The 72089-nt window shown below is 35.5% G+C and overlaps 5 protein-coding genes and 1 pseudogene across 10 annotated transcripts; 5 read left to right on the forward strand and 1 right to left on the reverse strand.

Moving 5' to 3' along the window:
* The first annotated feature begins 4427 nt into the window (after positions 1–4427).
* Positions 4428–5002, forward strand: LOC115977661. The gene has a single exon (XM_031099677.1). It carries the CDS (start codon positions 4456–4458, stop codon positions 4963–4965), a length of 510 nt encoding a protein of 169 aa, XP_030955537.1. The 5' UTR covers positions 4428–4455; the 3' UTR covers positions 4966–5002.
* Positions 5003–13126: 8124 nt separating this feature from the next.
* Positions 13127–21954, forward strand: LOC115967838 (protease 2-like). Its single transcript, XM_031087021.1, has 10 exons — positions 13127–14168; positions 14249–14443; positions 14548–14894; positions 16795–17086; positions 18509–18667; positions 19351–19716; positions 20274–20339; positions 20515–20563; positions 21108–21231; positions 21624–21954. The coding sequence occupies exons 1-10, from the start codon at positions 13695–13697 to the stop codon at positions 21712–21714; spliced, it is 2163 nt and encodes a 720-aa protein (XP_030942881.1). The 5' UTR covers positions 13127–13694; the 3' UTR covers positions 21715–21954.
* A 224-nt stretch (positions 21955–22178) lies between these two features.
* Positions 22179–36324, reverse strand: LOC115967928. Of its 6 annotated transcripts, none has more exons than XM_031087117.1 (12): positions 36095–36324; positions 35268–35540; positions 35107–35181; positions 34569–34627; positions 34356–34491; positions 33419–33515; positions 33221–33287; positions 32210–32308; positions 30881–30970; positions 25553–25707; positions 22966–23070; positions 22179–22611 (listed from the first exon to the last, which is right to left on the reverse strand). In XM_031087117.1, the coding sequence occupies exons 2-12, from the start codon at positions 35509–35511 to the stop codon at positions 22470–22472; spliced, it is 1269 nt and encodes a 422-aa protein (XP_030942977.1). In that variant the 5' UTR covers positions 35512–35540; positions 36095–36324; the 3' UTR covers positions 22179–22469. The 6 variants fall into 6 exon arrangements, 5 of the variants coding, with proteins under 5 accessions (XP_030942977.1, XP_030943071.1, XP_030943145.1 ...); XM_031087211.1 differs by having other exon boundaries at positions 22521–22611; positions 22962–23070; positions 36095–36309; XR_004086625.1 differs by lacking the exons at positions 22179–22611; positions 22966–23070 and adding exons at positions 24162–24448; positions 24541–24786 and having other exon boundaries at positions 36095–36313.
* On the forward strand, positions 23088–24296 carry LOC115968196. The gene has a single exon (XM_031087543.1). It carries the CDS (start codon positions 23259–23261, stop codon positions 23952–23954), a length of 696 nt encoding a protein of 231 aa, XP_030943403.1. The 5' UTR covers positions 23088–23258; the 3' UTR covers positions 23955–24296.
* Positions 36325–43976: 7652 nt separating the features above from the next.
* Positions 43977–45516, forward strand: LOC115968269. The gene has a single exon (XM_031087646.1). The coding sequence runs from the start codon at positions 44131–44133 to the stop codon at positions 45400–45402; it is 1272 nt and encodes a 423-aa protein (XP_030943506.1). The 5' UTR covers positions 43977–44130; the 3' UTR covers positions 45403–45516.
* A 16431-nt stretch (positions 45517–61947) lies between these two features.
* LOC115968345 lies at positions 61948–63863 on the forward strand (annotated as a pseudogene).
* Positions 63864–72089: the final 8226 nt, after the last annotated feature.

Genomic DNA, 72089 nt, shown 5'->3' on the forward strand with positions numbered 1-72089 from the left:
AAAAAGTTGTGAAAATTTGACAACGTTCATGCTTCATCAATATTGTCATAATAACTTCATAATTCCCTAATAAAAAGTGGTATGATTAGGATTAGTTCGAGTGGTAACATGGTTTAATCAATACATTAATTGAATTGGATATCTAATATTTAGAATGAGAATATCATGGAAGAACATTTTATTCTTACTAACCAATATCCCGCGCGATGCGCAGTGCATTTTGATAAATTTTATAATAAAATTATTTATGACCTATTGATTTCATGAATACTATCATGGTTAGTCACAAAGTCACAGTTAACAATGTCACCTACAAATCTGTTGGTTCCTAAGTGTTTTTCTTGTATGATTTATGCTTTATATATAGATTTTATGGTGTTAATTTCTACATTTCTTATGCCACTAAAGTTTCTATCTCCACTATTTCAACACCTATAATTTTTATGTCATTCAAAATAGCTTTTCTTTAGTTTCAAAATTGACATGATAGATAAAATTAAGGCACATTAACATTTTAATTGAAGAAATTTTTGATTTTTAAGATCGTAATTATAATAAGATGAAAATTGAAAGAATGATAGTTTTGTGACAATAGATTTGTTATTCCTAAATTTTAAATATTTAACTTTACCCTTTTACATAGAATGTTTCTAATTACTTTCAAAGATATTTGTTTAGTCTACCTGATAGGTATGAGGATCCTCTTTTAATTATGATTTATCAAAAAGAATAACAACCCAAAGCCTCTATTCCATCCGTCTTTATCCACCACTAATCAATTAGCTATAAAAACTGCTATAATTTCATGATACGACAACACAAACAATAATGCCATAGTGACATAATAATATCACGATTTAACGTCCCTAAAAGCAGCCAAAATACCAAAAATACTACAAATCCCTACCAACTATATATATGCATCATATCAAAAATCTAAATTGACACACAATATGAAAAAACCAATCTAAACACATTACAATGCTACATCAGTAAAAACGTATACATAAATCTAAACAAAAATCTAATTTTGCATTTAGCCTTTTTTTTTTTTAACCTCTTTTCATTAAGTTTATTTTACTGTTACCTAAAAGTTTATGTTAACTTATTTTGACTGTTATCTCATTAATCTATCATTAATTACCTAAGCTTACACCACACATTCTCTCTTCTTCATGTCTTTTAACAAAGCCAATATTTTATATTAAAAACAAAAGCAATATATATGTGTATACACACACACACACACACACTAAGAACTAATAGTAATAGCTAATCAGATAAGACTCATGGGAGAAATAGAGAAACACAAAAATGTTGCGGATTGTTAAATGAAACACGTTGTTTCACTATTATCAAAATAAAAGACCTTAGATTGACAAAACATTTGTAAATCTAAGGGGCCGCCACTTCCTTCATACTGACCTTCCACCACCATCAAGCCACCGAAACCCCTACAATTAGTTTTTTTTTTTTTTTTTTTTTTTTTAAATTAGGGGCTTAAACATTGGTTGGATTATTTTTATTTTAGGTATATAAGTAGAGAGAATAATTGGTGCACAATGTAAAGCTATATTCTATAATGGTTTTAAATCATCCATAAGAAACATGCATACGTATTAATATTTCAAAATGTATATATTTCTTTACTCTAATTTAGTTTAATTTTTTTTTTTTTATAATATATGTACAACATTCTCCAAAACTGTCATATATAAAATATTACAAAATTATCCGTGCAACGCACGGGGAACTTACTAGTTGATCTTAATAACAAGAGTTCCATTGAGATATTCTCTTTGATTACAAGGTCATAATAACATCATTACATGATAGTTAACAATAAATAATTTTCCACCATCATAATTCATAATTCTCACATAATAAGGAAAGAAAGTCTTGCATTCTTCAAGTCTCCAACCTCGGTTGCAATTTCTAATACAAATCATGCAATTTTTGCTATGAATTTTGACTTTGTCATTTATAACACTATCTTTTGCTCTTCATTGCTAAGATCCAATGCTTTTGCTTCCAACCAAGAGCACTTAAAATCTTCAATGTATGATCCTATCTAAAAGCATAAAGAACAAAAGTAAAGACACACTTACTAGATATTTGCTAAAACAATAGCAAAGAGCAACCAGCATATCACAAGTAAATGTTCTTTCATTTTTGTGCTATTCTAGATACTAAATCATAGCTTTTGACAATAATAAAGGTGTTACAAAAACTATCCAAAAAGCAGTTTCAAGCTGTGCAAACAGTTGTCCAAGTTGTCAAACAAACTACTCAAAACTGTTTGTAGGCTTAAGTCAAAGCTCTCTTCAACAAAGAGAGCAATTAGAATCCAACAATACCCGTAGCAAGAAACAACATATCTCAGTTTGAGTTGAATCAACCACAAAATAGTAGACAAAAAGGCATCATTTTTTGGCGATTTACATTGTAAAGATTGCAGGCAAACATCAGTATCAACAAAATTGTTTCAAACCACATGGGGAGCAAAATCCAAATGTGGCACAAAAATCAGTCCAAGAAAATCCCATATTCTTTAATAAACAAAGCAAAAAGATGTCATCGTGTAAATAATTATTCAGCTTGAATACACAACCAAAAGCATCTTCCCACATCATTTTATTTTCACAACAAATGAAAGAAATTATCAAATTAAACATAAACTAACTACTAAAAATGGTATTTCATCAACAAAATTATCTTTATTTGACAATAAGCAACTATAAAGAACAAAACATAATAACTAGACAAAGAAGAAATGAAAGAGCAGAATCCCACCACAATTAAAGCAAACCAAACCCAAATAGCAAAATTCAGAATCTTAATCCCACAAGAATCTAGAGACTTAGTAATATAAACAATAAAAAGAAAAATCAGCAAACACACAATAAGATAGAGGCAAGAAATTAGAGTTAGAACCGAGTCTTTAGGAAGGGCCTGCCAGTGTAGTCAAAGGCGTTCCGGGCGCTTGCCTAGGCGCCCAGGCAAGGTGAGGCGCCAGAAAAGCGCCTCAGAGGCACTGAGGCGAGGCGCCTTTAGTGAGGCGCTCGCCTCTGGAGCCTAGGCGCTCACCCAGATGTATTTTGATAGGCGAGAGGCGAGCGCCTGAGGTATATTTGTGTTTTAAAGGGCTCTAATGGCATGTTTTGTAAATTTAAAGAGGTGTATGGTTGGTTTTAAAATTGTTACCTCAGTGGGGATGAGCTGTCACCCACTATATCAAATAAATTAATATAAAAAAAAGCATAAAACAAAAGATAAAACAAAGAAGTTTCGGGAACCACTCAACTTTCAGAGCAAATGTATTTCGTCTTCTTCTAGGATTTGGAAGAGAGTGGGCCAGTGGCTGCCGGCAGTCAACCAACATCAGGTAATATTTTCCTATTCTTTTAGTTTTTTTTTTACACTTTTTCTTTTCCTGAGTTCTCTCTCACTGCGACACTGCTTTGGTAAGTTTGTCGTTGTCCACACTTTCAAAGCATATAAAACTCTCTCCTCTCTATTTCTTCTCTACTTTTCCCCCCTTTTCTCTCCTCTGTTGGACTCTCTGTTTTTTTCCCCCTTTTCAGAGCATATAAAACTCTCTCCTCTCTGTTTTTTCTTTGTTTTTTCCCCCCTTTTCTCTTCTCTGTTGGACTCTCTGTCTCCAGCAACTTTCCCTTTTCTCGAACTCATTACTTCACTCAATTTTTAGAGCTTAAACCATTGTAAATGATACATAGCTAGCTTAATATAGAATCCTATTAAATGTATTGTATTGGGTTTTATTTTTTTATATGTAGAATGGCTTCAGATAATGGGAGGAGAAAAGACCCGGGATGGAAATATAATTATTTAGCTAATGTTGAAGACAAAAATGCAGTGACTTGCCTCTTTTGTAACAAAGTCACAAAGGGAGGGATACATAGAGCAAAGCAGCATCAAGTAGGGAATTTTAAAAACAGGACAAAGTGTTTAAAATGTCCTGATCATGTTAGAGAAGAGCTTGCGCAGTATATGGCAGAGAAGAAGAGTGACAAGGAGAACTATGACAAGATGCCTGATTTTGATGATATAGATGATATGATTGAAATTTAGGACGTTGATGATGATGAGGTAGAGGAAGTTGGAGTTATCCAAAAAGGGAAAAAATCATGCTCTAGTAAAAGAGGGGTTGGCAGTAGCACCCAAGTGAAAACTGTGAAATTAATGCCAAAGTCTAAGAAGTTGAAAGGTCCCATGGATTCTTTTGTAAGATTAAAGCCAGAAAAAGTGGTTGCACTTAGGAAACAGGGTAAGATGAAGCAAACTAACATCAATGAAAAACTTGACAAAGAGAAAAGAGCACAAGCTTGTCAGTATATTGGCCGGCTATTTTATCTAGCCGGTATACCATTCAATGTTGCTCGCTTAGATGAATTTAAATGGGCAGTTGAAGCTATTGGGCAGTATGGTCCAAATATGAAGCCTCCTAGTTACCATGAGTTAAGAGTTCCAATTCTCAAAAAGGAGGTGGCTTACACAAATGAGTTATTGAGTGATCACAAGCAAGATTGGAAGAAATATGGCTGTTCTATTATGTCTGATGGGTGGACTAGTAGAACCAATAGGACCTTGATTAACTTTTTGGTGAATTTCCCATCTGGAACCATGTTTGTGAAGTCAATTGATGCATCATCTTTTATGAAAACTGGGGAAAAAACTTTTGAATTACTTGATGCATTTGTAGAACAGATTGGGGAGGCTAATGTAGTCCAAGTAGTATCGGATAATGGATCTAATTATGTGTTGGCTGGGAAGTTGTTGGAAGCAAAAAGGCCAAATTTGTATTGGACTCCATGTGCTACACACTGCATTGACCTTATATTGGAGGACATTGGGAAAATTCCTAGAATTACAAAATCTTTGGAAAGGGTCATTCAATTGACTGGATATATCTACAACCATGGGGGTGTCTTAAATATGATGTGAGAATACACAAAACAAAGAGAGCTGGTTAGGGCTGGAAAAACTAGGTTTTGCACTTTATATCTTACAATAAAATCCATTTATAAGCAAAAACATAACCTAAGGGCCATGTTTACTTTTGAGGAGTGGGCTCGTAGTAGATGGGCAAAGGAAGCAAATGCTAAACAAGTAGTAGAAACGATTTTGATGCCTTCTTTTTGGAATACTATAGTTTACATTCTTAAAGTTATGGGCCCTCTTGTTCGGGTTCTTCGCCTTATTGATAATGAGAGAAAACCAGCTATGAGTTACATATATGAGGCAATGGATAGGGCCAGAGAAGCTATTATAAAAGCTTTTTAATGAGAATGAAAAAAGGTATTCAAATATTTTTAAAATCATTGATGAGAGATGGGAATGTCAATTACATCGGCCTTTGCATGCAACAGGTCATTTCTTGAATACTGAGTACTTTTATTTTGATGATAACATAGCAACATATCATGAAATTACAGTAGGATTGTATGCTTGTATACAAAGACTAGTTCCTAGTGCTGAAATTCAGGACTAGATCACGACTGAGCTACCCATCTATAAGAAAGCTGAAGGACTCTTTGGCATTGAATTGGCTAAAAGATCAAGAAAGACAAGGACTCTAGGTAAGAAAGCATTTATATCTAACTTATAATGACTAGAACAGTGGCACTTAAAAAAAAAAAAAAAAATCTGACTTCTATGATATATCATATATCATTACTCATACTTATTTTTCTTTAACATAGTTGAATGGTGGAGTTTGTATGGGAGCTCAACTCCGAATTTGCAACAGTTAGCTATAAGAATCTTGAGCTTGACTTGTAGTGCATGTGGCTGTGAGTGCAATTGGAGTGTGTTTGAGTAGGTGAGTTTTGAAGTATAATAAGTAGATTTTATCCTTTGATGAGCTACTTTATTTCATAGAAAATTCAATTCCAATGGTTTCATTATTCACTATAGTCTAATACTTAGTTTTCATAAATGGTTGTAGATTCACACAAAAAGAAGGAATAGACTTGCACAAAAACGACTAAATAGTCTTTGTGAAGTATAATCAAAAGATGAAGGCACGATATTATAAGCGTGATGTTATTGATCCCATCTCCTTAGATGATATAGATGAAATTAATGAATGGTTGTTGGGGGAAATGGGTGCTAAACCATCTATGAATGTTGAAGATGAATTGGTTTTTGATGATGATGATGATGGTTTGACATGAGGTGTAGTGGCAAGAGCTCCTGGTGTTGGAGAACCAAGGAAGAATACTAGATTCCAAACAAAATCAAGGGCAAGCTTAAAGGCCTCAACATCACAACCAAATATTGAAGAGGAAGATGCTGATTCTGATGAGACTGAGGAAGAGAATGTTGATAGTTATAAATTTGGTTCAAGTGGCTTTGAAAGTAATGGAAACTTGAGTGAAGACTCTGATGATGACCTTTAGATTAAAAATAACAACCACATTCAGGCTATTAAATAGGCTAATAGGCAGAATGTTCAATCTTCAAATGCTTTTGTTTTGTCATGGATAGTCATGAAGTTCAATCTTCAATATTTTGTTAGGAGTTTTCTTCTTTCTAATATGAAGTTATGTACAATATTTTGGTTTAATATTCAGATTTAGTTGATATTTGGGTGGAGACTAATTTTTAAATGGTGATTTATGTTTATATTCAGACTTAGTTGATATTTGATAATTATCTAGACTTAGTTGACTGTTGATATTTGGATAGAGACTAATTTTTTAGAATTTGGCGCCTCGCTTCACTCGGGCTAGCGCCTTTTTGGCGCCTTGTCGCCTCGGGCGATACAAGGCCTTGGCGCCTTAATGGCGCCTTTCGCCTTTGACTACCTTGGGGTCTGCCAAAAACCCCCAATTTTCAAACCCAAGCAAAATTACCAAGCTTTAGACTCAACAAGAAAACTTAGCCATCAAACTAACAAAACTCAAACAAAATGAGACCCAAATTCGGTCATCTCTAAAAAGCAAATAAAAATAGAAACAAAAAAATAAATATAAGAGAAAAGACAACAGTGAGAAAGAAAGGGGGCCAGTGATGATAGCACCACCAACAGTGATGGTGTGGGTGCAATGAGAAGCTCCATCACGACTGGGCTTTAGAGGTCAAGAAAACAGAGAGAGAAAGAGCTAGAGAGTGAGATGAGAGAATCTTAAGAGAGGAGAGGGTCGCATCAGAAAGCACCGCCAGTGGGGGTGATGTGGAACTCGGTGACTAGCAGCAGTGATGGAGATTCGGCCATGGTGTGCCAAAGAACGATTAAGAGTACGTTTGGTACACTGAATGGAGATTACGATAGGAATTGTAATCTTTATTACTAGGAATAAAATGTGTTGTAATGTAATAACTAAACATATTCATTAGTTTGATTGTGAGTTATAACATTAGAATGAAACTTAACATTTATTTTAGGAAATATCTTATTCATACAATTATATCTCGTTAAAAATTGTTATTTTTAAATTTAAGAGAGATGTGTTATTTTTTATGATTTTTTATTTTTATAATTGTTAGATGTATATAGAAAGTTTGTTTATTTGGAAATATATTAAGTTTTGAAATTATTGCATAACTAAGAAATAGTTAATATAACATTTTAAAGAGGAATAGTTATTCCTCATTTTGAATAATAGTTATTCATAAGGAATGATTATTCCTTGTAATAAAAACATAACCAAACTAAAGAATAAACAAACTATAGGAATAACTATTACATTACAACACTTATTACAATCTACCAAACATGCCATAAGGGTAGGACAGTAAGAGAGAGAGTTTGTTTCTTTCGAAAACTTGGACCAACTGAAGACAAAAGAATAGAGAAGGGAAAGGCAAAAGTGAATCATGCAGATCGCTAGGGTGTCTTATATGAGGTGTCAAATTTATAAGCGTTAGATTAAATAGACGGTCTAGATTAATAGAATTGCACATTGTGCAATACCCAAGGTATTGCACGGGATCTTAATCCAACTAAAACACATCCATCTCTTCAACCCATTAGTGATCAGACACCGTTTTAGCTTACTGTAAATGGAAAAAGTAAGAGAAAAGGTTTTCATACTACAATTGGAAAAAGAAAAGAAAAAAGAAAAAAGAAAAAGAAAGAGAAGAGAAAGAGAGAGGAAGGACTTTTTTTTTTTTTTTTGCGCCTTACGTGGGTTTCTTCATTCCTTCGCAATTTTCGAGTATACCATTTCTCATTTACATACTTATATTCTGCTTTCTTTAGATTTGGATTATGAAGAATTCTCACAATTCCACCATGGCTTCAAGTCATCCTCCTCACCCATATATGTGGGGCCCAACACAGGTATAAACCAATATCAAGGCAGTATAAGTTTCTATATGATTCGCAATAATTACTCTACTAGCTTTGTGCGTTGAGGAACAAAGTTATAAAACATCATTCTAGAATGGTTTTTGTTACTGAAACCCTTGGATGAAAGATTTTGTTATATGCTGATTGTTTCAATAACCATGTTTCCCAGCATAGTGCTTCCCAAAATGAAAATGACTTGAGTTTCGCAAGTCATTTTGAAATAATAGCTTATTGCAATGAAGATATCCTTGCAATAACTTGACATGAATTATTTTTAAATCTATTGCAATGACAAAAATATTAACATACCATAGCATATAAATTATTTTACAATCTATTGCAATGAAAAATATTGAGATAGCATTGCAATAACCTGATATCAATTATTTTACAATCTATTACAACAACAAATATTGAGATAGCATTGCAATAACCTGATATTAATTATTTTACAATTTATTGCAACAACAAATATTAAGATATCATTGCAATAACATAATATCAATTATTTTACAATCTATTGTAATGAAAAATATAAAATAATTATCTATTACAAAAAATATTCGCATACCAATGATTAGACACCGTTTTAGGTTACTACAAATGGAAAAAGTAAGAGAAAAGGCTTTCATACTACAATTGGAAAAAGGAAAAAGAAAAAGAATAAGGGGAAGGGAAGCCGAAGGACTTTTTTTTTTTTTTTTGGGTGAGTGAGTGTTCTTCTAGGCTAGTAGTTAGAATCAGCTTAGGCTTTTTTTTTTTTTTTTTTTTTGCACCTTGCGTGGGTTTCTTCATTCCGTCACAATTTTCAAGCATATCATTTCTCACTTACATACTTATATTATGCTTTCTTTAGATTTGGATTATGAAGAATTCTCACAATTCCACCATGGCTTCAGGTCATCCTCCTCACCCTTATATGTGGGGCCCAACACAGGTATAGACCAATATCAAGGCAGTATAAGTTTCTATATGATTTGCAATAATTACTCTACTAGCTTTGTGCATTGAGGAACAAAGTTATAAAACATCATTCTAGAATGATTTTGTTACTGAAAGCCTTGGATGAAAGATTTTGTTATTTGCTGATTGTTTCAATAACCATGTTTCCCAGCATAGTGCTTCCCAAAATGAAAATGACTTGAGTTTCGCAAGTCATTTTGAAATAATAGCTTATTGCAATGAAGATATCCTTGCAATAACTTGATATAAATTATTTTTAAATCTATTGCAATGGCAAAAATATTAACATACCATAGCATATAAATTATTTTACAATCTATTTCAATGAAAAATATTGAGATAACATTGCAATAACCTGATATCAATTATTTTACAATATATTGTAATGAAAAATATAAAATAATTATCTATTACAAAAAATATTCACATACTAGTGACCAAACACCGTTTTAGGTTACTACAAATGGTAAAGTAAGAGAAAAGGCTTTCATACTACGATTGGAAAAAGGAAAAGGAAAAGGAAAAAGAAAAATGAAAAAGAATAAGGGGAAGTGGAAGAAGCAGATTTACAGAGCGTTTATAAGAAACATTGAGAGAAAAGAAAAGAAAAGAAAGAAATTTGAGCAGAGAAGAGAGAGAGAGAGAGAGAGAGAGAGAGAGAGAGAGAGAGAGAGAGACGTAGCCACTCAAAGAAGACTGAGAGAGAGAAGACTAACAAAACCTCTAGTTCTTGGTACTAAGCTCCCTCTTTCTCGTCCTTTTATAAGTTTGGAAATCTTCATAATTTCTAGTCTTATATATTCTTTCAATTGGGTTGATTTTGATTCATGATAATTTTGAATCAAATAATGTTTACGATTAGATAAAGGATCATTCTATAGGTGCTGGAGATTATTGTTATCTCAAATTTTATGAGGATCAAGCTAATAAATTTGTGTGTTTGTCTGATTTCGGCCATGGTGGCTGAGACCAGTTGGACCGGGTTAAGCCTTTATTAGATGATTTCATACCATTTTATTTTTATTTATTTATTTAGGATGAGTAAACATAAAACGTGTGACATTTAAGGTTCCTCTTTCATTTCCCATTTCTTTTTTCGAATTTTACAACGATTGTTTTACAATTACAAAAATATTAAGGCGAAAATGGGTAATTACCCATCAAAATCGAACTATTTAGTTAATAGGGTCCGTTTGGAAACATATTGGCAAACTAGCAACTCGAGCCTCAGAGGCTCGATTTTGGGCCCCTAAATCGAGTTTCTAAGGCTCGATTTTCATGCGTCGTTCCTCTCCGTTGTGGTGCTTTGTCCAGGTGGCATCTACATGGAAATCGAGTCTCTAAGACTCGATTTACATTTAAAACGAAAACAAAAAAAAAACTAAAGGGCAGCAGGAAAAGAAAGCCCAGAAACAGAGAAGAAAACCAGAGGAAAAGAAAACCCAGAAACAGAGAAGAAAGCCAGAAAACCACAACGCGTTCATCAGAGAAGAAAGAAAAAAAAAAAAAAAAAACCCAGAAACAGTCGCGCGGCGTGGCGACCTGGGTCGCGCGCGGCGACCTGGGTCGCGCGCGCCGACCTGGGTCGCGCGCGCCGACATGGGTCGCGCCGCGCGGCGACCTGGGTCGCGCGAGGCGACCTGGGTCGCGCGCGGCGACCTGGGTCGCGCACGGCGACCTGGGTCGCGCGCGGCGACTGGGTCGCGCGCGGCCTGGATCTGTCGCGCGGCGACCTGGTCGCGCGCGGCCTGTGTGTGTCGCCATTCCTTCTTCTTCTTCTTCTTTTTTTCTTTCTTTCTGCATTTTCTTTCCGCTGTTTCTGCATTTTGGGTTGCATTTTGGGTGATTAATATTTTATTTTTCGGTGGAAATCGAGTCTTAGAGACTCGATTTTCATGTGGACGCCACCTGGACAAAGCGCCACATCAGAGAGGAACAATGCATGAAAATCGAGCCTTAGAAACTCGATTTAGGGGCCCAAAATCGAGCCTCTGAGGCTCGAGTTGCTAGTTTGCCAATATGTTTCCAAACGGACCCTATTAACTAAATAGTTCGATTTTGATGGGTAATTACCCATTTTCGCCAAATATTAATAACATACCATAGCATATAAATTATTTTATAATTTATTGCAATGAAAAATATTGAGATAGCATTGCAATAACTTGATATCAATTATTTTACAATCTATTGCAACAATAAATATTGAGATAGCATTACAATAACCTGATATCAATTATTTTACAATCTATTGCAACAACAAATATTAAGATATCATTGCAATAACATAATATCAATTATTTTGCAATTTATTTTAATGAAAAATATAAAATAATTATTTATTACAAAATTGGAATCTAAATTTATTATAAAATTGGAATCTAATTTAAAACCTAATTGGATTTTCTTTCAGCTTTACCTATTAATATTTGTGTGTGTTATTTTCTTTTTTTGAGGAACTTATGGCATGTATTTTAGCACGTATGCTTTTGGACTTTAGGGTTTGTTTGGTTGAGATGATGGAAAATGGAGAGTAGATGGAAAAGTGAGAGGATAAAAAATATTTTATTTTTCCTTATTTTTGTTTGATTGGGAGGGTGAAAAGGTGGAGGGACTGAAAATATTTTTTTGTTTAGCTGAGAAGAAAACAATCACACTAAGTTTATTAAAACAAAAATCATACAAAAAAGGAAAGGAAAAAAAAAAGATTAATGGAAGACACAAAGTTGTTTTTTCTATACTACTATTTAAGGGGCTTCCCTTATTTACGATCCTTATTTTTTGTTTAAAAATGTCCCTACATCCCTATGTTTAAGTAGAAACAAAACTAAATGACAATTTGGTAAACATACAATTCTAACCCCCACTAAAATATTGCCTAAAAAATAGAGTCACTCTCTTGTTGATTTTCAAATTACTTTATCCATTTATAAATTAGATTTTCAAAATAAAAATTATTTATAAAAAATAAAAAAACAGGTTTTTTTTTTTTTTTTTTGCTATAAAATAGGACTACTAAACCTAAAAAGAGCCTCATCACATATGCAAAGTGCATGCAATGAGACTATTAGATAAATTATTAGTTTCCACAATTTCAATGTGGGGGGTGGGTGGGAATTTTTTTTTTTTTATACAAGATAGAATTTCTACTCTAGTTTAATTTAAATATATATGTGTGTGAAACTCCCTCCTAGATACTTGAACCCCGGTCTTTGCCTCCCACAAACACTTATACTTGTAGAGTGACTATTGCACCAAAGATGGTGGTGGGGTGGGTGGGAATTATGAACTCATAAAAGAGAGATTTAATTCACGCACGCAATGATGCCAGTAGATATACGTGTTTGGTTAGTTAGTTTGAGTAATGTTGTTTGAGTGTTTTTGATATACATGTGGGTAAAAAAGTGGGTTGAAATGTGTAAAAATTTGTTTAAAAACTTTCAATGCGAGGGTGGGTGGGAATTATGAATTCATCAAAAAGAGATTTAAGACACCGATTGATAAAAGTGAGTGACTACTGACTACTGACTAAATACATTGGCCTTAGGGAAAAAGTGGAGTAATGGAAATTCCAAAATGTTTACTAATCAACATTTGAATGCTATGGGCAAAGGAGGAAGGATAGGAAAAGTAAATCCAATGGGAGCCCGAATATATATTATACATGCTTTAAAATGTTTTTTGTGTTATTGTTTACGGTAAATACAGAATTCCCTCTATCAGAATGAGAATGCTTTTGTTTCAATTAAAAAAAGAAAAAAGAAAGCAGAAAATGGAGAAAGATGAGAGCCTATAATAACTAAAATAAATGAGCGACTTTTCTTGTCTTCTTTATCTTATCCGGGATTTATTTATCTTCTTCCCACGTGAAGCACACAAAAGCACAGAAAAGCACAATAGCACAGAAGCTTCCTCCAACAACAACACAAATGGTTTTGTTTTTGGTTTTGGAGTTGAGCTATAGCTTAGCTAGCACAAAATAACTCCCAACTCCCAACGAAGTTGCCGTGTTTCTTTGTCTTTGTGTTTGTCCATTTATATATTTTATTTTGTTTTAGTACTAAAATAGAATACTACTAGTAGTAATTTTTTTACTGTTTTAATAGTTTAGAATCGAATCCATCCAATTCCAACCAATCCAATCTGAAACCTTCCCGCGCAAACAACAAGGAAGGAATAAAAATATAATATTTTTTTAATAAAAAAGAAAAAGAAAAAGAAAAGGGTTTAGCGTAATAGTAGGGAAGGGAGTATAAATAGTGAGTGATGATGATGATGATAAGGAGGATGCATTTTGTTGTACATCATCATCATCATCAGCGCAGTGTAAAAAGTGTCGTTTACGCACTGCTTCTCTCTGTCCCTTTCTTCAAATAATTCTAACAACGCCGCCGTCGTCCGATCAACGGCCACCATGACCACACAGGCCCAGCCTCAGCCTCAGCCTCAGCCTCCTGTGGCAAAGAAGGTGCCTCACAAGATGGAATTGTTCGGTGACGTGAGGGTCGACAACTACTATTGGCTCCGCGACGATTCTCGCTCCAATCCTGACATGCTCTCTTACCTCCAACAAGAGAACGCCTTTACCGATTCCCTCATGTCCGATTCCAAAAAGTTAGAAGATGAGCTGTATGCGGAGATCAGAGGGAGGATCAAAGAGGACGATGTGTCTGCCCCTGTGCGCAGAGGCGCTTACTATTACTACCAGAGGACTCTTGAGGGCAAGGAGTATGTTCAACACTGTAGGCGCCCTGTACCCAATCCCAACGCCCCACCTTCTGTGCACGACACCATACCCACGGATCCCAATGCTGAAAAAGAGCATATTATCTTGGACGAGAATGTTAAGGCTCAATCTTATGATTATTATAGCATTGCTGCTTTCAAGGTCCACTCTCTCTCTGTCTGTGACTATTATACCAATTAATTTGCTTCTCAAATTACAAAGCTTTTTACACTACACTACAGGTTAGTCCCAATAACAAATTGGTGGCGTATGCCGAGGACACTAAAGGAGATGAGATCTACACTGTTTATGTCATTGATGCTGAAACTGGGGCTACTGTGGATAACCCTCTTGTGGGTGTCACTGCCTATCTTGAATGGGCTAGTGATGCCTCTTTAGTTTACATCACCATGGATGACATTCTCCGCCCTCACAAGGTAGCTTCTTCTCTTTCCTTCTTCTTCTTCTATCACTAATTTATCCATACCCAAATTACTTCCCACTTCCCACACATTTAATGCTCTGTTGTTATTGCCCACAGGCATGGTTACATAAATTGGGAACACAGCAATCAAGCGATACCTGTCTTTACTACGAAAAAGATGATACCTTTTCTCTTGATCTTCAAGCTTCTGAAAGCAAGAAGTTTTTGTTTGTTGCTTCTGAAAGTAAAAATACTAGGTTTAACTTTTATCTTGATGTTTCAAACCCTGAAGATGGACTTAAAGTTCTCACACCTCGTGTAGATGGCATTGACACCTCAGTCAGCCATCGTGGGAATCATTTTTTTATCCAGAGGAGGAGTGATGAGTTTTTCAATTCTGAACTCATAGCTTGTCCTCTGGATAATACTAATGCAACTACACTTCTGCTTTCACACAGACAAAGGTACTTATCAATTACTACTAGTTTTACATTGCTAACACATTCATATACTTTCTTGTGTTCTGTGTAATATATGAAACAAATAAAGTAACTGTATTATATACCTACAGAGTGTAGATCTGAATGTGATAAAAAAAAAAAAAAAATTGTATAGAATCAGACCCCCTTCTGCTTTAATTTCAGTTGATTACTTCTTGACATTTGGATCATCCTGTCATGGACCATCAGATCAAAATTAGTTCTTTTCAGAATTCAATACAATTCATGCTGGAAAGTTACTGTGAATTCTTATATTCAAAAGTGGCAAGAATTCAAATACCTGAAATGTTTCTTCTTTCTTCTAAATTGTCTCATATTTTCTGCTAACATGAAAGTCTGTAATATTTTTTGCAATAGTACACTTTTGCTGATGCTACATGTTAAATTTGTTCTCCTGTCCTTGAAGCTATAGAACTTTCCTCTCTCCCAACTTTACACGATGTGCGCATGTTAATCATAGAAAATCTAGGCATGCTTGATCCTATAAGCTTGTCTGTTTTTACTGAGTAACAAATTTAAGAATCTAGATTAATATGTTCATGCTTCATGGTGTTCAATGTTCTAAAGGTCAATTTTCTTGTTTTGACTTATAAATGCAAGAAAAAGGATTGTCATAGATTCAATGAAAACAAAATTCTACATCAAATCCATGGATACGAAACATATTCACATGGATACTAATCAAATGACAATAGTTGGCTACAGAATAAGGCATCCCTCCACTGAAAAGTGGAAACCCTCTTCTCCTATAGGTTGAACCCTTGATGTCTCCGCAGAAAAATTGATAGTAAATTAGTCATGACAGATCATAAGTATATCCAGAGATGTGAAGGACATACCTAAAGTCACTTGGACGTATATCCGGAAATGTGAAGGACATACTTGAAGGACTACTAGAACTTTGAGCTTATCATTCTGTTGCTCCATTATGCCAATTAGATATACTAGAGGGAAACTTGGGATGACTACTAGAATTTTGAGCTTTTTTTTTTGGATAAGTCTACTAGAACTTTGAATTTATCATTCTACTGCTCAAATTATGCTGATTAGATGTACTAGAAGGAAAGAGGTCCAAAACTCAGCAGATACTTATAAGCAGATACCTCTACTACATGGGAAGGAATGTACTTATATGGAAAAAGAAAAATATGAAGGTTGTGAAGGATAGGACAAAGACTAAGAAAGAGAAGGCAACACATTTGGGAAAGGAAAGAGGTCCAAAGCTCAGAAATGCTTTCCAAGTATGGGGAAGGAGAGAAAGGGGAGGGAGGAGGGGGGGTTCAGATAAGAGTGTGGTGGTTTTTATTTTTATTTTTTTCCTTATGCTAGGCACATGAGGTTCTGTACCTTGGTTCAATATCTCCAGCTTATGCTGGGAACATGTTTACTTCATATATAATTTGTCACATAATGGATGTCTTTGTCAGTCGGTTTATCCATATTAAGGGATCTCACTCTCTGTCACTCTCCCTAAAAAAGGGGGGGATAAAAAAAAAACGCGTACATAATGTGTATTCTAGAAGGAACAGAACATAGCCTTGTCCCAGTAATTAGGTAAATGGTCTCTAAGCAAACATATTTGTCCAACTGTTAGCAATTTGCACTTTTTCTAACCACTTATCCTTGTATGTTTATGTCTATGTCCTACTTTAAAAGGTTCAATTTATATGTATAGCAAAGGAATAACAACTTACAAGGATGCGTGTGTAATTTTGTCATATTGTGAACTTATTTGTTGCATATCCATTCTAGAAAATTTTGCATGTAGTGTGCTATTATCTTTTGTAGCTACTGTTCCCTCAATATTCTTGGAGGGCATGAGGTTCCATGGTCAAAAAACTTATGACATTTGAATTTTGTCCAGTGTAAAAATTCAGGATATACAACTCTTTAACGATCATCTCGTTGTATATGAGCGTGAAAATGGTCTACCAAAAGTAACTATTTATGGCCTTCCAGATGTTGGAGAACCTCTTAAGAGCCTTCAAGGTGGTCATCTTGTTGAGTTTATTGATCCTATATACTCAGTGGATCCATCAGAGTCACAGTTTAATTCCAGCATTTTACGGTTTTATTATAGCTCAATGAAGACTCCTCCCTCTGTATATGATTATGATATGAAGACAGGCGTTTCTGTCTTGAAGAAGATTGAAACAGTAAGCTATATGAACAGATCCTTTTCAAATTATTGTGTTCTGAATCGTCATCTGATTTACATGCTTATAACAATAGATATAGTTAATTTTTGGGTGGGGCTCCAGTATACTACATGTGTACTAGGGCTTTGTTCTTTATAAAATTTTTGTTCCTAATATAAAATAATGATATTGTTTTCTTTTCTGATCTTTTCTATGAGCATGATTTCTGTTAATGGAATTGTGTGCATGGTTGCAGAGAGGCACTCATTTTCCTGTGATTTAAAATTAGTGTGCTTGCTGCCTATTAAGCTGGAACTTATCAAGACCTTGACATAAATTTGAATTAGTCCTTTAGGTGTGTACACATGTGATTTGACCTCATAATTTACATGCCTGCTTCATTTTATCAGCACTTAAATTTTTCCTTAATGTTTGCTTGAACATTAACTAAAGCCAAGAATCCTCAGATGTGGGGGGTGGCAGAAAACCATACATTGAATCAGTGAGGTTATTCTTGGAAAAATATTACCAAAAAGAGGATATATAAACTTTGTCGATTGCTTTTTATAGATTTGTGAAAAAAAAAGATCATAGAAGCACATATTTCAAAATCTTTGTGATGATTTGATCAAATTAAATTTCACATATTTGAGATGATTAGATGTATCTCTCTCAAATTCTTGTTGCAATATGAATAAAAAAAAAAGTTTCAACAACGTTCTCCCCCCCACCCCCCTTCTCTTACAATAACCTCTCCTGCTCTATTATTTCCAAAAATGTTAAGAATACTTCATTTTCAAAACTTGCTAAAACTATTGCATGAATTTTTTTGACCGTAAGGGTGTGAAAATTCTTGATGACCAAGAGAAACTTAATTCTAATTGATTTTATTAATGAAGTATATACTCAATCTTATTGGTATCATCTCCTGGGACTTGTGGTTTATTTGAAAGTCATAGAGACCTCCTTTTGCTTAGGAATTGCAATTTTGCATCACTCTTCCCCATCCTCCCTGAGTTCTTTATTGCTTTTATTCATACCTTTGAAGTTTAGATTGATCTAGACTGAAATTTGAGAGGGTTGACTTCATCTTACATTTGTTGAAAAGTGCTTGTATCACAAGTATGCATTTGCATGGTTCATGTTATCAAAAATGTATTTAACCAAATAGTTCAGGCTTATGTATGTCAATTTTTGTAATTCTTTTTTATTATTAAAGAACTGAATATGAATGAAGACTGTTGCCATCAATATCTCAGTAGTAGATATATTTACATGCTAGACTGACATACATGTACTGATTGAATGCTTTTTAGTTTTTTCTGTTGCAATAACATAAAAATAGGTTAATTTCTTGTGTAATATCTTAGATTATGTCCCATATATTGCAGCTACTATTGTACATCATAATTCAGTAATTTTCTCCTCTCTCTTGCCCAGGTGTTGGGGGGTTTTGATGCCTTGAATTATTTTATTGAAAGAAAATGGGCTACTGCTCCAGATGGTACTCAGATTCCAATATCAATTGTTTATCGCAAGGATCTTGTGAAACTCGATGGGTCAGATCCATTACTACTTTATGGCTATGGCTCTTATGAGGTAATGAATTATTTCGTAGATTAAACTGAGGATACTGGAACAAACAGGGATTTATATGTTCTTAATACCATAGTGATAATGGAAAAAGTGGCATCTGTTTTTTTTTTTTTTTTTTTAATATTTTAACAAAATATGATTTTCAAAGATCAAAGTTGTCGTAGAATGCTGTTTTGATGCATTATGTTTATGTATTATCCACTTGGAATATCCATTCTACAGGAAAAACTTTGTGATCTGGTGTACTATTCCTAGTACTCTTGCCCTTTTAATTGTAATGTTCTGCAACTTGTTGAAGTTTAAGTCACTTGTTTTATCCATTCCTTTCTTCTGGGGTCTTCTGACTCTCATCAGAAGCTTCAACATCCTAATTAGAGGCTACATTCCTGGATTCTGTTCTACATTTCTGGTCTAATAGGTCACTGTTCTCCAATCATGGGAAATAGTACAGCAGTCAATCAATGCATTGCTAAAAGTCTATTTTATGTAATCAAACACTTTTTTTTTCCTTCTGTTATATGAACATATTATTCATCAATTGGCTGTTCATTTTGGTTATGTTCATGCAAACTGGTCTGCATGCTATGTTCACCCATTTATCTATTCTGTTTCTTTTTGTTTTTCACTTGTACTCAATTAATTCATTCAGACTCACTCTATAATTCAAAATTTCTTGTTCTAAACAGGTATGCGTAGATCCCAGTTTCAAGTCATCAAGGCTGTCTTTGTTAGATCGGGGTTTTATTTATGTAATAGCTCACATCCGTGGAGGTGGTGAAATGGGAAGGCAGTGGTATGAGAATGGGAAGTTGTTGAAGAAAAAAAATACTTTCACTGATTTTATTGCTTGTGCTGAGTACTTAATAGAAAACAAGTACTGTTCAAAGGAAAAATTGTGCATTAATGGAAGAAGTGCGGGAGGATTGCTTATTGGTGCTGTTCTTAATATGAGGCCTGATTTGTTCAAGGCTGCTGTGGCTGGAGTACCTTTTGTAGATGTTTTGACTACAATGTTGGATCCAACTATCCCTCTTACCACTTCAGAGTGGGAGGTGTGTTTCTTTTTCTCATGAGATTCTGATGTTATTGCTATCTCAGCCTTTGAAAATGTTTAAATTTTGGGTTGTTGAACACAGAAAGTAACTAGTGACTTTGTTCTTCTAGTAAACTTTTGTAATGCAGGGTGCAGGCGAATATGAACATGGAAATGATGTGCATACAAGCATAAGTACATCCATGCATTTACCATTTGATAAGACTCTGTACTAGTAGCTATGCCTTACATGTGATGAATCTCTTGTTTTGTGGACCATGTTTTATCGTTATACCAGGCTATATCTCTAAGATAGGATTCACCCAAATTTGAGGTCTTTCATTTTCATATGTGCTATAGAGATACTGGAATGCTTTGATTAGAATCTTTGTATTTGCGAGTGGTTCTTTACGTTGTTCATGGTTCTACTGATATACTTATCTCACATTCTCCTCCTGTCTCTGATATTTTAAGATTTTAATTGACTCTTAGTAGGTGCTGCAAGTAGATCTGGTTATATTTTATTGATAGTGCTGGTGCAGACAATCTACCTGTGATTACTTTCTCTTAATGCAGGAATGGGGTGACCCTCGGAAGGAGGAGTTCTACTTCTACATGAAGTCATATTCCCCTGTTGATAATGTGAGAATTATACAACTCTATGTGTTTCCTTTACATGTAGTTGACCAGTTTTCTCTGAACTGTGAAGCTAGATTAGTCATCATTTTCACCATTTAAACATGATTTCAGAGTTGTGTGTTATTGTAGATTATCATCATTCTTCATTCTGATCTGACCTTTAACAATATTTATGCAGGTTAAGGCACAAAATTATCCTGACATTCTTGTAACAGCTGGTTTAAATGGTAAGCATAAATGCTTAACACTTTTTATGAGTGTTAACTATTGTAAGTAAAAAAAAATGTACATTTATATCCGAAACAAATAACCATTATTCTTTTGATTAGTAAGTTACACACTTTAGTGAGTCTTGAACCCTAGGCCTCACCCAGTAGGTTAGTAATTTTGGCATGAAAACTCTATGTAGGTTCTTATCTTTTTATTTTTGGCAAATCACCATCATAGCATGCACTAACTTCAAATAGATGAAGTTCTAATCCATGATACAAAGTGTCAAAAACTAGTCAGATGTTCAAGATGTTGGGTCACGCGAGCTAGTTAAATACCCATACAAGGGAGCCCACTAAGCTTTCTGACATGCTTTCTTGGTACAATCTTGTCAAATTAATGTTTGTTTGGACGATCATTGTATGTGATACATTGGATGGTTGTTAGTCTGCCAAATTGACCCTCATGATGGTTATCTGACAGCAGAGAAACATGTTATAATTTTATATATGATGCATATATTCCTTCTCATTTAATCTGAACGCTAGTGCATTGTGATAGATCCACGTGTTTTGTATTCTGAACCTGCTAAGTTTGTGGCGAAACTGAGGGATCTGAAGACTGATGATAACCTACTGTTGTTTAAATGTGAACTTGGTGCTGGGCATTTTTCGAAGTCAGGAAGGTAACAATTTTTCTGGTTATTGTATCTATAATTATTCACAATCTTTCTTGCAACTACATAACAATTATAATGATGCTGATGGTGTTTGAATAAGTGATAAGCATGTTAGTAGCTATTATATAAGAGAATTTGGTGCATACATGTTTCGCTGTTGTTTGAGGGTGTTATGCTAATGGGCCTGTGGTTCAATTCTATTTGATAAAGTACCACTTATTCCAAAAGTTTAAGCTAATAGGACGTAGTGAATTTAATCACTTAACTGTTATTCTTACAAACTCAATACGTGGGGCTCAAGACAGTTCGAACTCAAAACGACCGTCTTTGATCGAAAGTGGTTGCATGTCTTCTCTCTAATAACTTAATTTATTGTATTATTATTTTGGTGGATGCAGATTTGAGAAGCTCCAAGAAGATGCATTCACGTATGCCTTTATAATGAAGTCTCTAAATATGATTCCTAGACATGGATCTGAGCAAAATTGATCACTTGCAAAATGGTTTCGGCAACATCTTTACTAGTTTATGTGTGTTAATTCTAAATGTGATCTAAAATGTTGATTTGTTAGTGTTGATTGCTGCAATTTACAACTTTACACGTAGTATGGAAAAACGAATGTATCATTATTTGAAACCAGTTACAAATTCTGGTGGTTTTTATCTATATTAGGGACTATTATTTGGTGTTGCCCATAAATGTCATTTACAAGACCAAATTATGTGGAATGTCTCAATAATTGATTTCATTACCAAGTAGAATGTTATAACACTGGTACATCCAAATACTGCACATGTTCTCGTTCGTAAAACTCAACAGTTGCACTTGACAAGAAGTAATTGTGGGAGCATTTCAAGTGTTAATATCGATAGAAAATCTCAATTCAAAGATGTGAGACCTATCAAGGCTTAGATTTATCAGAACCTCAGTTCATTGAAAGAAAAGATGGAAATATTGTCGAATGTATTATATTTTGTTAATCCTGAGTTCATTTCAAACTCTATGCAAGATAAAGCAAGTTCGCTTATTATGCTCATATGACATGAAGTAGAGTCACGGTAAAAAATGATGATAAATGTTAAGAAGCAAATCTTGCCATATCTTAAGAGGAATCTGGATTATAGAGGGGGGAAAAAGATTACTAAACATTGAAAATATATACTGATTAAACTTGGACTAATCTATCAGTTACGGATGGTGTCCTTCTCCTTCAATGAATGATTGGTACGTTCTCTAGCTACATTTAAATTGCGTCTAGCCTAGATGGAAACAAATTTTCACTCTGTAAAATGTCATTCCACGAAGGGTCCACTGAAGGAAGACTATATTCATCAGGTTTTAGGGACAAAGCAAAATCTGGCAATGCTGGAGCTGTCTGCTCAATCCTGCAATCAAGGATACCCAATTAAACATATTCTTGTTTTCTACCATATTTAAGAACAAACAAACCCAATTATTTTAGCTCAACATTGATACAAGGTTCCTATAAATATAAAAAACATTGATACAAGGTGCTAGACACACAAAAAATTGGCCATAAAATCCAAAGCCATTTTCAGATACCGGTTAATATGACTGCCAGCCCATGTTACAAAGTTTCTAAAATACTGATACTTCGGACAAAATGAACTGCAGCTAGTTAGTTATTCCTTTGACATAACAACCATCTGGGGCTATATATGAAACATAATAAACCAGTATAGTATTAGTATTAGTATAGAGTCTATAGACTAACTTACGATTCATGATTGAGTGTGTCCCGTTTCATTTGCACCTTACTTGCAATGTCTTTTGCAATCTTCTCGGAAAGGTACTTGCTGCTAGTCCTCCAAACAGGAGGATTTCTGGACCCAAAAAAACAAAAAAAAGGTGTACGTAAGTGATACAGTGGACTCAGCAATAATATATAATAATAAATAAGATAAAATTAGCGGACTTTTTATTTATTAAAAGATACAAAACAAAACAATGAGAAACACGGCACAACAGAACAAACCGCCCCCTCCATCTTCCAGCTCCTACCGAAAACATAATGGTAATGGAGAGGCACATTCAAATCTTCCTAAACAGGCTCTCCTTTGTCTCAATCACCATAGCCACCTTGACCCTTCTCCTCCTCTTCCTCCAAACCCCACAAACCTGTGTCCCTCCAAACTCACCTCCCAAACCCCACCTCAAATTCCCAAAGTCCTCCTGTGATTCCTCCCCACGCGAGCTTCTACCCATTGACAAGAAAAACCGGCGCCTCTGGTCCTCCAACTCCTGGCAATCCAAAGTCTCCTCCTTTTCCCACTTCTTCACCTCAATCCGCCATCTGGGTTTTCTTCACAACCACTCCAAAGTCCTCTGTGTCTCCGCTGGGGCTGGCCATGAGGTCATGGCACTATCAAAGCTTGGAACTTTGGACGTTACTGGGGTTGAATTGGTCGACTCGCCGCCTTTAGTGAGCCGCGCTGATCCGCATAACTTGCCCTTCTTTGACAATATCTTTGATTTGGTGTATACTGGGCATTTGGAGGAGGCTTTGTTTCCGGCCAGATTTGTGTCTGAGATGGAGAGAACGGCGAGGGGTAATGGGGTCTGTGTTGTCGTTGTGGAGGAGTGTGGGGATGACGATGTGAGACAGATTGTGGGTTTGTTTCAGAATTCCAGTCTTGTTAGCGTGGCCAATGTTAGTTTGGTTGGATTGAGAATGACAAGGATTATAATGAGAACTAGGATGTCTTAATTGATTTAATTCTTTGTTTCATTCAAATGTTTATTTGATTTGTTAATGTTGCTGTTGGATATATATGGGTTGTGTGTGATGATGTGGGGTTGCTGAATTACTCATTATCTTAGCATTAAAGTCCAATTGAATTTTAGTGGCTTAAGAAAATGAGAGGAGATCTAATGAGAAGGTGAATCTTATGGAAGCTAAATGAATCTGACTGCATATAGAAATGCTGTGAGAACTATGAGATTCAATGAATGAAAATCCTTTGTTTACATTTTACTTCTACTCTTATCATTGTGCTTCATAATTCAGGCCTGCATCTCTAATGTATTGGATGTGTTTCTTTGGCTACTACACTTAAGCTTTTGGAGTCTGTTTTCCTTCCAAACTCTGTATTAGGGATCAAGTTTTGTTCATTCCAACCTCCAGTGGCGGCAATATGATTCTAGTCAAGCTCTTTGCCATATCTTGCAATTCCTCCAATGGTTCTTTAGAGTTCTTTAGATCTGAAATGTTACCGATTACTTGATTTAACAATATGGCAATTCTAATAACCACATACAACAGAATTAGCAAGATTCTTTAATGATTCCTGCACCTATTATGATGTGATTTTGAGGTCAAGTGTTTGCTGAGTTGGGTGTCCATATTAAATATTTGAGCTTCTTATGTTTCATCTGCACTTCTTTTTTTCCTGCAGTTTGCAAAATTTTACCAATAGGAAGGTGTTCCAAAAGGCTTTGTTTGTCTGTGATTGATGCCCAAGAAACGCTGTTGTGATCTTGTGATTCTAAATAAGCTCCTGGGAAATAATGCTTGCCCCTTTGAGAATGAAAAAACCCGCCTGGAAATGATACATGCTTATGGTGCTTCAGCTTTTGAGGTTCAAACATGTTCTTCATAAAGATCAGGTCATAATTTGCCCTTAGAGAACACTGAAGTGCCCTTAAAAAAAAAATTGAAGCACCTCCACTGGTATAATTTGAGAACCTTAGAGCAAAGAGCTTGTCATAGACCAACCAAAATCTATGTGATGACAGAATGATGTATGGATGAAGGCAAAAGGTCAAACTCAACCATATTAGTTGAAGAGAATACTTTTGGTGATTTTCTGATATCTGTGCAAGATCTTCAAAGTTGATTCTGGAACTAGGATTGCTTTGAGAGTTTTCTGCTAGAAATTCTTTTAAGTTCATGAGCATGATATTCCATATTTGATTACTAGATTTGCTTTCTAGACATGATAGATTCATGGAGTGGTTATCTATCAATTTTAAGGTGTTTAGAGATCATGAGTTTCTGATTTTTTGTTGTTGAGTCAATAACAGTTCTTGTCTTCTTCAGAAACCCATCGAAGCCTGTTATATCATTTAGTATGTTTTGTATGTGCAAATTCATCTGATTTCTTTAAGTTGATTATTAGTATTTGCCTTTATCAGAAAGGAAAGGCTAAGCTAATGCTGCCATTTCCTTTCAAGGTAATGTGCCTCATTTTGTTAGATGAAATAACTGCTTTATATCCTGAACATGTACACCTTTTGACTATGTGAGATGCATGCATTTACACTTACATGGTATGTGTCAGTGAGAGAGAGAGATCAGTCAACTACCGTGATAAAGGAGGTGTGATATTGAAGGATTCACAGGCCTTCTTACTCTCCTTGAGAAACTGATCTGCTGCTTGCAGAGCTGCTACTGCCATCATATGAAATCTTTCTGTTTTCCCCTCGTCAAGGATCAAACCATGATAATAGTATGCAGCAGCCTGAAAGATAAATAAATAAAGACTTGGATGCATCATGTTTTTTCATGTAATAGCCAAGTATGCACACTGGAATTCTGTACTCTAGTAATACGAAGTAGCTTCCTGATATAGCAATTATGAAACAGAAAGCTGTAATCTTCTCTCTCCTCTTCTTTTACAATAAAAACACTGGTTTCTGAATCGAGGATCTATATCACTGAAAACATGTCAAACAACTAGGTTTTGGATATGTCAAAAAAAAAAAAAAAAAACTATTAGTTATATCATCAAAGCATTGATCTCATTAGAATGCCCGTGCTATTTTCATTTTACTTGTGGAGAGGAACAAATTAGACAAGACAAGAGTGAGTAGCTTAGCCTTACATTACATTAAATTTGCAGCAGTAAACACTAGTAATGGGTCATATTATCAACTCCTTCCTTCTTTAATAGAATATACAGCGTTGATCATTAGACTACACAACATGGTAGATGTGTATTATACAGCCTTCATTGTCATTGTTTATCAATTTCATCTCTAACAGTCATAGTGACGCAGGACAATCAGAACAAAACTGAAATAACAGAAAAATAAAAGATATGACCTAGGAGTTAGCATCTAGGCCTTGCTTGGAGTCAGCACTAGACCAAAAGAGACCAAACGGCCATTGTTTTTATTCATCAAAATATCAACTATCTCCTCAAGGAGTACAATAAGTTGCTTATAAAGGACTGCTAAACCCTAGTTCTAAATTCTAATTGGCTAGGAAACCTTAATTGCCTTTGTGGGGCCCAATAGTTTATGGACCGGGCCCGTTTACTCGTAGGGAGTCCAAAGGCCCAAGCCGAAGAGAGCTATGGCCCAAGCCCAATAATGTAAAGTATAGGATAGCCTTAAGATACCGCCGAGGACCGCTCAGTCCTCGGCAAACACAAAGTCCCACCGAAGAGATGGGCAAAAACGGTATAGGACTAAGTTTGAAAGAAAATCTAAAATATCCGGGGAAAGTTGCCCTTACTGCCATTCAAATCTCTGCACCTGACAGAGCCACACTTTTTGGCTTTTACAACCACCCCCAACGACTTTGGGTATGGGCTGATGGGACAAGTATCAGTCTTGGAAAGTTTGACCCTATACGTGGACGAAGGACAGCGAACACAGGCCAGTATAAAAGGGAAAATAAGTGACCTAGGGAAGGGGCTGGGAAAAATGGCCAGAAACCAGAGCCTCCCAGCCCACCTCCAGGAGAAAGACTCCAGGGGTGAAGAAAACTTAACCATGTGGGAACATCACGAAAAACCCATCGTCTGGTGACCAAGGCCTAGCCTTTCAAACCCACGCTCTACAAATGATATTGTTTGGGCCTTTGTTCGTACGAACCCAATACTGTTTAGGTTCGTCGCAAAATCGAGTCCTTACAATTGGCGCCGTCTGTGGGGAGGCTTGTGTGTTGGCATAGACGGTAGGTTGAGAGAGTTCCGTTGCCGTTTCTAACCGTTGGTTATAGAGTTCTAGTGTAAAGTTCCGCTAGGGGTTATGATTCTTGACTAAGGGCTACGTTTACTAGAGTCAATCGCTTAGATAACTCTAGGGGCTTGGCTGAGGAGCTAACTCCCCTAAAGCCAAGGTCTCACGCCAAAAACTAGGTTTTGGACAGAACCAAGGCATTGCATGGTCCTCGGACTCAAGCCTATGGGGAAACCAACTACCTGGAGGAGGAAAACTAGGTTTTGGACAGAACCAAGGCATTGCATAGTCCTCAGACTCAAGCCTATGGGGAAACCAACTACCTGGATGAGGAAAATTAGGATTTGGACAGAACCAAGGCATTGCATAGTCCTCGGACTCAAGCCTATGGGGAAACCAACTACCTGGATGAGGAAAATTAGGTTTTGGACAGAACCAAGGCATTGCATGGTCCTCGGACTCAAGCCAATGGGGAAACCAACTACTTGGATGAGGAAAACTAGGTTTTGGACAGAACCAAGGCATTGCATGGTCCTCGGACTCAAGCCTATGGGGAAACCAACTATTTGGATGAGGGAAACTAGGTTTTGGACAGAACCAAGGCATTGCATAGTCCTCAGACTCAAACCTATGGGGAAACCAACTACTTGGATGAGGAAAACTAGGTTTTGGACAGAACCAAAGCATTGCATAGTCCTCGAACTCAAGCCTATGGGGAAATCAACTACCTGGATGAGGAAAACTAGGTTTTGGGCAGAACCAAGGCATTGCATAATCCTTGGACTCAAGCCTATGGAGAAACCAACTACCTGGATGAGGAAGACTAGGTTTTGGACAAAACCAAGGCATTGCATAGTCCTCGGACTCATGCCTGTGGGGAAACCAACTACTTAGGCAACCAATTTCTTGGATGAGAAGAAGATTGAGTTTTTGTAAGGTTGGCTACTTAATAACAATTCTAAGTTGTTCAGTCCTCGGCTCAGAAACTGTAAAAGGCTAATGCCAATGGGAGTGTTAAGAAGATGGAGAAACACCCCACTATTCAGTAGTATAGGGAGGCAGTTCATTTGGCGGGTGATATGTTCTCGGATGGTTACTTCCTACACTGCACCGGGCATTGAGCTATCATCTCGGCTAGTTTTGGGGTAAGTATCGTTTTTCACAGGTCGGCATTGTTGTGCCAAACAACTCTATTAAGGTTATGGTGATATCTTTTTTAACAAGCATTTTGGCCCTAAGTGTCATTGATTCAAATGCTGTATTATTGCGCCGAACAGCACTTGCAAATTCATAATAACGCCCTTTTCTTTGATAAAAGATTAGGGCCCCAAGTAGTGTATTCTAAGGTCGGCGGTATTGTGCCGGGCCGACTTAGTAAGCTCATCATAATGCCCTTTCTTTTCCTACCTAATGGGAGTTTCAACCCTAAGTATCATTCGTTCGATTCAGTATTATTAAACCGGACTGTTTTTATAAACGCAGAGCAAGACCTTTTTATTTAACTGGGACTTTGGTCCTAGACGTCGGTCACGGTTTAAAAATAAAAAGAATTCACAAGGGTGTATATCTTTGCATTGCGTTATTATTTCGAAAATATAGAGATAGAACATGTAAAGTAAAATGATAACAATTTTTATTAATGTAAAGATGTATTACAACGTACAAAAAGGGGCTCAAACAAGCCTATACAGAATATAGATTGCAAAAATCATAAAAAAAGCAATACATTGGGTAAACAGTCAGATCTCTTTTTAAACTCGTCTCCGAAGTCTTTCCTAACTCTGCCTCAGTAGCGCCCATATCGAGAGAAGGACCTTCCTCAGAAGAAGATGGAGGAGATGAATGAAGAAGATGGAGGAGAAGAAGAGGGAAGAGATGAAAAGAAAGAAAAAGGAGTAAAAGAGGGAGAAGGAAAAGCGTCAGGATGGATCTGGTGCTGGGAAGACTAAGAAAGAGAGGCAAAAGGAGGCGCCAGTGAACAAAGAGAGGAAGAAGCAGGGGCATTTAGTCCCTACGTCGGTCCTGACTCCTAACACGCTGGGGCCATATTAGGTATGCTCATAAGAGAGCAGCTGGTACTGATAATGGGTGTTCTCGACTCAGTCACGTCGAAAGTTTGACGTGATGAGTCCCTGCTTCGGATTTTGGCTAAAAGGAAGGTGAGACAAGTCTTAAGTTTCTGCCATCCTTGCCCTGACCGAGCCATTTCGAGCTTTATTAGAACATGATGCTTTGAGGAGGGGTATGGTTCCTTCATCACTCGTTATAGTGAACGTATTATGATTTGGTGTATAACTGTTGGGTTAAGTAAACACTAAGGGAGACTAAGGGTTTCAGATCTCAGAAAGGAAAAAGGGTCTCTGTACGAAAATGATAGCCTCCAACTTGTCTTCTTATAGGAAGGGCAAAACGGAAGGTATTAAATTCGTTCAGGTTTCCAAAAGAATCTGAAAACAAAGATGTGTCCGTTCCGCTTCCCCACCTCATCAGACGAACCGTCGAATGTAAATGAGTCTCGTAAAGGGAAGTCATTAAAAGCGCGTCTTGGACAACCAAACGGCAGGAGCGTGTCGAGAGTAAATTAAGGGGAACACCTTGTAAACCGATATATTTTCTGGGCAGGTGGAGAACCGCCAGCATCAATGAAGGGCTAAATTAAATGAGCCATAATAACGGCTCGGTATTACCAAAACCCACCTTTCCAACTCAAAGATCGGACAGCAGGGTTTTGAGGGGCTATTGTGGGGCCCAATAGTTTATGGGTCGGGCCCGTTTACTCGTAGGGAGTCCAAAGGCCCAAGCCGAAGAGAGCTATGGCCCAAGCCCAATAATGTAAAGTATAGGATAGCCTTAAGATACCGCCGAGGACCGCTCAGTCCTCGGCAAACACAAAGTCCCACCGAAGAGAGGGGCAAAAACGGTATACGACTAAGTTTGAAAGAAAATCTAAAATATCCGGGGAAAGCTGCCCTTACTGCCATTCAATGCTCTGCACCTGACAGAGCCGCACTTTTTGGCTTTTACAACCACCCCCAACGACTTTAGGTATGGGCTGATGGGACAAGTATCAGTCTTGGAAAGTTTGACCCTACATGTGGACGAAGGACAGCAAACATAGGCCAGTATAAAAGGGAAAATAGGTGACCTAGGGAAGGGGCTGGGAAAAATGGCCAGAAATCGGAGCCTCCCAGCTCACCTCCAGGAGAAAGACTCCAGGGGTGAAGAAAACTTAACCATGTGGGAACATCACGAAAAACCCACCGTCTGGTGACCAAGGCCTAGCCTTTCAAACCCACGCTCTACAAATGATATTGTTTGGACCTTTGTACGTACGAACCCAATATTGTTTAGGTTCGTCGCAAAATCGAGTCCTTACAGCCTTATTACAAAAATAACCTTATTTCTAAATTAAAATACTAAGAGCCCAATAAACTAATAAGACCTAAAACATAAAAATACAATTGGCTTGCAAACATAAATAATATTAAATAATAATTTTCTTGCATCTCCCGCATCACATAGTTCTAATGTTCATTTATGCAGCTTAATTAGTGATTTTAGGAGTTTCCTCACAGAGTAGTAAGGAAAACACAACTTCTTACCATTGATGAGTGAAAACCAAAAAAGCCTAAGATGCCATGAAGTAATAGTTTCAAATGCAGAGATGTGATATAAAAAGAAAAAGAAATATACCTTGGCCTTAATTATCAGAAAAAAGAAATATACCTTGGCCTCATTATGTTTCCACTTAACAAAAAGCTTATGCTTTTCCCCCCATCGATTTGCCAGTGGAAGGTTTACTATGTTTTCTTGTGCCTGCAGAGAGTAGCATAGTAAAACAGAAACATATACAAGTAAATATAAGACTTAGTTTCCCAATCACAAATAAACTTATAAACATAAATATGAACTACTGATGAGACATCAGCCTGCCTTGTGTTGCTCAGAAATGGCTAAGCCTTTTTCAAGAGGCTTTCACCCTGAAAACTGAACTAGACCCCATTCCCTCTATGTCCATTCTATCTTAATATTGCTGCATGAATGCACTTAGTAAGACCAGGGATGCCCTCAATGATTCCTTCCTCTCCCTTTAAGGCCAGAACTAGCACTAGTAGATGATGATATCCAACTCAAAAACCCAAAGACAAACAAGCTTACCTTATTACTAGTTAAAGGGGAAAGGGGGTAAAACCAAATCTAAGAAGCTGACAACTGCGAGACCAAGAGAATAGTGAAGATATGCAAACTTATAAAAAAACCAAAGAAATAAAGCAGGAAATGAGGGCATTGAAATGGGAAATTTCACCATTTCATATAAGTAGAAGTTAGATATGTTGGAAACCTTGAGACTAAGACATTAAAGCGCACCGACAAAGATTTGTCAATGAAGTCAACTTATTTTAGTCTTCCCATTTTCCAGATCTAATGCAAAATATATGTGACCCACATTTTGTTGTACTCATACACAATTCAAATTTTGATGATCAGGGTAACCCTTAGGCCTTTTTCTTAGCTTTATCTCAAAATAAGTCAAATTTGGTAGCCTAAAGAGAAGCCTGGATACATAATCTGCAAGCCTTTTTTGTAGCTGATGTATTGCTTTTGCTCCATGTGACTAGAGTACTAGACATATATGTGGCATGAATAGATAACTATAACAGGTGGGATGTTGTATCATGCAGAAATGAAGCTTTCATTTAGAAACTATTAGGCACATTGAGAGCAAAAAGAAAAACAGGGAAGAATACTTCAGAAGGCCAGCAAAGAATTTACCATCCACAATGTGATGGAGAGATTAGGAAAAGGAAAAGAAAGCAATATTATATTTCGATTAGAAGTAGTATTAGGCACAGTTAAAAGGGAAAATTTTGTTTTCCTAGGTCCCAACTCCCAAATATGATACCTCAATTTTCTTTTTCTGCAAAACCGGTCTACCTCTAACTTATTGAATGGATCATTCATGAAGGACAATGTAGAACATAATGAACCAATAAGATGTTATTTTTGAGTGTGTACAATAATGCTTCATTTATAGTGAAGGATTTAGATTTCTACCTGATGCCAGTATTTTACCATCTCACATGCAAGTCTCCGTTTCACTGCCATTGTGGCTTGTATACTATCAATAGCCATTCCAAGTTGAATGTCAACTACCTGTATCATTAGAAAATAAATTAGGCAAAAGGAAAAACCAATTTGAGATGAAGATTTTGTTTTGGGTCCATATGCAATTCTCATTCTCTTTGCTGTCTGCTTTTCAATAGCCATAAGCTTCCAGGTTGATCTATCCTTCACTCCCTATATACTTCAATTGGTCCTACTCAATTTCATTTTAATCATTGCACTGCCAATAATCAGCCTAACTTTTAGAATCATTAACTGGTTGGTAGTTTTATCTATAGAAATTTATTGCTTAGTTCAGCTTCATGCCTACTTTAACAGCTGGGCTAGTGCTATTCTGTATTGCACCCTGTCACTTGTGTCCTTAAAATTAGAAAGGAAAATATTGCAATATTGCATAAAATATGGAAGAATGAATGGTGCTCTTGGTGTAATGACACTGACAGTATTTCTTCCAGGCAGAGGAAAGAAAGGCCAGGGAACGGTTGCAAATTACAACTATGAAGAAGCTCATGTTTCTTGCATGTGCAATCTATTTTTGTCTTATGATACAATAATTACAAATCTACCATATACAATATAAAAGTGAAAAATATTTCATATTACCATTTCACTGGTCTGAAGCTAAACTCGAAATAACAAAAGCAAGACTCTGGAGCCTGATAAAATCCTCGCTCAAACAGAATACTTGAACGTGTATTCAATCGTGAACTACAGAATACTTAATCCATGTATTGGAGACACAAGCAAGGAAAATATAAAAAGGATTCAGTAATATGGATTCAACAAATGATGGCATAACTTCAAAAGTATACAGGTTACAACAAATGCCAATATTCTGATATTCCATGGCCTAAATAATAAATACGGAATGCATATATAATAGAATGCGTAGTTTCTCTATTTTATAGAGGCAAAGGTGGAGTGCAAACCATATAGCTTTACCTGGCCTAGAGCTTGCAAGCAAAGGGCTTCTAGCACTTCTTCTGCCAGGTCTAATGGTAGATCTTTCCTACAGTAATTAATATTTTCAGGAGTCAATTTGACCTTCCAAAGCATGAAGTTTGTTGTAAGAATAACCTGAAAACTCAAATTCATCTGAAAACTATAGATGGTTGTTTTTAAAGAAGAATTTCAGCAAACCTCTCTTCAGGTGGGAACTGAGGGAGAGCATGTTTGACAGCAAAATCTAAATATCCAGCTGCCTTCAAAAGCAAATCAATAGACGTTCGACTGCACTCTAATAGAGAACTCAAATATGATATCTATTAGTGACATCAATGAAGAAGGTTTCATATGGAAGTGCAAAGTAAACAAAGGTTAAAAAGAAAAATGAAATAACAGCTTATAAACTCCATTTCCACAATCATGGACACAAACAGTCATGGCGAGAATAATACTATGTGATTTATTCAACATAATGAAAAGAGATTACCATACATGTCCTGGCAGGATGTACTTAATAGTTTTATCAGCGGATTGGTACATATTAGTGTTGGATACTATTAGTATCATACTACTTAAATTAAGGGCATATAGGTAGAACATCTATAGTGATGTTAAAGTCTAAATCCAAAAAAATGTGACTTCTAATGTTACAAGTATTGAATTTAATCAATGTTCAGGCTATGCAAGCTTCTCACTGTCACTCACTGACAAATATTTCCCTGAAACCTTGCATGTTCATGCATTTCAAATAGAGAGAAACAGTTGGGCACATTGATGCAGATGCAAGTTTTCCATTACTAACTTGTAAAGGTCCTTTTAGTTTTCATGATCTAGAGAGAATACAGGGATAGTGCCTATAAATGTCCAATCTTTACGAAATAGCTAATGATCAACAAACCATGAATATATAATTGTTTTTTATAAGAAAAACCACAAATATAGAGAAATCTGGCAGTAAGGAAACTGGTTACAGAATATGGAGGAAAAGTAGAAACTACAGTATAGAAAGCATGTTAAAATTAGTCCTTCAGTTTAAATTGTATATCATATACTTTCTGAGTTCTCTCTATCAAGAATAAGGAATAATTCAAGAGAAATCAAGAACAGTGCAGCAGTCAGCATTTAATCACACCTTCAGATACTTTAGACTGATAACCATCAGTAGATGCTTTAGAAAGGAGCAAGAAGTTGGCCTGTGATAATGTTAGCATGGCCATCAAGTGCAAAACTGAAAGTACCTCATACCAAGAATTAGACATGGTTGTTTCCTGCAAAGGCAATGATCTGGATCAGAAATGTTTTGAAGGGCTTAAGAAAGGATTTAAATACAGTTTAAGTGTTTCACCTCTGCATCATCCTCCTGATTTACCCAACTGAATTGCAACTTATGCTGTAGCTTGTTACCTGCATTATGATATAAAAGTCCATAAGAAATTATATTAAACCAGAATAAACTTAAAGAAAGGAGGCTGTATCCAAACCATGTACTAAAACTTTATTTAATCACTGAAGGAGGTGGGAAAACATTCTTGGTCCTTGAAATCTTACTTAATTTCACTGAACTGAAGAACCTATTCATCTAGTTGGCTTAGCTGAATAATCTAACATTAATAGTAGTAAAAAATGACATGTCAATTAAGGAATTACCAAAGAGTATGACTTCGGATAGAATAAAATAGTGAAAAAGAATATATGTGGCTGATCCTAACTCCAAAATCTTGGTACTAAGGCTTGGTTGTTGCTGTTGGGTTGAGGCTTGAGGCACTAAACTTCTGATGTATTTCAGTGCAAACAAAGCATTATTGGAATTTTTTGGAGCAGTGTATTATCCAATATTCATACCATTTCCTGCCCTTAATGCAAATTCTTTGTTATTAACATACCATTGTAAACTAGTCCCAACAGCACTGGCAGGTAATCTTCAAGAGCCTGCTGAAGATCAGCTAATGTTGAACCTCCTGCATAGCAAGCCAATCTATGAGAGTAATTAGTCAGTCTAAACCAAAACTGGGAAATCCAGAGAAATGTTTATAACTCAGCAGACCATGTTGTGTGGCTGTTCTTCTTGATTTTGCAGATCTAGGTGCTTCTTGCCCTGCCATGACAACAATACGTGTTCTCAGAGCAGATAAACGTTCAACCAAATTCTTTGATAACCCATCATCAAGTGGCAGCACAAAGTCAACTGGTTTAGGAATCCTTAGTCCAGGAACAAACACCATAATCTCCCCAACATTTTTTGGGTTTTTTCCACCAGAGTCATTTGGTGTTGATACAAGGCACCCCATATATACTCAATTTTTGCTTCTTCCAAGTCCTGAACAAGATCAAATGAGTTGCTATCTGGATTTTAAGGTTAACTTGATGAGAAAAACATCCTAAAAAAACTTATCAATCAACACAGAAATTTTTTTCTTTTCCACTGAGAGATGCATAAGTGTGAGAGAAATTTCTGAACATATAAAGAATTATGAGACTCCCATCCTAGAGAACCCAATGGTAAAGTTGGTAGCAGATGATTGATACTTGATATTCTCAACCATAAAATTCTAAGCACGACAGACCAACACACGTAAAATTGAAAATTAATATTCAAGAAAATGGGCCATAAACAAAGAGTAGATAAAATGCAAACCCCCAGAATAGTGGGCAATTCATAAGAATCTGATTCAGGAGCTTCCAAGAACATTCAGAAATATTGAATTCAAATGCATATCAACCAAAATAACTAATGGAGCTTCTTACAAATTCATAATTTACAGTTTCTACCATCATTGAAAACTTAAAACCACAACTTTTGTTTTTCTCTATATACACAATTTTCACTTTAGAGTATCAATTAAACAAAACAGTAAGTCATTGATAGCTCACCTTGACTCCTAATCAGAAAGTTGGTGAATATTAGTATACCACTAACTCTGTCCGAATCTATGCATAAATACTTCACATTACAAACAAGAGAAAGCGGAAAAGGTGTAGTGAAACAGATCAAAAACAAAAGCTGTTAAATGAGGTTGGCCTATATATATGAATATTAAATTCAGTTTGTTTAGGCCAAAAGCATGATTTCTTTGCTTTGTGGCAAACTTTGGTGACATGGGTATTACATGTTATGTGACTTTTCATTTTTCCATAAATCGAACCATCTCTAAAGACACAAACAGCTCATACGTCACAACACAGAAAACGGCTATTTTTAATTCTATAACGTAACTAAAAAGGTAGAGCTAGGAGCCCAAAAAAAGCAACTTCAACACAAGTACATGGTACATAGACACAGACAGACACAGCTCACATGTCACATGTATGATATCATGCGTTATAAACTAACCAATTTCCAGATTGAAATGATTCTTCATTGCCCCGTTTGGTTATCAGGAAAGTGATGGCAAAAAGAACCAACATTCTTTTCGTTATTTAAACGTTTGCATTGTTCTTTCTCCTTTCTTTCTAGTATTTATTTATTTTTATTAGAAAATTTTCCAATTTGAGCAATGGTCTCGCGTAAACTATATATGATTTCATATCACTAAAGCAATTTATGTTGGGACAGTGTAGCATATAGACACTTGCAGTAATGGGTTGTCTAATCATGAAGATAGAAAGTTATATATATATATATATATATATATATAAAACAGATATACTTTACAAAGATAACTTTCGTAAAATTTTCTCGTTGTATTTTATGAATGAGTACAAGCTGCTCTTATATGGTGATTTTTAAACACATCTACAGCATCATTTAGATGATGCAGTTGGTCACACGAGCCGTTAATTTATTTATTAATTAATTAATAATAGCACACAGTAATATCAGTTGACTTTCGATCTTATTTGATTTTAACAAATAGTAATGTTAGGGATAACTTTTTCACGGCATTTTTTATTTATTAAATTAATAAATTGTGATTAGAATAACATCACTTTCATTAGGATTTATCTTCAACGTCATTTTTATCATACTCGAAGCAATGTTAAAAATTATTGTCTCCACTTATTGATTAACTAAATGTGTTGAGAAACAAAATTTTGTCACATGATGAATAAAACATTTCCCCATCACCATAATGTCATCTCAACTCTCAACGCCCAGGCAGACACAGGTAGGTATTAGACCTATAAATCTCTTTCATAAATCATACATCCATAAACTAAACTGTGACAACTGACAAAAGATTAGCTCATCCATTTCAGTTAACTTTTCCGGCAGCATACTGTTTTGGCTGCCTTTTTTGCCGAACAGCATGATTTTTGGAAATATTTAAGAAAAAAAAAAAGTATCGGTTTAAACTTATTTAGTTATGTGATATATTTTTTGGAACTTGAATTTGTCAAACTCAAGTTCCTTGTGAAACTTGAGTTTACCAAACTCAAGTATTATGACATTTGGTAAACTCGAGTTTCACTTGGAACTTGAGTTTAACAAAATCGAGTTCCAAAAATGTGCTACATAATTAAAGGTCCTAAAATGATGCTATTTAGTAAATTTTTCCTTGTTTTGGGCCTTTTGGCCCTTCTGGTTTTGCGTGAGCCTGTGACAAGTAATTCTTGGTGATTTAGGCTGTGTTTGGTTCCCGTAAAATATTTTCCAGAAAATAAATATTTTTTGGAAATGCTATTTTCGGGAAAGGAAAATATTTTCAAATGTTTGGTTGCATTCCAAAAAATATTTTGGAAAATATTTTCTGGTGTTTGGTTGTATTCTTGAAAATGCTCTAGAAAACCCATTTTTATCATATTTCTCACATTTTCTCACATTTTCTCAACTTCCAAACAAATATTAATATTATTTCTCAGTAAATAAACACAAAAGAAACAAATCCCAACAAAAAAAATTCATCAAATCCGGTCAAATTGTGAGAGAGAGAGAGAGAGAGAGAGAGAGGCGACTGGGTTCGATGAATGGGGACGACGAATCTAGGTCGAGGACGACAAAGTTGGGTCGAGGACAAAACCCAAATTCATCAAAACCCAAAAGAAACAAAAGAAACAAAACCCAAATTCTCAATACCCAACAAAAATAGCACGAGAACGATCGGTTTTGGGGTGTGACAAGAACGATCAGTTTTGGGTGGATCAGTGCTGGGGTGCGACGATCTCGCCGGTGGTGCGATCGGCGCGATGAGGGTCTGAGATGGTGCGATTGAATGGGTTTTCTGGGTTTGACGAATGGGTTTGGGCATTGCTCGACGAATGAGCTCGGTCTTGGGTTTTATGGGTTCGTTGGAGTCGGTTTCTGGGTTCGCGATTTCTCTTCTCTCTCTCTCTCTCTCTCTCTCTCTCTCTCTCTCTCTCTCTCTCTCTCTCTCTCTCTCTCTCTCTGCGCGTCTAAGTCCGAAAATGGTTTGAAGTGAAAATAGCAATGGAAATCATTTTACACCAAAACAAGGGTATTTTCCGGTCAAAGCGAAAATCATTTACCGTTGACCGTATTTTCTGTGTGCTGCCAAACACCCACTTTTACGGAAAAACATTTCCAGAAATGATTTGAAGTCAAAACAAACACAGCCTTAAATAGTCAGTTTTACTGTAAAAATAAATAAATTAGTAAACCATGTAGACAAATTACCATTGAAAAGAAAGGCCAACAAAACGGAAACTACGAAAATACTGTATTTTGTGCTTAACTAATCACTGTAGTCTGTTAAGTCATCAGGATTATATTCTAGAACATATGTTACATTTTAATTTAACTTATCTCAGTCATGAATTAGTATTTGAGCTAAGACCTATCCTAATTTTGTCCATTTCTTTACTATATACGTCAAGCAAGATAAGAAAAATCATTATGACTTTTAGAAGGAGCTTCTTTTTGGTCATTTTATAATCAATACATAGCTACATAAGCAAGCATCAATTTGCCCACTAGAGCTATATTCTTCTATTAATATATATATATATGACCAATATTTAGTAGAAGTTGTTACTAATTGGTAATCACTTCCCATCCAAATATATATATATATTAATGACTTGGCTTCTTGCTATTCATAGGCAGTGAACAATCAATGGGGTACTTTTTAATTTTTTAAGAACTTAGAGCTAACCTCGGTTGGATGTTATTACTTGGGTACTTGGAATTTATTATAATATCTTCCTAAGAAGAATGGATCCATTTTGCACCATTTTTATCAAAATCAGGACAGAGCAGTTTGTGAGTCTCTTTCACCAATTAGGGCCTCTTTTTATATAAACAAGTTGGCTGGCATTGTACCTCGAAGGTCAGATATTACTAATATGATCAAATAGAAATTCAATGAAATTTATTTTGTTTTTTTTCAGGAATGCGTTCCCTCATTCTATTGCAAACAAAATTTGTTATATCACCAGCTTGCCAGTCATATCTTCTTGTTTATTGAATAAAAATTTTCAGTAATCATGTGATTAACCTAGTCACAGTAATATTTCTCCTAATTGCAGAGATTCAATTAGAGAAACGGTCCTTATAATAAGTAGATTAAAATCATTAAACTAGTTGTACTCTAGATGAAACTTTGTTTATTATCAAAATTTGAATTAGTTTAAATTACTTTTTTTATTTTTAAAATTCTATTAAAGTTTGACAAAAAAAAATTTTCAGGTTTCATTTTAAATTTTTTTAATTATCTATCATATTTTTAAATTTTGGAAAATGGAAAACTCAATCTGAATTTCATTATGTGGTTGACCCTAACTAATCTGTTAATGATTTATAACCAACCCCAACAAATTTGGGCTAAGGTTTGGTTGTTATGTATTCTTTTCCAATATCCTATTTTTATATATAATTATACTATTTGTTAATTCTTAATTTCACATGTCATTTTTTTTTATACTTCTACTAATGATATTTTCATTCTTGAATCAATTCACTTTTTCTCATTGGTTCATTAATCACTCTCCTTTGAACATGCACAAACCATCTGAAACGATTACCCCTATCTTTAAGTGAATTTCCTCATTTTGATTCTTATCTTTCCGTGTATTTTCATTTATTCACCTTAATATTGTTATTTTCAATTACACTTATGTAATTTTTTTTTTTTTTTTGAGAGAGTTTCAACTTATAGCGTCCACTTTTGATGATAACTTTTTATCATCAAACCAAGACACCAATCGGTTTTTGGTGTAGGCAGGGATTGAACCTCAGATCTCTTATTTAACCATCAGAGATTTTACCAATTGAGCTAACTGGAATTCACCACTTATGTAATTAATATGTTACTTCTTAAAAACCTAACATTCAATAACATAGAGCAAAATTGGTCTTATAACAACCTTATAAAAATTTCCCTTTAACTTAATAGGTATTCTATAATTACACAAAACTCTAAATACACTTCTCAACTCTATCCATCTCGCTCTTACCCTATGATTCACATCCTCTTCAATCTCTCCATATTTAGGAACTATTGATTCACATCCTTTTCAATCTCTTAACCATCAAGTGTTACAATTTCTTCACCTTTGGTTCTACTTTTAGTACTTATATTCCATATTCTATGCTTTAATCCTACTTAATCAAAGTCTTTAGATTGCGGCTTATAATTTGACATATAGGGCCCGCTTGGTTAGGCATTTTGAGAGATTAAAAGAGCGTTTTTAAAACTCAAAACTTTGTTTTGCAAATACAACTCCTCATAACTTTTTTTTACAAACGCTCATTTTAAACTCAAAACACAATTTTCCAACAACTTATACAAACGCACCCTTACTCCACTTCTAGTTTCATTCAATAGAACAATATCATCTAAAAAAAAAAAAAAGAAGGTATACATAAAGTGGTTTCCTCTTAAATTTATTTAATGAGCTTATCATATATCACTAATGCAAAGAGATGTGTACTTAGGGCACGTTTGGTAGACCGTAATAGACACTATAATGTAATAGTTATTCCCGTGGCATAACTATTCGGTTGTTTGGTTATGTTTTTATTATAATAAATAGTTATTCCTTATGAATAGTTATTCTTCAAAATGAGGAATAACTATTCCTTATCAAAAGTACTGAATATCTATTCATTCACCTTATGTAATAACTTTTTTTTAAAATTTCCTAAAAAGCCATTAGTTGCCACATCTTCAAAAGAAAAGAAAATAAATTTTCCTTGTTAATTATTAGCTCCATTTTGAACACCCTAAAATAAGTGTATTTTATGAAATTTGACTTAAAAATAATTTAATTACACATTCTTTTTATACTCTACTAAATTGTGAATGCATATTCAGAATTCTATTCCTAAATGGTCACCAAACTAATGAATAGTAATACTTATTACATTCCAACTTAATGTATTCCTTGTAATATTTATTCTTATTTCTATATAATAATCATTACAGTATACCAAACGTGCCCTTAATGACTATCTTTATTACAAACCGATAGTAATATGAAACTTATTTGGGATGTCTCGACTCATGCTCATACTAGTTACAGCTTAATATAATTTAAACAATTTTTTCTTTTTTCTTTTCTCAAAGCTTACAATATAACTTTTAGAGACCCTATCATATGCTTTCTTAATGCCAACAAAAATCATATCAAGTTCTTTACATGCTTTTTTATATTTTTTTTCATTAGTCAAGGAAATAGCTTCTATAACATATTCTCCTAACATAAAACCAAATTAAATCCCTTATATTGTTGTTTCATATGACTTAATCTATGTTCGATCACATTTTCCCTAAATGCCATCATGTGACTCATACCTTTAATTTCACGGTTATTTGTATAGTTTGAATATCTCCCTAACTCACTAGGAATTTTGTTTACATTTGAAATATTATTGAAAATACTTATCAATTAGGATACACTCACATTAACCAAGCACTTTCAAATTCTTCAAACAATCCTCTTTAATGCGTCATTTAGTTTGATTATCCTAATTCTTTGAAAAATCCTATGGTTTCTATTCTAAATTGGATTACACAATTTGTTCCAATCTTTTGCATCGCTTGTAAGATAAATTTAGAGTTGCAGAATAAAATAAACATACCTCTAGCCATAGTTATTTAAGTGATTGGAGAAAAAGAATACTCACTATATTATAGTGTATATAAAAGGGTCTTATAGTCTGTGGCCTTTACCTCACATATTTCCTTTTCATGAAGACAGGCTATATATATAGACTAGACTATAGACCCTTTTAAATTAAGATTTGTTCCATAACTCTCCTTCCATCAAGGAGTTTAAAACTTGTAACTTCAAGGTGTTTATTAATCAAAAGGGTTATACCAATTGAGAGTTACTTAGAAATTGTTATTAACCATAACATTTTTCACAAATAAAATCCTTAAAAGATAAGTTTTTATTTATCACTTAAATGTGGGCCATATAAAATTCTCCTTAAGGAGATATAATCCTACATTGTTTCCATTAAACAAAAAAGCTAAATAAACTTTTTCATCTTTCCTTAATATGTTCTTCTTGAACTACAGTTTTTAATCTTAATCTTTAATGCACTAGACATTATTCAAATCTCTTGTTTACAACTCCTTTATCTTAGCAAGTTTATAAATATTTCTGTTCTCCATCCATCAAGAAGGTATTTGGTATCAAATGATACTATGTCGCGATATCAAAATCCAATAAGTATAAGGAAGGTCAGCAAAAAATAACTACCTTACTAACAAATGAAAAATGTGTTAGTGGATTGTTATTTTTGTACACATGTGTCTCATTTATTAGATTTTGATATGGATAACATAGTATCATTTTATACAAAATACTTTTTCCTATTAATCAGCCCCATTATTAATCTGACTAGTATGTAACTCATGCTTACGCATGAGAATGATGAATTATAGTGGTGCTATTGATTTTAGCTTGGGTTATTAGACATATAAGACATTAGTTCGATCAGAATATTTGGAGATACTAAAATGGTTTTTCCTTACCATTTTTATGGTATTGGTTATGTCAAGTTTCTCATTACACTGCTATTACGTATATAATTTTGAAAATCACTACTTAGTACTACATATACAATATCAAATCACAATCTTTGTCTATGAAATTCTACTAAATACAACACAAAATAAAAGAATAAATTGTTCAATATGTCTAAGCTCAATTTTTATTATATAGTATATGATATATATATATATATATAAATTTGTTATTAAGTATTATAATATTCTATTCTCAAAAAAAAAAAAAAAGTATTATAATATCCAGAGGTATTAAGCAATCTTAATTAACACACGTGGTGTACAATAGCAGTAGATACATGCACCGTTGCATAAGATTTTTTTTTTTTTTTTTTTTTTTTGAGAAACTTAAGATTATTATTATTAGTATTCTTACTTAGGGGAATCACATTTTTACCAGCTAAAATCAACCTGCCAAGTCAGATTTTTGTTTTAATAGACTCTTATTTTTAGGATCTCATAACAATACCTTAAATATTTTCACAGTAAATCATAAATGATTAGTTGTTATTAGTTCTAATTTAAACTTACCATCAAAATTACTTTTCTACCCTTTCAATAACTTCCTGTAATATACGGCCAAATAAAATTTATTTTAAGAGAAATGATATGCCCACAATATTTTCACAATAAATCTTAAGTGACAAATTATTATTGGTTATTATTGTTGAAACAAAAAAGTAATCTTAGTGTTAGGTTAAAATTTGAACCAATAATATCTAACCACCTATAATTTATTGTGAAAAAATTATAAAAATATTATGAACATAACACCTCTCTTTAAAAATATTGCGAAAATATTACAGCCGTATTTTTCAAAATCTTATCGCATCCCCGAGAGAAAAGGTCTATCACGCCTCTTTTGTTTTTTCCCATCAATCACCCACTTTTTTTAGCTTTTTCTTATTGTAAATACTAAATACTAAATAGTCATCTTCTTCAGCTCCAACCCATCGTTTCAGAATCTTTTTTTTGTCAAGTAATAAGCAGCCAACCATGCCAGCTTCCTCTTCACCCCCAATAGACTACCTCCAAAACCTCCTAGACTCAGCCCGCCCTTTCCTCCGTGGCGAGCTCGAATCCATCGACCAGAATTTACCTTCGCTAGTCGCCGTCTTGCGCTCTGTTGGAGCCGGTGAGTGCTGGCACAAGCATGGCAGCTTCCTTGATCATCTCGTTGACCTATACAAGATTCTCAAGATTTGGAAAGCACCAAACTCCGTCTGCCTCTGTGGCCTCTTCCACTCTGCTTACTCCAATTCCTATGTCAACCTCGCCATATTTGATCCTTCAACAGGTCGTGATGTGGTTCGTGGCCATGTTGGTGATGAGGCCGAGAGGTTAATCCACTTGTTCTGTATTGTCCCAAGACAGCCTCTTATTCATGATGATCTTTTATTCCGTTACTCTGATTCTGAACTCGTCGAACACCTTAAGCTTTCGGAGATATCGTTGAGTAATGCAATGCACAAGGGTTTGTTCGATGAAGAAGAGCCTTGGAGGAAGAAGCTTCAGACTCTTCTTCCCGCTGATGGGATTACTGTGAAGCACATCAAGACCGGCCAAGATGTTCCAGTTTCTAGAAGGGTGGTCGCGGTTTTCCTTTTGATGACCATGGGGGATTTCAGTGACCAACTTTTTGGCTTTCAAGATGCTCTCTTTGAAAACTCTAACGGTCGCTTTGAGTTCTCAGGGAACAATTATACAGCTTTGTGGCCTGGTGATGGCAAGCCAGGTCTATGGTTGAATTCTATATCGAGGATGGGGGCTATATATAATCTGATAGTGAGAGAGGAAGAGATTTTTAAGGAAGAGAGGAAAAGGGTCGGTGCTGGAGGGGTACAAACTGATAGAGATGATGATCTTGAGCTTGTGGTGCCACCTGTTTTTGAAAACTGTAAAAGGGTTTTAGATGCAGGGGAGCAAATAGCTGCAAGGGACTTGTATTGGGAAGCTGTTTGTGATATGTCTAAGAGAGGGTTGGAGAGGGCTGAGGAGTTGCTTGTGAGGAGTATTGAGAAGAATCCTTTTGTGGGAGAGCCACATGTGCTGTTGGGTCAGGTTTACTTGAACAAAGGGATGTTTGAAGAGGCTGAGAGAGAGGCTGAAAGAGGGTTGACTCTTATGTTGGAGTGGGGGAGTCCATGGGATAAGAGGATGTCCTGGGAAGGATGGATTGCTTGGGTTAGAGTTTTGTTGACGAAAGCTAAGGAAAAGTCATGGCCACAGACTACTTGGGGCATCCTCAACTTGGGTCTTGTGAGGTAAAAATAAAAATGATGTTTTTACTTCGTCATTGTAATCTCTTCTCAAACATGGATTTGCCACTCAATAAATAAATAAATAAATAAACTGGAGCATAGCCTTGCTCTTTTTTTTTTTTTTTTTTGCTAAACAATGGAGCATAGCCTTGCTCGTTTGTGCCTGTTTGACGAAATAAAATAGTACTATACTGTTATTATGTTAAGATTTTGCTACTTCATTTTAGTTATTTTCCTTGTTTAATTTTAAGGCTTATCTTCCTGAATTGATCTGAAATTTTACTTGGGAGTTGAGGGCCTTTTATCTCCACGACACCACCCCCGACCGACCCAACAAAAATAATTAAAAACAACTCAGCTCACAGCACAGTGGAAACTTTAAGCAGTATTTGAGACCGATATTGATACCACAATTTTTTTAAGTTGATGCTTTTCTAACAATCTTGTTTTTTTTTTTTTTTTTTTTGGTGGAAAACGGGAGGTCTTATTTAAATTATATAATATTCATACATCACCACCATCTAAGCCTGGGGCACATCGTCTAGTCACGCCCACGCCAAATCCCTTACATAGTTAACATATACAAAACTAGGACATGTACTAGAGGCAGTCAAAAGATTTCGTTGGTGAGTTCTCCGCTTTGCCAGAGCGTCCGCACATTCATTTGCTTCACGGTAAATGTGCTGCATACGCACTTCCCAGTCCTACTCCAAAACGTTCCTGCAATCACAAATTAAAGGCATCATATTAGTAGGGAAACTCGTATTGGGATTTGTTAACCAATTTATTACCACTTTTGAGTCAAGTTCTAGGTAAATAAATTTAAATCCCAGACTCCAAGCCATGGCCAATCCCTGCCTGACCGCAGATAATTCAACCATATTATTTGTTGCTAGTCCCACGTGGAGAGAAAATCCTGATATCCATTGTCCCAAATGATTCCGCAAAATTCCCCCGGCTCCTGCTATACCTGGATTACCTAGGGCACTTCCATCAGTATTAATTTTTATAAAGGGGTTAGGGGGCATATGCCAATGTATATTTCGGGGGATTTTGACTTGGGTCTACCTGACAGTGCTAGCTAGGTAGTGAAATTCCATAGCCGCTGGTATGGAGGAGTAGATAATACTATGTTGGGATCGAGATTGATCCCTGAAAATCCGTCCATTACGAGCTAACCAAATATTCCAACAAGTGAAGGGGAAATATACATGCCAAGGAATTTGATGGGGCAGGATAACAACAGTCGTCGTTGCATTGTACCGTAACCAGTCTTGCAACGACATTCGAAAGAAGTTTAGGGGCAAGATTCCTAGGGATTGTTGCCAGATCTCTTTCGCCCAGGGGCAGTCGTATAAAATATGGATGGTCATTTTCGGGGTATGGCACCGGGGACAATGAGTATCCACATGTGGACGCCCAAAAGCTAGGAATTGTTTAGTGGGCAACCGGTTGCGCATAGCCTTCCATAAGCAAATTTGAATCTTTTGGGGGCAGGTTAAAGCCCAAATCCAGTTCCATAGAGGTTTATTCCACGGTGCATGGTTTTGGTGAAAAAGAAATTTTAAGGCAGATTTTATAGAACAGGTACCATTGTTGTGGGGCCATAGGAAAGTATCTGTCAGTTGAGCATACTGTGGCACAGGAATACCCTGAATGAGGTTTTGAAGTTGGGTGGGAAAAGGGATATTGAGAGCCTCAAAAGACCAAGTCTTGTTGGTCCACAGCGAATGGACCCAACAGTCTTCATCATGAGGGAGGAGGGGCCCCTCGATATAGCTACAAAGAGAGCTGTGAGGGAGCCCAGGGTCCTTCCATAGGCGAATAGTTTGGCCATCTCTTACTATCCAACTCATGCCTTGTCGAAGCAACTTTGCTCCTAGTGAGAAAGCAGTCCAAATATGCGACCCTCTTGAATTACGCAGGCTAGTAAACAGAGTTGACTGTGGAAAATATTTAGTTTTGAGCACCTAGGCCCATAGCATAGTGGGATTGGTATATAGGCACCAGGCCTGATTCATGAGAATCGCATGGTTTCTATGCAGGGTGGATGGGATACCCAAACCTCCTGCCTCCTTGGGTAGCATGACAATCTCCCATTTGACTGTGTGGCAGCCTCTATGGTGTTCAGTATCCCCCCAAAGGAAGTTACAACTCATTTTGTCTATTTGGTGACTAATTTTTTGAGGAAGGAGCATGGTTTGCATGACGTAGATCGGGATGGTAGTCACAGAGGCTTTGACGAGGGTGGCCCTGCTAGCCATCGATAGATATTTGGCTTGTCAGCCTTCAATTCGCGATTGGATATTATCTACTAAGTATTGGTAAGATTGTGTCGTGCGGCGAGAGATGAATATAGGTGTGCCTAGGTAGGTACCAATGCGGTCCGTGGTGGGAATCCCAAATATTCCAGCCACTTGCTCTTTTATACGCCTAGGGGTACTAGGGGAAAACCATAATCTCGATTTGGTAACACTCATGAGCTGGTCAGATGAATCACAAAATTTTTGTAGAATTTGGCATAAATTTTTGCAGTCCCTAGTCGTGGCTTTTGTGAAGAGAAAGATATCATCGGCGAAAAATAAATGCGAGAGGCGTACCCTAGCCCTAAAATTTATAGGGTGAATACGTTTACCACGGACAACCTCTTCCAATTGGAGAGACAACCATTCCGTACAAAGGATAAACAAATATGGAGACAGAAGGTCGCCTTGTCTTACTCCCCGACTTGGCGCCACTTCCTAGAGAGGAGTCCCGTTCCACAAAATATGGAACCGAGTTGAGGAGATCATATTCATTATAAGAGTAATGAGGGTTGGTGGCATGTGAAAGAATTCTAGGATGTCCCGAATAAAAGGCCATTCTAACCGATCATAGGCTTTTTCAAGGTCCAATTTAAGAGCCACATATCCAGCTCGACCTCGCCTAGATTTTAACGTTCGAATCACTTCATGGACGAAGATAATATTATCACTTGTTCGGCGACCTGGTACAAACCCAGCTTGGCAAGGGTTAATAACCTCTGCAATATAAGGTTTGAGTCGTTGCACAATGATTCGAGAAAGTAGTTTATATAGGGTATTGCAAAGGCTAATTGGACGAAACTGGATGATCAGTTCAGGATGAGCCACTTTTGGAATAAGCACCAGGTTTATGAGGCCCCAGTTTGGAGGTATGGTAAGCTGTTCAAAAATTTCCTAAAGAACTTGAATTATACTCGGGCCCAAACTAGACCAATTTTGTTAGAAGAAAAGCACACGATAGCTATCTGGCCCAGGTGCCTTTAAAGGAGGGATTTCCCTAAGGTTCCTAAGGATTTCTGCAGGAGAGGGAATACAGGCTAACAAGCGGGCATGAGTAAGAAAAGGACTACATTGACTACCCTACCTCGTAGTCCTAGGTGTAAGGCGCATATGAGGAGACGTAGCCTGAAACAATTTTTTAAAAGCATTATTAATATGTTTGGTTAGGGGCTCTCCAGTCAGCCATAATCCCGTGTCATCTTTTAAAGTAGTCACCCTTAAATGGCTCCGTCTTTGGATGGTTTTTAGGTGAAAGTACTTTGTATTAGCATCACCATAGTTTAGCCACAAGATTCAAGATTTGAGTTGCCAATATAAATATTTTTGATGGAGAATAGTGTTATATTCCTAAGCCAATTGTTGCTTAAGAGAGTATAAAAAAGCTGAGGGTTTCCTAGTTAAGGCCAGTTGGAGGCCCTGAATCTTAGCTAAAATACGATTTTTGCGCTGGAATAAATTGCCAAAATGGTTAGTGTTCTAGGTGCGAATGTTATCGGTTAAGAAATTAAGGCGTCGGGGGAACCTAGACAAGGGGGAGGAAGCAGAAGGGAGTGTTTCGGAAGTTTTCCAGCTATCCTTCACAAAGGAAGAGAAGGTGGGATCAGTAAGCCACATTTGCTCAAACCTAAAAGGCTTGGAGGATTTTGGCGCTAAGGAGTCAGTGATGAGTGTACAGAAGCGTGTTAATCACAGCTTGAGCCCTTGCTTCGGCAATGCGGGGCTTGATAATGATCAGAATATTAGGGCGATCCTACAATGGAATACATAGGCATGGTTTTGAAAAGTCTCACTACCTGCTCCTTGACAGTTCCAAGCAATCATCTTCATTGATGGAGTATTAGGATTGAGGTAGTCATTTGGGGCTCCCCCTATCATCGAGGTCCTCACTGCAGATGGAGTAAGGCACTAATGCCTTGCTGTGGTGGTCTGGATGCGATACATTGGTGCCACTTCGCCGAGCCTGGCCCAATGCGTACCGGACATGACAAATGGAAGGCTTTGGTTTAAGAACATGATTATGTACAAGCTGGGTTCGTCCTCCCTTATTGCTATGTTTATTTCGCCGAGATCCAGGAAGCGGAAAATGGCTACAGGCAGTGGGTCTAGAGAGTCCACACTGGGTGAGCTCGCTTGATTGCTCCGCTGTCATGCTGGTGGAGCTCGAGAATGGCTTGCCGGGGCTTGATGTGGGTGCGTCGACCAGCGCACTCGGACATGAGTCCGTGGAATATGGTAAGGAGTAGGCTGGGGTGTTGGTTCGAGCAGCATGGGCAGACTTGGTGTCTGTGTTTCTTGATTCCATACTAGTGCAGTCTGTGGGTGAACCGGTATCCGAACATATGTCACCGTCTCGTCGTTGGAACGGCCTAGAGAGAGGCTGTTCCATATCTGGTCGAGGTTCGCCATCTCCTGGGCTTGGTCGTGGGGGAAAGATGAAGGTGTGTTCATGTTGGGAGTGGCAGGGAGATGTGGGAGATTGTGGTGAGTGGGGGTGAGATGCAGGTCGGAGTCTGTCTGTGTGGGAGTCGTGGAGCTTTGGTCCGATGAGGGAGGCATTGTGCAAGAGTTGTTCTGGCTGTGTGGGTGCGGACTGGTTAGCAGCGTTGGTGTTCTCCACAGAATGCATGGTTTGATAGGATGGTGTGTTTTGTGCAATGCGAGGACAGGTGTTTATGCAAGCTGGTTGCATGCAATCCGTGTCCACCTCACGTGGCTGAAGTAAAAGCTGGGATTTACCCTTTAATGCCACCTCATCGCAGTGAAATCCAGCTGGCTGCGTCAACCCATCAAGTGGCTGTCACTTCGCCGAACCAACATACAGATTGCGCAGCACATGGACCTGAGGTGAAATGGGTGGGACACGTGGTTTTACTGGGGTGTGCGCATCACGTTGGTGCTGCATACCACGTGGAGAAGTCTCAGGAGGTGGCCTTCGAGCTTTAGCGCGCCGGGTTTGTACTGTTTTCCAGGGAGTTGGCTCATAGGTCGGTGATGATGTTCCCTGGTCAGCACGTGGGTCAGGTTCAAGAGGGGTCATGGTTGGAGTTTCAACGAGGCCCTCGGAGCAGTGAGCTTCGCGGTGGCCAATTCACCCACATCGGTAGCAAAGCAGAGGAAGGTTTTCGTAGACTATGTCTTGCCAAAAGAAGCCAATTTTAACTCGTTTCGGTAGCGGGTTAGTCATGTTTATTTGGGCACACAGCCGAGCATATCTCCCTCGAATGGCGGCACTAGTTATAGCATCCACCTTTAGAAGTTTTTCTAGTTTATGGCCCACGTGTTTGAGAAACTCGGTATGATAGTATTCTATAGGCAATTGTTCCAAACGGATCCAAACTGCCATAGTTGAAATTTTGGCTATGTGCGGGTGGAAATCCGCTTCCCATGCCTACACGTGTAGGTATTGGTCGCCTACAAACCATGGTCCATCCATGAGCGCATGGTGGTAGTCCTTTGTCTTGTCAAAACGCATAATAAAAAATTCATATCCAATATCAATGAAGTGAGTCATACCTGTGGGTCGCCAAATACCCGCTAACCTGGTTTGGAGTGCCCGGTATCCGAAAGGTCTTCCCATGAGTTTAAGGATGACGCTCGTTTGTCATGGCCCAGCAAGTTTACGCTTCAGTTCTGGAGTTATCCGTATTTCCCAGTCCTCTATGTTCAAATCGTCGTTATCGCTGTGGTGGAGTTCAGCATTGTGTGGGCAGTCTTCTTCAACGGTACCATGCATGGGCGTTCCAGTGTCATCGATATCATCTTCTTCTCCTAAGTCGCAGCTCAAGTCCGGCATGCAGATGTCCCGAGTCACCTCAGCATATGTTTTCTTTTTTCGGGAAGTATTTCTCAGAAAGTTGCTTTCAGGGTCATCAGCGTCGTGATGCAGTACTGGAATGGTCATGCTTTTTAATTCTGAAAACTAAAAAGAGGAACAATCTTGTTGTCAGTCATCACCACGTGCTCAAAAAATAAAAACTTCATGTGGAGACCATCAACTAAAATTAAGAGACAGCAAAGTTGTAAAAATTGTATTCAAAATTATTTTGGTTTGGTTAGGTCAGAGATTTTTTTTTTTTTTTTTATAACTTCAAAGAAATTTATTGGTTAATGTAGCACATATATATATATATATATATAACCAAATTTTTTATAATTATGTTTAGCTGTTGTTACTTTGGTTCAACATGCATATCACTGATTCAAACACTAGCAGCATCATTTTAGGTGTTATATAGTTGCAAGACGAGACCCCTAAGGCGGATATTGAACCAAAGTATAAACATAATTTTGTTGTTTTTTTTTTTTTTGGTTAAAATAATTATGTTGTTTGAACTTTGAACCAAAGTGTTCCCTATTTTACAATAGGCCAAACTGACTTTGATATCAAAATATTTCACCTTCTGACCCATACAAAAGCAGGCTGATAATTGTAGCAATAACGCATAAAGGAATTCATATGGACCACTAAAAAAAATTTGTGTTCAACCTGTGGCTCTAGTCTAGTCAATTTGTTGCAAAGAATTTCACATGGCCTAAATCAAGGATGTGTGGCCCATTATTTTATCAGTGCCCACACAAATAAAAAATTTCAATTTTTCTAGTTTAGAATGCAAAAGTGTAATTTAGTAACAACATATTAGAAAACAATGAATATGAGCAAAAGCTGTACTAATTTGTTCCAACCTTGTCAAAATCATAGCATTATTATTGGCAGTGTTAAAAAGTTATAATATTATTTTTAACTCTACCAACTACAAAATTGATGCTCTATTGGTAGAGTCAAAGCCAAAAATTATGGCTTTTACCGTGCACAGCCAAAGATATGACTGTACGCTCAAAGGTAAAAAAATGTTTTTTTATTATTATTTGTCTCTCTTTCTTCTTCCACTTTTTCTTTTTATTTCTTTCTCCGATTTATCTCTCTGTTTTTTCTTTCTTTCTTCATTTCTCTAGTTCATCCCTTTGCAAATGCAGAAGCTAAAAAGTGACTTTTTGTAGTGTCAAAAAGCTAAAAGTTTACCTGCTCTTAGATGAGTATCAGCTAATGTAGAAAGTACCTCAAATACTCCATCCCAAGTTCAAGAACTGCAAAGTAAAAGCATAAACAGATGAAGAATATGATGTTCATTGTCTATATTATGTATACATATTCATTCAAAATTGATCATAACTCAAGTGTGGATGTTTCGGTCTTAATAAAAATTATGTTGGACAGACATCCATCATTTTTTTTTTAACCTTTCTTTAAAGAAAATAAAAAATAAATAATTCTTTCTTGATAACCAATATTAATGTAAAAGAACAAACACCTCTCTCTGACCACATTCAATAGAAGGAAATGAAATCAATTAATGACCAACAATTTCCTTATGCACCAAAGAAAACAGGTAAAAAATGTCATGTTGTCATAATTCTGATAAAACTGTCTCTTTGCATATTAATTAATTGAATAGAAGGACCAAGATACAACAGCAAATGGAAACAAAAGGTTGAAGTGATGAAAAAGCTAAGTGATCAAATGACTATAAGCATCATTAGTAGGCCATCAAAGATAACCACTCAACACATTCAACAACGACCATCAAAGGTCTTAAACTCTTATTAAGACAAAGAACATTACAATTAAGGTAATAATCACCCTGATTTATGTACAATAGCTACCCAAGTCACTTATAAAAGGGACAATCTATCTCAGTAGCTAAGGTACGTCAAAAACCACTACAAAACACTATCTATATACGAAAGATATGGGCTGATACTAACTTAAGCATTGGAGGCTCCCCCACCGGGCACAATTTGGTGGTCTCTTCGATTAACTTTGTCAATCTTGCAAGTCCTACAAGATCGTCTAAAGCTCCAGATTGGACAAGTGATCCAATTGACAATTTTGGCATAATCAATTTGGCACCATCTGTGGGAAAAGAGTAGCCAGTAAGCTCTTCCTGCAACAAAGGGTTACTCTTTTCAATTTGGAGTAATGGACGCTAAAGTGGGTGTTAAATGGATGCAATCCATGGGCTAACCCACTAATCCATCCATTGAGTATAATCATTCAAGTACGTTTGACGGCTTGATTCTCCCTATACTAATATTTCTATTTGGTAGAATTATGTTTTGCCTAAGATCTTAAAAGTCTTACCTCTTAGGTGACTCCAAATAAGGCATAAACAATTTTCGGAAACAATTACGTTAGTTATCAGATCGTGTATTTACAATTCGGTATTGCATAACTTAATTTTAGGCAAGTATTCTAGAAAATTTACTTAAAATGGAATAGTCTCAGTTAAGCAAAGCACCTATTAAAAATGTCAACTATGGAGATAATGGATACATGCATAACAATTAAAATTCTTTTAGAAATTTACCATAATCATCACTAGACCAAAAATAGTGAATAATTTCACAAGAATAGTGTAAATCTCATACTACTTGTTTCAAATAGTCACTTATCCAAAAACACACTACAAATAGTAAAAGAAAGAGGAAAAAAAAATTTGTGGCAAAAAACTAGCAAAATATTATGATCTTGAATCCAATTTATGGCCATTAGAAAGCATTTTACTACCTTTCCTAATATAACAGACTGTTTATATCTTCAATTGATACTAATAACATCCTAGTTGATGTTCATACATTATGACTTTTTATATCACTATTTTTCTTTCCTAATACTCCGTAAATCTTAACTTTCGGCATTTGAGAAAAGTGAAATCGAAATTTATTATCTTAATAGAATTATAGTATGTCATAATTTTGAGCATTGAAGAAGTAGATTCATATCTCATTGCCTTTTCAAGTTTGAGAACTCCAATTTCAGACCAGAAATTATTCATACATCTTTTTAGAAATTTGATTTATATGTCAATAAATCTCTTCAACAAAGAAAGGAAATAAATGTATTTTTCTACATTTAGTTCCATAATGAAAATTATGGATCTCATTAATGTTCCTTAGACGGTATTCACGTTAAGTTCATCATTTGAGGTCAATTGTTCAGAAGCTCTTGTAAAGGTCCAAAACACACATATTGCATCCTACGGTCGATGTTTCATGGACTTTTATTTCCACAAAGAAAACTAGTTCAACAACAAACCACTGATAAAGCTGTGTAATTTACACTTAGTAGAAAATATGTGGGTTGCAAAGAAATTATTACTCAATAGAGAAAGAAGAAGCAAAGCATAGCAAGTATGTCCATTACACTCTCTTGTCATGTTTCAATATCTACTAGTTACACAACATAGTAAGGCCACTGTTATGTCCATATATTACACTCTCTTTATAAATGCTTAATACCATCAATATTTTTGAAACAATGACGAATAAAATCAACTGCCAAAAAGCCCAATTTTGAATGAATTAAAGGGATCAGTTACTAGCAAATTTTATGACCTTGATATCCTAATTATGGCTTTCTATATCGCTACTTTTCTTTCCTAATGCATCTTGATAAGATTGGAAATAAGGAAGTCAAATATTATTGCGCAAGATAATATATCATAACTTTCGACATTTAAGAAAAATGAAGCTGAAACTTTTTATTACCTTACCAAAATTATGATCTTAAATATAGGCATTAAAAAAGGGAAAAATACCTTAATTGCTACAGCCTACACACTTCGAAAAAGATCAATGGCTAAGAAGTCACATCAATCTCTTTGAAATCTTTGTCATTTAAGCCAAATATGTCATATATTATGGCCTTAATATCCTAATTGTGGCAATTAAAAGGGTTTTATTACATTTTCAACTATAACTAAAACAATCCATTTGTGTCCTTTTATGTGTCAAATTAATGCTACACTAAAGAAGGAATATAAATGGTACACAGCACAAGGATAATATCTTGGTTGATAACTTGTTGCAAAGCTATATCATAGGGCCATCCCCCAAATTTATATTTGTATTTATTAATAACAACAGTAAAAAGTGAAAGTATAGAAATAGAAAAAGTATGTGCTCTATAGTTATGAATGAGTTATTAGTTCATCGACTGACTAATGACACATTGCTTTTCAAAAAAAAAAAAAAATCCAAAAAGATTTAAAAGTAAGCTTAAGAAATAAAATGCATGCATGGCCTATTTGGCCTTGCATACAAAATAATTTTCAAAGTGAATGCAAGGTGGGACTAGGGTTGAAAGACCCAAATAATTACAAACCTCAGTCCTTATAGAAGCACTGCAATAGTTAAGCAAAAAACATTTTCAAAATATTATGAAATTTTGTACCTTGAAATGGTCCACGATAGAACGAACAAAATCTACTATTCAAACTTTTCCATGTATAAATATGCTCTAACTTTGAGAATGGAGAATTTAAATGGTTCGATCTATACACAACCATACCTTTGAGCATTCAAAGGGAAAAATGTGGAACTCTCACTGTGTCACAATCCATATGTATGATTCAAAAGAAGTGGCTATACAAGTACAATGTTTTTATTTTATGCTCGCACTAGTGACATCACCAAAGTAAATATTTACTTACATATATGATATATGAGTAGACCTTACTGTCTATAAATACTAAATAATATCAAATTATTTCCACGTGACTCCATTAGATGGAAATTAGTTAAGGACCATGTGAACACTCCTTAAGGTAGTCGGCCAAATGTATATTTTGACCCAAATGACATGTACTCTATATTAAGCTCATCATTTGAGAACAATCGAAATTATTAATTTGTTAGTATTTTTTGGAGCAAAATGAGCCCAATAAAGCTTGACAAAAAAGATTAACAAAAATCTCGATATAAAAACAATCATACAACAAAAAAAAGATCATGGCATAGGCACCACAACCATTAAGAATGTCGCAGAAGTTTTCTTGCCAGGTTAGGTCTCTACTTCTCTCATTTATATTATAGCATTACTTGCTTAGAAAAGAGCAAAATCTAAAATTATTTCAAACCACACTATGGGGGAAAGATATTAGATATCTCACCCTCCTTTTAGCGCCATATTTAAGGGTCAGTTATGCGACACTTATTATTGCCCCACCATAATTGCTATTGTTTAAATAATTTCTATGTTAAAGGCGAAAAGTTGGGCAATCATATGCTATGTGGTTAAACATTTGTTGACAAATTTCATAGTCAATCAATGAAGGAAACATTTTTCATAAAAAGAAAGCAAATGAGATGATAGATTTTTATCTATGGTTAAGTGGATATATTTTACCATGTAAATCAAATTGGTATGCTATTCCTACAAAAAGGACTCGGCAACCAATGTGCACGTCATTTAAGCTGGAATACCAGAATTTATTCCGTTATTTGTGTGTATTAATGTACTTCCATGAATTATATGCAGCCATCTCATGACCTTCTCTTATCATTTCATAAGGTTGCCATCCTTGTAAGTATATGTTATGCTATATAATTGACGAAGGTAAAATAAGACGCAAGTTTCTCGTAAATGGCCTATATGTCGTTTACTAGTAGCCACCTCGACTTAAGGTGTTAATATATACCTATTAATTATCAACATATTTTCTTTTGGAAGAAATTTAGAAACATCTAATTGATTATGGAATTTCATATCTTGAAAATATCACACCTAAGATGATGGTATTTTCCAAATTTATTTATCCAAAATTGAATTGCTATCACCCTGCACTATGAAATAATTTATCCAGTTAATTATTTCTTTCATTCTACTCATTTATTTTGAAGGGTAGCAGTGCCTTTTTGGGACCACTCTATAAGTTTATACATAATGTTCTATCATGAACATACTGCCTCATCTCTATCCATACATATTCATAGGCATTGGTCTATAAATTTCTAAATTTTGTTCTAATGAATTAGACATGAAATTTGATGAAGGTTTCATTTGGGACTAAGATTAAGCCCAAAGGAACAAAAATACAGGTACAAACCATGACAGTCCATTCTTTTGGTCATCATCCAACAACGAGAATTGCACTTTCATGTTTGAACAGGGGCAATAATGTGGTCTAGTCACCTACAAAATAATGAAGTAAAAAAGACCTAAGCCTCAAACATGAAATAGCACATTAACCTACAAAAGAATGAAGCAAAAAAGATCTAAGCCTCAAACATGAAATAGCATGTTAAGCTTAACAAAAGAGATCTTAAAACTTGTCAGGAAAACTACAACAATGAAAAGATCGAGGTATGTACGCAATAGTATCGTGATTTAAGGTCTCTTGTCAAAGTAACTCATTTATTTCTTTCTTTTTAATTAGCCATGCCAAATATTATCTTATTAGAATTAAGTGTATATCAAGCTTGCATGATTATTACAAGTATGCATATATGGAACATGTTGAAAATATTGAAATAAAATTGTTACAATTATCACAACCAATATGACTATATTATTAGTAGCATATGTTTCATTGTCATGAATCTGAAAAGTTCTATAAAGTCTCCTAGACTTAAAATGCTAAATGATTGTGTTTACAGTATAGACATGAGTTTAAGTCTCAATAAATTTCCGCTATCTCTGCTAACTTATCAAAATCTTGTTAAATTGCTTTAAAAATTATATACGGTGCAAGCACCTAACAAAGATCATTTTAAAGAAGTATATAGTCAAATAACTTCAATTTTAATAGATCATAGAATACTTCTCTATGATTCATATATAATGCTCTTCATCAAAAGATATCTATTATAGTAACACATGCAATTTACCTATTTGGATATTATTATTTCTAACAAAATGCAACAAGTATTATTGAGGCCGATGATAAAATTCCCTAATCTAAGGGATGTAAATCACATGACCAAGGCTAGTGATAAGATTCCCTAATCTAAGGGGTGTAAATCACATGACGAGGCTAGTGATAAAATTCCCTAATCTAAGGAATGTAAATCACCCAAAAATGGCTAAGTGATAAAATTCCTTAAATGGATGTAAATCACCTAAAAAGGGCTAAGTAATAAAATTCCTTAAATGGATGTAAATCACCTAAAAATGGCTAAGTGATAAAATTTGGAGATGGCAATTTTGCCCCGCTCCACTTAACCCGCCCCTCCCCACTTCGTCTCACGCAGGTTTTCCCCGCCCCGCAAAGGTGGTGAGGCAGGGATGGGGCAAAATTTTAGCCCCCACACCATGGGGCGAGGCGAGGATGGGTTTAGACTTTTTAGACCCGCCCCTCCCCGTCCCGACCCCACCCCGTGTTGTTAAGAGTTATAATTGTAAATTTTTTATACCCTAAAACCCTACTATTTAACAAACATATCAATATTAGCTTATTTTATTCTACTTAATGTGGTTCTCTGCCTTTATTTTGTTATGTGTTATATTATGAGATTTTTTTTTTGTGATTATTTCGTTAAACGCTTGGATATATTATTCAATTTTTTTCTAAAAATTGATTTGATTTGATGGGATAAATTTAGTTGTAATTTCAAGTAAATTTTTATTAATGAAATAGGTTTCATTAAAAAAATTGTACGAGTTGTAGGGCAAATTAACAAAAAGTAGAGTTTTATTGAGTGAGACAAGGTTTCACGGGGCCCCAAGGGGTAGGGATGAGGTTAGAAAGTTTCCCCTGTCATACGGGGCAAGGCGGGGATGGGACAAGACAAAACCATGCGAGGTAAAGACAAAGACCCCATCCTTCGACCCCGGCCCCCATTGCCATCCCTAATAAAATTCCTTAAATGTATGTAAATCACTGACGAAACCAAGTAATAAAATTCCTTAAATGGATGTAAATCACCTGAAAGACATGCTAAGTGGTACAACCACTAAAAGGATATGGATCACTTCGACGAGGCTAAGGGAGGTAGACCATATGGCAAAGGTCAAACATAAAACAAAAGGTTCACGTAGCAATTAATGGAAGACGATCATCATAGCCTAAGCAACTTCGTCAGCCTCCTTTTCTTTATGGGCTCAAAGTCCAGGTTCTCCAAGTCAACCTTTGGACCATGCTTCATCAACTACCTCCTCAGCAGTTCAAAGCCTTTGTAGTACTAGCTAAACAAAACAGTATTATATTCTTTAGTGAGCTGGAACACTTAGACGGCCTTGGCAGCCACAGTCTTGATCTTCTGATTGGCCGACTAGAGCTGCTCATCCTTCTGCACCGTCAACAACTTCTCGATCAGAGTTTTAACTTTCTCTTTCCACAAAATGCAATCACTTGATGAACAACAACGAAAAACATCAAGTCTTCCCTAAAGCCTCATCGTCAAAATAACAAATAACACGGCCAAGGTAATATAAACACTTTAGCATTAAAATTTAATTGATAGAATAAAATTGTGCAATCAACGGATGATAAAAAATTCTTCACACAAGAATATAAATCTTGGAAGAAAAACATCATCCAAATATCAAAATTCTTCAATTTACAAAAGAATGATGAAAGGATCCAAAGAGGACACTAAAACCTCACACATGTCATCCAATGAAATCTGCTCACTTTCAAGCTATGATCCCTCAAACATGCAAAAAGATCTTCAAAAGGCAGATACTAAGAGGTCGTCATAGAAATACTAACATTCTTGAAGAAGAAAGTAGTTGAAGATAAAGAAGCCTAAATCAAGAATATTCCCTAAGCCTAACCAGCATAAAGCAAAATCAGACTTGGGAATGGGGGGAAACTGATGCGTCCAAAAAAATCATTAAGGTCGTCCATTAATATGGATGACCTTGCATCATTAGTAGGCCATCAAAGATAACCACTCAACACATTCAATAACGACCATCAAAGGTCCTAAACTCTCATCAAGACAAAGAACGTTACAATCAATGTAATGATCACTCTAATTTATGTACAATAGCTACCTAAGTCACCTATAAAATGGACAATCTATCTCACTAGCTAAGATACGTCAAAAACCACTACAAAACAATATCTATATACGAAATATATGGGTTGATACTAACTTCAGCATCGGAGACTCCCCCACCAGACACAATCCAATGGTCTCTTTGATTAACTATCTCTATCTTGTAGGTCCTACAAGATCGTCTAAAGTTTCGAATTGGACAAATGATCCAACTGACAATTTTGGCATCATCACTACCTACCTATTATTTAAATCAAAATTTTCTTTATGGACCAGATGAATAATAATTTGCCATTAATAATGATTTGCTGATTGCCTCCACACCACAACTATTGAATTTTCTAAAAGTTATGTTTTAAAACAATCTTGTTGTCACCACATCAACATGTTGCTCAAAAATAGCTTCATGTTTCAATCGATCTCATGCCTCAAATATATCAATCTTCCCTTTTATAATATGTTCAACATGTGATTGTAAGACTTGGATACTGTCAGAAGAATTGTTCATATATTTGATTATGACATAATTATTAGTGTCAAGCATACTTCAACTCTTCCTCAGGTACAGGTAGTGTCACACTGCCACCTAAATTTTGCAAGAGATAAAAATCATATTGGAAGCCATTTTGGTTTAAGGAAAAAAAAAATCAATAAATATCAGTATACCATTTTAGGATTATCATTGGTTTTATTTTATATGTATTTTATGCGTATGCAGTTTTGTAAACATGAAATCAAAAGCTTTATAATTATAAATATTATTATTTCTTATTATATTATTTTACTTATAAAAAAAGTACTCATTATTAGTGTTAAACTAGTACACTTTCTGTTTCTAAATAAAAAATAATAATAATATACTTTCTAACCCACAGAAAAGTGGGCTGATAATTGTGACTAGTAGTCATTGTCTAGATAATAGATAGTGGACTTCAAATGGGCCTTAAAAGAACACTACATATGCTGCACATATATCTGAGAGAGTCTAGCTAATAGTTGCAACTTGCAAGGCACTTCAAATAATGGGCCCATTAGTTTGCCGTAAGCAAAGCACTTCAAACTATGTCAACCATGGCAGAGGCAGGGGGGTCATGGCCATGGGCTTAGGCTACTTAAAATGTAAGTAAATTTTGACAGATCTGCTATTTAATTATATCTCCTTGCAAATCTTAAAAAAAAAAAATTTATATCTCCTTAATTTTTATACCCTCCCAAAAAAATTATAAGTCCTCCAGCAGTTGTGTGTACCTCAAAGAGAACATGCTAGCTTTGATCGATAGGGGAGATGACAGTGTTGTAGACATTGTTGAGCTTGATGTGACAAGGAAAAACTAATAGCTAAGAAAATGTTTAAATATAGGTGAATTTTGGAAGATTATTAAGTAAAACTTAATTACAATTTATTAAATGCAGAAGATGAAGATTAAATTTTTAATTAAATTTAAATACATAGCAGTATTGAATTTAATAATTTATAGAAAAGATAACATTATTCACGCTTTATTCATCAATACAAACTTGTGTTTGCACCTTCGCATCAAATCATCACACTCGTCTGACCTGTAGGGACGTAAGAGCCATAAGGAGATTGACTAATGACAATGACAAGCAAACAATATTATGGGCCAAATGGGCGTTTGGTCCATAGCGCCTCCTCCACTCATTTGGTAGATATACTTCCCTATATGGCTTGATTGCCGACATTTTAACAAAACAACGCATCTTTAAAGCACATCTATCAAAAAGGAAAAAAAAAACATATCTTTCTAGCTGCTTCTTCTTCTGACTTCTTACTCATAATTTATAGCTGCTTCTTCTTCAACCCATTTCAGAACCTTTTCAAGGAAACAAATTAAACCAAACCAACCATGCCATCTTCTCTATCTTCTCCAGAAACTCAAACAACCCCTTACCTCCAAACACTTCTAGACTCTGCCCGTCCCTTCCTCCGTGGCGAGCTTGAAGCTATTGACAAGAACTTACCTTCGCTTATTGCTGTCTTGCGCTCCGTTGGAGCAGGCGAGTGTTTCCACAAGCACGGTAGCTTTCTTCAACACCTTGTGGAAGTATATCGCATTCTCAAGATTTGGAAAGCACCAGATTCCGTGTGCCTCTGCGGCCTCTTCCACTCTGCTTACTCCAATTCTTACGTCAACCTCGCCATATTTGATCCTTCAACAGGCCGCGACGTGGTTCGCAGCCATGTTGGTGACGCTGCAGAGAGACTAATCCACTTGTTTTGTGTAGTGCCACGACAAACTCTCATTCATGATTCCAATACTCTGATTTAGAACTTGTTGAGCACCTCAAGCAGTCAGAGGTATCGCTGAGAAATGCCAAGGAGATGGGGATTTTCAATGAAGAAGAAGATTGGAGGAAGAAACTGCGGGCTCTACTTCCTGCTAATGGGCTTACTACGAAGAATATAAAGACCGGAGAAGATGTTGTAGTTTCTAGAAACGTGATTGCAGTTTTCCTTTTGATGTCAATGGCAGATTTCAGTGACCAATATTTCAGTTATCAGGATGCTTTATTAGATAACTATGATGGACGCCTCATGTTTTCTGGGAACAACCATGCAATTTTGTGGCCTGGTGATGGCAAGCCTGGACTATGGATGAATTCTATTTCAAAGATGGGAGCCATATACAGCTTGATAATGAGAGAGAAAGAGATTTTGAAGGAAGCTCAAGAAAGGGCTTGTGGTGTTGTGGTTGAAACAGATAGGGATGAAGAAGACATTGAGCTTGTGGTACCACCTGTTTTTGAAAACTGTATAAGGGTTTTAGATGCAGGGGAGCAATTAATTGCAAGGAACTTATATTGGGAAGCTGTTTGTGATATGTCTAAGAGAGGGTTGGAGAGGGCTGAGGAGTTACTTTTGAGTAGTATTGAGAAGAACCCTTTTGTGGGGGAGCCACATGTGGTGTTGGGTCAGGTTTATTTGAACAAAGGGAGGTTTGAAGAGGCTGAGAGAGGGCTCACCCTTATGTTAGAGTGGGGGAGTGCATGGGATAAGAGGATGACTTGGGAAGGATGGGTTTCTTGGGCTAGAGTTTTGTTGATGAAGGCAAAGGAGAAGTCATGGCCACAGACTTCTTGGGGCATCCTCAACTTGGGTCTTACGAAATAAATTGCTATTTATATTTGACTTGCCAGTCAAATTAAATGTACGGCACAGCCTTGACTCGAGTAAGCAAGTTCCTAGCCATCAACCAAAGTTGACAATTTTGTGAGGGTTGGAAGCGGAGTAATATATATAATTAAATAGCAAATGAAAAATTAATGTTGGCTCACCCTTGTATCTTGTAAGTCTTTCTGTTGAATAAAATTGGCAAATATTTGGGGTCAAGGAGTTGTGGTTCACTGGTTTGTATGTTGTCTATTGGCTTAGAAAAAAGAGCCTCATCATGCTATGATGACTAAGGGCATTCGCAGCTGGCATGGTATATGCCATTTCTTGCCAAGATTTACTATTTTGTTACCAAAAAAAGTCAACAATTGGTCTGTTAAAGCTAAAAAAATTTGCAACCATCGCAAATACTGTAGCAATATTCTAAATCCAAAAATTATTATTTTATTCTACCTACAAAAATCTCTCTCTCTATTGTCTCAATTTCTCTCTCTCTTCAGAATATATTATTTTATTATGTAGATATGTTATTTTAATGTATAATATGGTAAAATAAAAGTTGAGATATTGAGTGTATAGTAAAATGGTATTATATAATTGATAAAATAGTTTTTTGAAATGATAAAATAAAATATGATAGAATTATCGGATGGAAACGCTCTTATAATGAGTGGTTAACTAATAATGTTAAGAGTGTCAAATATGTAATGTAAGACCGGTCTATGTTTTTCAATTGAATCTTTTCAGAGTAATATGCAGGGGATAGTTGTTATGTGAAATTGAAAAACTTTAGTTAAAAATCATGCATATGCTTAGGAATTAATTAGAATAAAGTTTATTCTTCAAGTTCTTGAACTTTTTTTTATCCAATGACTGGGCTACAAAAACAACATACAGGCGTAGCCCTTCCTCACCCTTAAAGCATCCCTAGCCGGCCTTGCATATGCCAAATGTAAGATACATTTGGCATACAGGCCCAAAAAATCCCAGCAACGGGGAGGCCAAAATTTTTTTGACATATAGCTACAGTACTATCTCAAATGTAAGATGGTACTATAGCTGAATGATATAAAAAAAAATAATTTTTTAATGCTCTCTCCACGTTTTACCCGACAATTTCTCTCTCCTCTCTCATTTTTTCTCTTTCTTTTCTCTCTCTTCCTTCTCTCTTTCTCATCTCCTCTCTCTCTCACCATTGTCAAGTTTCTCTCAGTTGAGTCTGTGCCAGAGCGGAGCTCACGTTGAATCTCCAAGCCAGATCGGAGCTCACACCGAATCGGATTTCTAAATCGACGTGGTGGCAAGGCTGGTGGCGCAACTGAGATGGGCGTCGTGGCTAGAGGTTAGCGCGATGGAGATCGGTGTGGAAATCGATGTGGAGATCGACATAGAGACCGGCATTTGGTGGGTTTGGTGATGTTGACATGGTGGCCAGTTTCTGGGTTTGGTGGCCGGCGTTTGGTTGGTTGGGTTGCTATGGGTTTGCTAGGTTTGTAGTGGGTACTTGGTGGGTTTTATTTTGTTTTTTTTATTTTGGGTTTTTGGTTCCAGTGGGATTTTGTTGGGCCGAGGGTAGTGGTGGTGTGGTGGTGATTGTTTGTTTAGTTGTGGCCAGTGGTAGAGGTTGAGGGAGAAAGAGAAGAAAAGGAAGAGAAAAAAATTAGTAAAAAAAAGAATAAAAAAGAATATTTAAATAAAATGAGAAAAAAATAGAGTTTTGGGATGTTGGTGTACTGTAAAATGGTATAATATAATTAATAAAGTAATTTTTTTGGATGGTAAAATAAAATGAGATAGCAAAACTAGCTGCAGATGCTCCTATATACCATCATTTACACGGCCTAAATTGGCTTCTTTCTAACTCATAGAATTGATTTACCACTGAGTTTATATAATCTAGAAACTTATATTTTCTAGCAGTATGTTTAAATTATCAAATCTAAATCTCATCTTAGTTTTATCTTAAAAAAAAAAAAAAAAAATGATGCTAGGGATATCACCAATTTTTTTAATATAATCTTTACAGATTGATGTATTTGCTCTTTATTACATTGTGTTTAGTAACGTGTTGATCTGGGTCCACTGATAACCGAGTTCCTAGTTTTGCCTATTATTATGATGAAAGTGATTCCAATGATAAGGGGATAGTGGTGGTAGTTAAGACAACAAACAACGATTGATGTTATTTAAGATGTTTATAATTTTATATTGCTGGTTTTATAGAGGCTATGGTGACCAATTGTAGCCAAGACAATAAGCCGAACAGTAGCAAAATTGCAATTGTTGTGAGTGAGGTTTAATGGCAATGAAATGAATGACACGGTTGGTGAGGGTATACCTAACTTAGGTGACTTCTTCGCCTCATACAATGATTCAACTAGAGCTATTTTTGGATTAAAGATTTAAAACTAAAGGAATTTGATAAATAATTTCAGAATATAAATTCTTAACATAAATTTTAAAGACATTAGACAATAGACATATGATAGATTTAAATTTTAAGAATTTGTTCTAACAAAAGCACTTGTATTATGAATTTGAAATACCATTTCATAATTAATAAATTTAATCATTTCAAATTCAGATATAAGTATGGTTTAAAAACCATTCATGATTTTCATCCATAAAAAATAAAAATAAAAATCTTCACACTTATTCAAACAAATTAAATCAAAAATGAATATCTTCTTTTTCCCTTGAATAGTTTATATAAATAAATGATTTGTTAGAATAATAATTGTGGGTCCGGGAAGTTTACAATCCGGCCCAAACTCTATCTGGGCCCAGGGCCCGTGCTGAGGAGGTCTCTTGCCGAGGACGAATGATCGATGGCCGGGGTGTTAAGGGGAACGGCTGAGAAGCTACCCTGTCCTCGGCACTCCAGAACTTCGATGGGAAGATCAACGTCTTAGTGAAGGCTATCCCCAAACAACCCCCTGAAGGGGATGTGAGTGGAATGGGGCCCACAGGGAAGCAGGGTGTAAAATTGGACCAAGGAAAATGCGTCCCCTCCTCAATAAATGCACCTGCCAATGCCCAGAGCCGATTAATGAGAAAAGACGTTTGGACGGTGTAAACTTCGATCCTAGCAACTAATAGAAAGTAAGAGGGGACGGGTGATGGGATGGACACAGAAATAAGCACCTGCCTGACCAACAAGTGGAGGGCTAGGATCAACCAAGACGGACTATATAATAAAAGGGTAGGTGCACCAATCAAGGGGCTGGGAAAAATGGCCAAAAACCAAAGCCTCCCAGCCCACCTCCAGGAGCAAAATTTCAGAGGTGAAGAAAACTTAACCATGTATGAACACCACGGGAAACCCACCGCCTGGTGTCCAAGGCCTAGCCTTTCAAGCCCACGCTCTACAATGATATTGTATGGGCTTTTTTTACGTGCGAACCCAACCCTGTTGTGGTTTGATACGAATCGTGTCCCTACAATAATTAAATTAATTATTTTTGTAACTGCTTAAACTTTTGGGATAAATAGTAGTATATCTTGGTATTAAAATATGTGGTTCTAAGTTTGAATATGCTCTATCTCTCACTTAAAAAAAGTAAAAATGTCACATATTAAACTCCACTTATCAAGTTGAGGAGTTTGGACCAAAAAATGAGATGGACTTTTAGAATATTTGTTAAATAACTAAATTCAGCCCCACGTTATTGAGGATGAGTTTGGGCCAACTCATGAGGGAGAGTGTACTTAAAATATTTGTTAAATTATTAAATTTCCTACTTTCTAAGGTGGAGTGTGGACCCACATGTGAGGAAGAGTATGATAATATTGGTTAAATGATTAATTTTGCATTTTGAAACAATTGATAATTTATCATAAATTCAAGTCTTCCTCATCAGCTCAATAAAATAGATTTTTTAATCAAAAATTATCAATGTCATTACTCCTAAATTTCTCCTTGAAAGTTCAATTTCACGTTGAAATAGATAACTAGCAAATTTGAGATGGTAAAACTATTTTTTAAGTGTTTTGTCTTTTTTTTTTTTATTCTTAAAAAAAAAAATTCATGGAGTGTCAACTATAAAATCTTTCAACTTCATGCCCAATTTCTGGAATCAAATTTTATCCGCACATCAAAACTTAAATAAGAAATATCTTTCATTACGCAATCACATGCTGATTGAGTTCCAAAAGTACACCAAAAAAAAAAAGGTTTAGAATCACTTTTGAGTTAACTATTGGACACATTGCATACATTCATTTGAAATCGGTAGTTGCTTTTTTGACACTCCCGACAGTGAATGGATTCTAAACAGACATGTAACTCTCATCATGGACAAATTTATACAACATTTCACATGATATGGTCAAGATTTTTGAACATGAATGAATGATAATCATTGTTCTAAGGTTTAGGGTTATTAACAAGTGTAGGACCCTCAAGAGTGGGGGGGTCCTCAACTGCCATTTTGGACAATTTGGAATTTTTGGGACCCTGCCCTTGTGTCTTCAACTAAAAAGAAAAAGACTACTCCAAAATCCAAATTTCCAGCTTGGCAATAATAAATAAAAATGATCCTCTAGTAGACATTAACTGTCGATCCACCTGACTGGGGCCAATAATCTTTCTTGCGCAATCAACGCAACCTAATCCAGAATCACTCAATCTTCAATATAACCTAAAATACAAAACATGGATCATATTCACCAACGGGATGATCCCACTGGCACTGATGCCTCCAATCCATGCAACTCATCAAAAGCGCGTTCTGGAATTCTTTTTTCTTTTCAGTTTTCATTTTTCAATCAAAAAGTGTAGAAACATTTATATATTTTTAATGTTCAAAACTGTCTCCTACACCAAAGTTAGTTTTAAATATAATTAAATTAAAAAAAAAAAAAAAAAAAAGTTCCAATCATAATGAATAAGTTTGGCATGATTACTACTTTACTATTAACTCTTCGCTCATACAATGGCTTTCACTCTCTTTCAAATTGTAAAGTGGCTTTCACCCTTTCGATATATTGATGGGTTTTGGTTTTTCTCAAATACTGTAAATGAATTCAGATACCATTTTTCAGAATTTATCATTTTCAATGTTAAATGGGATTGCATTATATTCCGAGTTTTATGTCATTGAAACTTAGAAAGCTACATATCGAAAATAATACATGAAAATGGCCCTTGGAAGTTCAAACACATTTTTCGTGCCATTTTACATTTTATTTTCAATAATTAAGACTAGAATCATGCATATGTTAAAGTATTTTTTTTTAATCTCATTGTATAATACATACTAAATACTTTTAAAAGTTTTGGAATTATAACTATACATAAAATGTGGTGTATAAAATTAGATATTTTTTCATTTTGATAATTTTATCCCTTATCATTAATTTTCAATTTCAATTTGTATTAACTACTTGTCAAAGCACCTTTTTGTCCTTAATTTTTGTTTTTGGGAAAATTAATTTAACTAAACAATAATTTAGTTTTGAAAACAAAAATGACACTAAAGACTTATATTCCAACTAGCCTCATCACATACACGAGTGCAATGAGACTCCTTTTTTTCTATGGTCTAGTATACGTGGCTTTGAGGTAAATATCAAAGTGGATTAAGATGTTTTTTCTCTTTTTCTTTTTTAATATTTGGATAAATTTATTTTGAAGAAATGGAATAGTAGGAGAGTTTCCTATTTTGTAGGCATTTTACGTAGAGTTGGAGATATATTTTTACCAGAATGTTCTCAAGTTTTGTCCTTATTAAATGTAGGGTCTAGGGGAATTTCTGAATCACAAAAAAATTCAGTTCAAAGAAGGAAATCCTCTTATAGATAGTACTAGCCTCTGAGCACGCACGTGAGTTTTTTCTATTTTTTTGGGTAAATGTTAATAATTTACATCTATTATAATTTAGAAATATATATTTTTATTTTTCAAACAAATAAAAATGATAAATTTTAAAGATAAGTAGTAATTGTAATTTCTTTTTGAGTAAAATTACAGTTACAAACTATTTTACAACATTTTTACAAAATGTTAATGTGACAAACCTCTTATTAGTTTTTATCTAGGCCCACCATTAATATCATTTTTTTTCATTTACCAATAATCACTTACCACATCAGCAATCTGTAATTTTTTTTGTAAAATAGTTTGTATTTCTAGCATTATTCTTTCTTTTTTGAACGTGAATGAAAAAAAAAAATCGAGAAATGATATGTCCATAACATTTTCACAATATTTTTACAACAAATCCCAAGTGGCAGGTTGTTTTTGGTTGTTATTATTGGGGCAAAAAAGTAATCTTAGTGTTAGATTCAAATTTGAACTAACAACAACTAAACACCTATGATTTGTTGTAAAAAAATTGTGAAAATATTGTGAACGTAACACCTCTCAAAAAAATCCTAAATTTTAGGAATTCCCTTTTTGAATTCAAAATAAATAAAAAAATTTATTTGACATTTATAACCCTATTTCTAAATGAAGTTGTCCTTCATTAATGAGAGTATTTTTGAACTACATAAAAATCTAGTTGAAAGAAAAAAAAATATTTATATATATATATATATATATATAATATAGATATAGATTATATTTAGGGAAAGAATAAGCTTTAATATAGGTTCTTGCAAGTTTTCATACTCTTAAAATTTTTACTGATTTAGATTATTTATTTTTCTCATTTTGACAATGGCATAATGGTCAATGTCCTATTAATATAGCCATGATGCAATTATAGAGCACAAAATTCGGAGGAAATCGTGTTAAATAGTGGGCATGTGAGCGAGAGAGTGTCTCCACGGGCTCTGCGTGAGAGTGGAGATGGAGCTGCTTTACTAGCCGATTGAATTTTGAAGCCCACATTTGGGTATTTCCCTCCAGCTCATTAAAATTAAAAAATCAAAAGTACAAAAAAACTCAAACGGCCAAATATTGGATTAGATGGTCCCACAGTTCCACCACCTCTCTGAGGCCCACACAAGTCGGCAGGCAGGAGTGGACCCACACCAAGTTGTTCATTGTAATTGTTAATTGATGGAAGAAAGAGGAGTTTAGAATGTGATTAAACAGAGAATAAGACAATCTTTTCTTGTAATTAAGCAGTCATTAGTGAATAAGATTGGAGATTGACAACTTTATATATCTATATGCTGCTATGCTATATTGCTATTGCTAACTACAGCCTACAAATGAAATGAAAATGCCTAACTATCAAGACTATTAAACTGATTAACTACTTCGGACCATTCATTCATTTATTCTATTTCCCTATGTGACATACTGATATTAATATTTCCTTAAATTATGTCTTTTCCTACTAAGCTCCAAAATAATATAGAAACGACATATCCTATAAAATTACACAGAATATCTAAGCTTCTGTGTAATTTTGTCAGCTTCTAAGGACTAACCAATCACATAGAATATGTCAAACCAATTTAAATTGATACATATCCTATAAAATTACCTTGAAATCTTTTTGTTTAATATATATATATAGCCTTAGTTTTGCTTTAAATTTTGTAGCTTTTACCTTCATCATATCACTGTGAAATTCGTTAATTAGTTGAAATTTAATTCGATTTAATCAAACTTAATAGTAAAGTACTTTGTCCAATAAGGAATGATATCACAGATTTAAATCATATGGCATTTAAATATGTTAACATAAAAAAAATATAAATAAATGGATGTATTTCCTTTTTTTTTTTTAATTGGAGAATGTATTTCCTTCTTGTTTTTTTACCAAGTAGTTCACTATATTTTGTTTTTGCATAGTTTAATGTTTGTCCAGCACCAGAGGCAGTATTAGCAAAGGACCACACAACCGCACTTTCTGAATTATGTTTTGATACGTTTACATTCGACCATAGCAACCAAGGAAGAAAAAGTGGAAGCTGAAAATTACTATAAAGTCAAGTAACGTTCTGCAATTTAAGACAAATGAATCCACTTTTAACCAGAAAAATCAGAAAAGCAAGCTAGCTTCCAAATTAGGAAAAAGTCCTTAATCATATATATATCCACTCCTGGAGATGGAGGAAAATGTAAGGTGGTGGTTTCACCATTTAGCACAGTTGTACTGCCAATCAATCTAAACCATTCCTTTGGTCATCACACAGTTTCAATTGCATAATTTAAAAAGCAGAATAAACGGTTACATTTGTTGACAAGGTGATGTTTAGTGTTTATCTTCCAACAAGTTAGCCATTGGAATTGATTAGCTTTACATGTTTGCACTTTTCAAGTCCAAGGCCTTTTCAAAGAAAATGAAGAACTAGGCAGCATCATTTAAGGTGCAGCATTGCTCTCCCATCCAAGCTATAAGAATTGAGGATATGGCTAAAGCGTGAAACTTGTTGAGTAGCAAAATGAGGTTGATTTCTAAAAAGAAAGTAGAATTTGAATCTAGTGCGCTCCAACGTTCAAATGTTTTTAGGACCCTCGTGAGCCATCCAACGGTCACAAAATTCCATGTGACTGTCTTTAAATTGATTTTACCACCC

Source organism: Quercus lobata, chromosome 1 (genome assembly GCF_001633185.2).
Source record: "Quercus lobata isolate SW786 chromosome 1, ValleyOak3.0 Primary Assembly, whole genome shotgun sequence".
NCBI lineage: Eukaryota > Viridiplantae > Streptophyta > Magnoliopsida > Fagales > Fagaceae > Quercus > Quercus lobata.

Excerpts from the sequence above, each read along its gene's own strand:
- LOC115968196 (XM_031087543.1), top strand. The coding sequence starts at position 23,259 with ATGGTAATGGAGAGGCACATTCAAATCTTCCTAAACAGGCTCTCCTTT.
- LOC115977661 (XM_031099677.1), top strand. The coding sequence starts at position 4,456 with ATGAAGCCTCCTAGTTACCATGAGTTAAGAGTTCCAATTCTCAAAAAG.
- LOC115967838 (XM_031087021.1), top strand. The coding sequence starts at position 13,695 with ATGACCACACAGGCCCAGCCTCAGCCTCAGCCTCAGCCTCCTGTGGCA. Across the intron at positions 18,668-19,350 it reads ATGGCTATGGCTCTTATGAG|GTATGCGTAGATCCCAGTTT; the intron begins GTAATGAATTAT and ends TGTTCTAAACAG. Across the intron at positions 21,232-21,623 it reads CATTTTTCGAAGTCAGGAAG|ATTTGAGAAGCTCCAAGAAG; the intron begins GTAACAATTTTT and ends TGGTGGATGCAG.
- LOC115967928 (XM_031087117.1), bottom strand. The coding sequence starts at position 35,511 with ATGGGGTGCCTTGTATCAACACCAAATGACTCTGGTGGAAAAAACCCA. Across the intron at positions 32,309-33,220 it reads GCTTGCAAGCTCTAGGCCAG|GTAGTTGACATTCAACTTGG; the intron begins GTAAAGCTATAT and ends CTAATGATACAG. Across the intron at positions 30,971-32,209 it reads TGGTAAAATACTGGCATCAG|GCACAAGAAAACATAGTAAA; the intron begins GTAGAAATCTAA and ends TACTCTCTGCAG.
- LOC115968269 (XM_031087646.1), top strand. The coding sequence starts at position 44,131 with ATGCCAGCTTCCTCTTCACCCCCAATAGACTACCTCCAAAACCTCCTA.